General features: G+C 35.8%; 1 protein-coding gene across 1 annotated transcript; it reads left to right on the top strand.

Annotated features, from left to right (window-relative positions):
- The first annotated feature begins 17,326 nt into the window (after positions 1–17,326).
- On the top strand, positions 17,327–62,390 carry STRN3 (striatin, calmodulin binding protein 3). The gene is made up of 17 exons (XM_009886936.1): positions 17,327–17,427; positions 22,473–22,546; positions 23,992–24,073; positions 24,341–24,520; positions 25,014–25,146; positions 26,784–26,925; positions 32,507–32,617; positions 39,458–39,598; positions 45,313–45,446; positions 52,503–52,678; positions 52,807–52,854; positions 53,936–54,057; positions 55,666–55,833; positions 56,090–56,230; positions 57,641–57,748; positions 60,065–60,151; positions 60,268–62,390. Exons 1-17 carry the CDS (start codon positions 17,399–17,401, stop codon positions 60,435–60,437), a joined length of 2,046 nt encoding a protein of 681 aa, XP_009885238.1. The 5' UTR covers positions 17,327–17,398; the 3' UTR covers positions 60,438–62,390.
- The last annotated feature ends 9,699 nt before the right edge of the window (positions 62,391–72,089 follow it).

Genomic DNA, 72,089 nt, shown 5'->3' with positions numbered 1-72,089 from the left:
GAGAACACTTTGGTGATGTAGTACAGAAACTCTCAGAGAAGGAAGAGAAAGTTGTGTCAAAAAGGAGTATTGTAGGAAAATCTGCAACTTCTTGAGGAAAATCAATAGAGTTCCACTTCCTTTTGGGTCTTACAGGCTGATTATGCATGGCTGGAATAAAGGTCTCAGTTGTGCAGTTTCTTCACGATTTCTGAACTAGATAACAATGAGATTGAGTACTCTGATACTTCAAAATCACTAAAGAACGTGTTGAGAGAGAATTAACAGTAGATACTATTTCCAAATGTTTTAATGACTAGGGATAATAATTAAGAAACATAACTACTCAGAACAAAGTATATACAATTGCAGTATAAACAGTATGCATCCTTTTAAGTAACTCAAATGTGCATAAAGATTAATATGGTTGTTAATACATTTTCTGTCATATAAAATGACAGCTTTAATGACATACAACTGTAGTTGCTAGTTTATCTGATTTTACAAATGCACTGTTTCCTAACTATTCAGTGACATTATGGGAGCATTTTGTTATCTAACATTTGTGTTCTTTATGTAAGTGTTTAAAAAACCCCCAAACCTCACAAATTTTACTTGCATGCTTCTCTTCTTTTTTCCTTTTTTTTTTTTTTAATTTTTTTTTTCTTGGGGGTCAGAGAGCAGCTCATTGAAGGCTTTTTTTTGACTTTGGAAAACTTTTGGAAACCTCACAAATATTGCAGAATTACATCCCAACAGTATGGGTTTTTTTTGTTTTTTTTTTCCCTTAAAAAAAGTATATCTTTCTGGGAATCTTTCAGATTTGAGGTGGTTAGCTAAATTAGGTACTTAACATGTAATTGTAAATATGTAAACATATGTAAATATGTTAATATTGTGAACTAGATGAGACCATGTTCAGAGTGTAGGTATTCTTGCAGTGTTTCAGCATTTTTCAAACTTAAGCATTTACAAAGTGTAGCAAGAATCAATTGCTGAAATATTTGGCTACATGTAGCTTGTTTCGCTTTGTTGCAAGTTTGAAGAGGGGGATAATGTCAGGAATGTTTCTCTCAAAGTTGGAGGAACAATTCTTCTGGTAGCATAGACTTCACCTTGCTTTTGGCAAGCAAATAATTAATTTTGATGATAGCTTGGAAGTGAAAGCAGTTATGAGGGTTGTAGAACGGTCACTAGTTTGTAAAGGAAAGAATCAGTGTGTCTCAGTCAGCAGCTAGGAAGTATGAAGTAAAATTAGGTATTTTCAAAAAAACCTTGTTTTTTCAGTAATTGGTGGAATTTTGTGCAGGGGAATATTATAGATGCTAAAATCTTCTTGGTTCAAAAAGTGTTTGGATGAGTTCACGGAAGAAAAGTCCCTGGGGGTGTCTAAATTCAAGGATACTACCTCTGGCTCAGGATACTTTTGATTGACAAGTTTTTTTGAGATTTGGAATGTTTTCTGAGGTTTACTCTTCTGTTTTGATACTACTGGCCCGGAGCTGCTTGTTTGCCAGTGGTTAGAAGTGGGATACTGGTGGTCTGTTGGTCTGACCAGACATAGCCATTCTTATGACTAACAAGGTAGCTTTGAAATGGTTTGGTTTGATTGTTTGAAAATTGTTTGCTGTTTTGATACTGTTTTGCTTAAATAAAAAATTCTGATTGATATCAGGGGCATTAATTGTGATAGAACATGCAAAGGTTCCAGGTAGGAAATGCAGATGCTGCAGTTGTGAAATGCACAGTGTATTTTAACCATGTGCATTGTTTATCAATTGCATTCTAGGTGGTTGAAGTTGGAAAATATGTATAATTGATAAACTATTTCATTGGGTCTTACAGGTGTATCTCAGTATTTATTCCGAAATTAAGCTTAACTAACTACTAAAGCAGCCCTTAAAAAAAACTCCAAAGAAAACAAAGGATACTTAATCAACACTGACTGAAAATAAAATGAAGTGGGTTGTAAAAAGTTGATCAACGTTTGTATTTGTGATACTTGTAAATGTCATGCGGTGTGTGGGTAATACATGCATCTGAAATGTCTAACTTCTGTTTGTGCAAGCTGTTAAGGTGCTTGCTGTAGCAGGGGTGCAGAAGTACCTCTTTGTACAAACAAATAACGTTTAATTCACATAATTAAGTATTTGTGTATTTAATACCTTTGTTTTATAATGAAACTTTCCTCAGTATAAAATAGCATATGTATAAAAATTAAAACCCAGAAACTTCTGTTTATTAATCATTTTTCTAAGGTAATGGTGAAAACAGCTACATATTTTGTAGAGTTAAATCCAGTTTGCAATTTAAAGCACCGAATTGAGAGTTCTGTGTATTTTGGATAGAGGGCAATTGGACACAACCAAGGGTTTCCTTACTGTGGCTTTCCATAAGCTGTCAACTGGGTGAGAGGCAGATAGCCTCTGGTAGAACTTCAGGTGCCTGTTTACTGAAGGTTGAAAGTCTGTTCTGTGTGTGTATGGGACTCTGCCTTCCTCACAGGCTTCTTGGCAAGACTTCCAAATTGAAATGTGCAGAGCTGCTTCCTTTCTGTGGATGAATAACCTATACAGAGAAGACCTGATTGTAAATTAAAACGCGGCTGCTTTATAGCAGAGCTTGCCTTAAAAGGTACACACACAAATTTGAAATAAGGGGATTTCTTGACATAGTTCAAGGTAAATAGGAAGAAGGAGATTTTCTCATGTGAAAAGAAGGTAGGTACATTATTAATATTTAATTTCTCTCACTATAAAATTGAGATACTGTTTGTGGCTTTAAAGGATTAGAGTGTTCATCATGAAAAAGAAAAAACCCTATGTTTTCACTTTTCCGTTTATACCTTATTCTTCCAATATTATTTTTTAAACAGTTGATTTAGATCTTTAACATTTCTGTATATTTTTCTTGCAGTATTTGCCTCGTAGAGGCAAAACCCAATAAAAGAATGCAGGACGTTGAGTTACATAAAGATCCATGTAGAAATTGAACAGGAAATATCTCAGTGGCTATGAGGTTTATGTACAGGAAGATATTGATCAGTATAGTAGTTGTGTAATTTTTTTCTGGAACTTAGTTCCTAAATAACTCCCCTCTATCAACACTTAGGGCAGAAGTGTTTTTACTGTGTAATAATTGCTCTTTCCTAAATAATTATTTGGAATAAAGTCAGTCTTACTTAGAAGCTGCACAGAGAACTTATTTCATAACAGTAACTCTGGTGAGGTTTTCTTTTAGACACAGTCTGAAAGTATGTTATATAACACTTCTTGGTGAAGAGTTACTGAATTATCTGGGTTTTGAGTTTTGTTTTTGTTTGTTTGTTTTTTGTTTGTTTGTGTTTGGTATTTTGGGGGGGGGGTGTGTTTGTTTGGTGTTTTTTTTGTTTTTACACTGGACATGTATTTTATGTCTTAGTTTAATTTCCATCATGCTTGTGTATGTTTACTGGCTCTTTGAGAAATCTCACTTGGGGGATTTTTGGTGTGTGTGGGGGGTATCTGGTGGTATAAGTTATTTCACACTGAAAGTAGGTTTTGAGATAGTAGTGGGTGTTCTTCATCCTTTTGTCATTTAAGAAATTGGGAGAAAGTGATAATGAACTCTTTTTCCCATTTTATGAAGAGAGTGTCTAGGGAGGTTGGATCCTTCACTGATATAACAAATCTTCAGGACAAATGTATGACCTGCAAGAGCTTTGTTTGCATATCTGATTGTTATTTTTTGTCACTCAGACTGTTCTTGAATTATCCTAAGCAATAGCTCAGCAGGATATTGAGTTTAATGATATCTTCTGCCTTCATCTGTGCAACTCCAACAGGTATTAATAGCTAATTATGAAGTTGGCTGTTCTTCAGGACCAGTCCTGAACTCACAGCATGAATTCAAGCAGTCTGTAGTTTTTTCTGACACTATATGACTTTTATTAAAATGGCTGATTAGAGGTAACCTGCTGTTAGCAATTAATGGTAAAAAAATATATTTTTCTGGGTTCAGAATAAATTCCACTTAATGTTACTGAGAGATGGAGTTCATTATTAGCCTTTTTGAACATATTGCACTTGTTATATATATATTTGTGTTGAAAAATCCTGCATGTGTTGGCTGTAACATTCTGAAAAACTGCTTCTCTGAATGCCCATTGAAATGATCCTGAAATAGGAAGCGAACTTCAGAAATTCTAGATGCCTGAAGTTCTTTCTGATGATCTTTTTTTCTTTTTTTTTTTTTATGGCTCGCTTGCTGTAAAGTTTCTTCCATTTGCTCACCTTAGTTTCTCTTCAACCAAAATATGGTCATTTCTTAACTGCTACCAAATTTGAGGTTGGTGATCCTATAATACTCCTTCTAGAAGGAAAAAACAAACAACACCCACTCCCGCTCCCCTTGGCTTTACACCAGTCACCGCTATAAGAAGCTGGAGAATACTTGATTCCAGTGTTTAACTCAAAACCGTGGTTTGTCTCTATGTACAATAATTTTTATCTCAAAATACAATTTTCCAGGTGAATACTGTGATCTTTTGCTTGATACTAAGTTTACCAGTAGACAGCTTCACTACATTTGCTTGTATTTCAGATATCAGAGTATATCAAAGTAGAGAATAAGAAGTGGTAACAAGCCAGGTGAGTTTAACTCTTAAAAACACTTGGCGATTCAAAAGTTGTGAAACTGAAATCGTTTGCTTTCTTTGAGGATAAGGTGTTTTAACTCCCAGACTCCGGGGTGTGGGAACAGAATCCTGAGATACACCTTGAGACCTTGGGAAAGGAAACGATCCTGCTTGGACAAACAGAACTCTCAGAAATATTCAAGGAGAACATACAAACATATTTACAAGTTTCCTAAGACCTATTCCATTTCATAGCTTTAGCAAGATTTATACAGTGAATTGCTAGAAGGCAGCACTACTGGCTGTGTTAACTCTCTGATAAAGAGACGTAAATAAGAGTGTGCTGGCCCTACTCTGTGCCAGGAGGCTAAATTAATGTTTAGGAGGTGCAAAATACCTGTTCCTCATGAGCTTTCTGTGATGTTCCCTTGAAGCACTTGACGTTATACACTTGTATTGTAACTGTCTCTTGCTCTTTTTCTTTCATAACTTTTATTTCCATGAATTGGATTGTGTTCAATGTTGTTATTGTCAACATTGCCATTGCCTTAATGATGGAAAATTCTTTAAGCTCTGTAATACTGTATTCTTTTATGTATATATAGATTGCTTCTTACCTTCTAGTTATGGCACTTCAGTAGTTTTTGCTTTCTTCTGTCTGTTCCTTGGGAATGTGTGTTACTGACCTGCAGCTGATGAACACTGACATGAGTGTTCATCACTGGAACAGTCTAGGTCAGTTTAGGTCACTGTGTTCACAGTCTGCAGCGGATTATACTTTCTCCTCTATACTTCTAAATAATAAATAGATGTTCCTAGTTTTGGAAAGGAAGTGTACGTTCTTGAGGGTGTTTGCCTCGCTGCAATTTTTCCTTCCCTTTCCACTCTATAGTGATTGTAAGGACCTGCTACACTGCAAAGTGTACAACTTCATTCTGATTTCTGTGTTGTACTACGACTACTAGTAATAATAAAAAAGAAAAGGAACATAATATTCTAAATTTTATTTAGTATTAAGTGTCTAACAATGCTCTAACTGTGGCGCTTCATTATTAGCTGTGTAACTTAACAGTGTAACATCATCTTAATGGAATAATGCAACAGTATAGTAATGCCAACAGTAAAGAAATTTTAATCTTACCAAATTCAAATACTGTGTTTTGGTATTAACATCAGTGTATAATTAGTTGTACTGGTTGTAGTGGTGACTTTCTTGGAAAGAAAACTTTTTACTAGCTTAGATGTGTTCCCCAAAATGCCCAGCAGTTTAAAAGATGGTACGTGAATCTTTTTAGATAAAAATAGGCCAAGGTGCATAACTTTTTTTGTTTTGTTTTAAAAGGTGTTACTTGCAAGGTTTACACATGTAGGAGAAATGTAGAAAATATAGATGACAGGGACAGAATGAGAAACTGCATCCAAGGATGAACTTGTGCTGAAATAAATATGCTGAGTCGCTTTTGTTCAGGACTGCTGTGAGTTTACTGCTAAAAGAAATTCGTAAAACCCCTGAATGATCTGTGGCTTTGTAAGTTGGAGCTATAAATATAGAAAATGGGAAGTGATTTCTGTCTTGTGATCTGTGCAGAGCTGGCAAGGTCAACATTGCAATATAATGTCCCGTTCTTTAATAGTAATTTTGAAAAGAATGCGGAAGATTAGACATAAAAACAATTTAAAGGCTGGAAATAACATCTTGAAGAGTGGTTCATATAGAATTCAGTCTTGTTGGCTGATCAAAAAGAAGTCTGAGAGGTAGCCTTATTAGGTGCTTCCCTGGGTTTTTGGATATATTCAGATGATTTTTAATTTAAAAGTAGAAAATTATTTAGTTTAAGGGGTATGACACAGCAGACTGGAACTTCACCTTAAAAAAAGAAAGTTACCCGAATAAGGGGATGTAAGTAGTGTGACAGATATGTGTGAAGTTGTGTAACGATTTTGAGTTTTTTTCGTTTTGGTTTGTAGAACAGCCAAAGATTTAATCGGGCAACAAGTGTAAAACACACTGAAATAATTTTTGTACAATAAAAAATTATGAATCTTTTTCACATAAAGACACAGAAGAAATATAAATGGATTCAAAATAAGCCATCTAGTACTGTAGTCTAATCTACTGCTGTTATGTTTATATGTTCTTTCCATACCTTTTGTTAAGGCATCATACTTAAATGAAGAACTAGACCCTTACAATAAGCTATGGAGGGAACTGGGGGATTTCTTTCTTTCTGTTTTGTTGGGGTTTTTGTTTGTTGGGTTTTTTTCTTTAAATCTTAACTTGTAACGTTTGATTCAGTATGAAGGCAACTGAACGAAATATGGTTTATCTAAATGTTAGACTGCTGTAATTGATCTTTTAAATTAATTTTATTCGCATCATGGTTGGTTTGAAAACACTTTTTTAGGTGGCCCCACTCCAATTATCATGTTAGAGAAGCTAGAATACTATTGTTTTCCTCCTGGAAGACAGAGAATGTATAGATGTATTTTTAGCTGACTGCACTGCTCTTCTGTAAAACTAAGTCTCCAGCACTTTGACTTTGAGTCACACATGAATCTCTTAATTATATGTTTGAAAATAAAAAGTGCTATTTATTGCCTGCTTTGGCTAGAAAAAAAGCATATTCTCCAAATTAAATTCCAGGAAAATGTGTGTGTGTATAAGTACGTACACACAAATGCATAGTTTGCTTTTTTCCAGTATCACTCCTTTGGCTTTGTGTTTTCTAATCCAGTTGTGGAGAAAACTGCAGTAGTAAGCAGGAATTTGATCATGAATGTACTGTAGATTAATCTTGCGTGTTCACAGTATTGAATGACTGTCTTAAATGAAAAGGAAGCCAGTGCTATCAGTACTGTAATAGGTGCAATGTACTCAACATAGCTAGTTACTGCTAAGAAAGTCAATGACCTTTTTGTTTATTAGCTAAAGTAGAGATCTAATCAGATTACCGATAGTCACTATTGAAGTACGGTATAGCAGTTTGTGGGTTTTGAATGTGCCTGTCCAGGGGTAGAAGCTGTAAAAAACTAAAATCAGAAGAAAATGTACAAGAACCCTTGCAGTATAAATTCTAAGACTCCCAATTGCAAAATAATTCTGACCTTTAAGAAATTCTCTTACAGTTGCTCTGGTTGCACTGCACTTTAGTCTGTGTTTCGCAATCAGTTTGTGCTGTAAGTTAGAACCATCAGACCTGTCTGTAGCGTCCTTAGATCTGTGTTTCAGTAATATACAGAGAAGATACAAGCATGTTCAACAGTTTATTTTGACTCTCTGATTATTGTGGTATGGGTAAATATATATGAGTTTGGGTCTGGGCAGAAAAGTACTTCAGAGGCTTCAAAGTTGAGTGAAATTTTATGAGGGATTATTTTAGCATTACTTTACATAGAACATTTTTGTGAATAAACTGACATCTATGATGATGCTAAATGTCTTCAAAATACTTGCCGTACTGTGGTGTCATAGCTGTGATGGCCAAGAGTATTTCTCAAATGTTTAAAACGCTACCTAATCTGTGGTTAAGGTGTATGTTGCTGTTGCTTGTCCAACCTGGTGGTTGGTCTGGCTTGACCACAAGCTTGTCTGTGTCTATTTGCATTAGTTTGTCCAAAGAGAAGAGACTGCTCACAAGCTTTGCTTTCCTTAAGCATTTGCCCCTAGGATAGCGTACAAAATGTTCCAAAATAGAAAGTTTACATAGGAAATACTATATACAGTCTTGTTAATTGAGGGAGGGAGCACTGACAGTTGATAGCTGATATTTTTGGTAAGAGTTCAGCTTTTGACATTGGTGTTGCAATTGTGTTGGGGTTTTTTTCCAGCACAGACATTTGGAAAATACCATGATTTAACTGATTTTAAAAATGCAAAACTTCAATAATTTCTTATCAAATAGTAGTCTAATAAGAATTTCTTTTCATCTGTGAAAAAAAATATTAATTTTTGGCTGCTGTATTTGGCAAAGAAAGAATGTAGCATTGAGTCTGCAAAAACACAGGATGTTTATTATGTCCTCTCTTTATTGCCAATATTTTGTGAAATATTCTGAGATTTTATAATAACTATTGAGACAGTGAAAGTACTAGGCCAGTGCAAGACATGTTAAGGAAACTGATTTGTTTAGGTAGAGTACTTTCAAGCTCTGTTGTGTTAAATGACAAAGAAATTTAGGAGGTGGTTTGTTGGTTTTTTTCTTCTTCTTTTCTTTGTATACTCCTCTTGCATCATTTGGTACTGTGTGTCAGAGGCTTTCAGCAGAGATCCATTTAGGACATTAACAAAAGCTGACTTTGTTCATGCTATTGTGAATATTGTGGCACAAACCTGCTAGGTGGTTTGATAAAGAAACACTGACTGGAGATTAGTGTAGGATGTATTTTGTGTTGAATTTTGGCATCGACCAAACTACATATTGGCAGATTAAACTGCATACTCGTGTTCTTGCACTTTTCTGTGGTCCCATGGAAAGTGGCCATATGCTGATATGTAAAACTATTTAACATCCTGTATTAACTTTTTTCTGTAAAAGGCATATGAGCACTAATATTATTTTACGTACTGGAAAAACTGATGTGAAAGAAATTGAAGTCCCATAGCAAGTCAGTTAAAAAATAAATGTAGGATTCTTAGTTTTATTTTATATAACTTGATCTTCAAGAAGTATATATGTTCTTGAAGACGAATACTTGTGTTTTCAAACAGTCTAATTGTAAAGTAAAGAGAAGTTAGTTTAATTTACATTTGTTTGCAGAGCTTTCTTAAATTATTATTAGAAACGTGACTGCCTCAGAGTCTTGGGAGCTTGTGTTCAAACATGTTGCACGGATTATGCAACCTGCTAAAGGAGTGCGGATATGTTGTCCAGACTCTTCATAGAATAGTAAGTGTTTATAAGCAGTAAGAAATACTTTTGCTGCTTATGTTTTATTGGGCTATTTAATTGGCATTCAATTTGATCTTTGAATGGAAAGATTGCAATTTCTCAGTAGAATTATATTGATAACGGTGAAGATAGAATGACTTGGAGGTGAAAATGAGTGAGTGTCAAAATGAACATTTGTGTCTGGTTAGGTGTTCTAGTACCGCCAAGCATTCCTGTTAACTGTCAGTTGATTAAAGAATTAATTAGGGCTGTTTAATGGCTTTCAGCTAAAATTTGCTGGATCTTGGGTCTGCTTAGATTGCTGATGTTCTTGATGATTTGCATGTCAGGTGCAAAGGAAAATGCAAATTTACTAGTGGAGGAGTCTTTAATGATGCTAAAATAAAATGCCTGAAGAAATTGTCAGGTGTGTGGGGAGGAGGAGAGCTGGCATATAGGGACAGTGGTTGATATAATGACACTGTGGCATGGAGCATTTTAGTAGTTCTCTTACAGTATGTTGATAATAATGACCAGATTAATGTCACTTTTTCTGAAGTTAATGTAATCATTTAGTCTTATAGAATAGAATCTTTTTCCAGGAACATGACAGTTTGGGGTGTTTTTTTTTAATTCCTAGGCAGGAACTTACTTTTCTGAAGGATTGCCTCTGGGACTGAAATTAAAAAGAAAAACTTAACTGCACTTACTTTTCTGAAGGATTGCCTCTGGGAGTGAAATTAAAAAGAAAAACTTATTTATAAATTAAACTGCATTCAGTATTTTTTAAAGTTTTTAAACTGAAACAAAATTTTAGAAGCCTGTTGTTGCATAAAGAACACTTGAGTACAGGAATGGTCAATGAGTGATAAACTACTGAGGCACTTACCTTTGTTATTCAAAAAAAAAATTGTTTTACTTAGTTTCCAACTCTTAGATGTGTATGTTTTAGTCATTGACAAGAGTGCTCTTTGTAACAGAGTTTGAATCCATTGTTTTTAGTGGCTTCTAACTTTTCTTGGACTTGTAGTCTCAACTGACGATTTTTTTTTCCCTGCTGCTGGCTTGTGTGTACTGGGTAGGAGACTATGGACAATTGGTTTACTTATTTTCCAGACCATGAAACTTACAGGGTGTTAGTCTTTAAAAACACAACCATGAGTTGTGTGAGTTTTGTTACTCCTGTATTTGTTAGGAGAGTGACTGTTGAAATCCTAGCATGAAAAAAACATGATTCCGTGAAAAAATAGTAAAGAATAGCAGCAGAATGAAGGCAAACTGAGTTTAAGTTGTGGCTTAGGAGTTAGACCATAGCATAGAAGAGGAGGAAACTGAAGAAACTTGTAGAGGCAAACAGTGTGTCTCTCCCATATGAGAGACCTTCATATGATGGGACAAAATGGATTTGACCACTATAGTTTTGGACAACTGACTGATACCTGAATTGGGTAAGCTAGCAAAGAAGTGGTGCTAATAGGTGGGGAAAAATACTTAGATCTGCAAAAGTTGTACCAATAGGGTTAGAAGCAGAAGGCTGGATTTTCTGTAAGATGTTCAAAGAAGCTGGGGAAACTTGACGGTACTTGGCCCTGTTCTGAAAAGAAGCAAAACAGTCTGAATGACTGGAGGTGATACGGTGGTGGTGGAAAACAGGAAGGACAGATTCAGGGCAGGAGAGAATTTTGCAAGCCTGGTCTTTGCCGTGTCCATTGCAGGACTGAGGGGAACTTATGGATGAGTAAATTCTCTTGTATCTGTTAGTTGTGTCATTAACCTGCAGATTGCTCCTTAGACCTAGCTAGTTTTCTTGTGTCCACCATTCTTGTAGGACAGTTACTCAAGGATGTCACTTTTCTAGTGGTTAGGAATTGCGTTTGAAAAGTGATCAGAAAGTGATCAGATGAGTCTTTGAAAAAAGTATCAGTTGAGGAGCAAAAAATTATCATCAGATATCATCAACAAAAAATTATCAGATCTATAAAAAAGGGAACCTTCAGGAAGCATGCTTAATGCTTTTACATGCATGATGGTTTAGATGTTCTGAATGAGATGAAGTTTCAGAATGTTTGTTGAAAGCTGAAGGTGAAGGCTTCTCTTCTGTTTGATTTTCCCCTTTTGTGAATGGGACCTAGAACATTAGTAGCTACGCCTATGTGTCCACTCTTAAATTACTGTTATGAGTCAAATCTTCCACATCCCCAGTATTTTTTAGTTTTCCAGAACGGTATTCTGCTTCATCTTTGACATAATAAGTATCTAAAAATGAACATTAGGTTAGTTTTTTTTGTGTGATAATAATCTTGTGATCAAAACTTTTTTTTTCCAAATAAAATCTTACTGTGTGCACTGGATATGTGTATTCAAGCTGCTTCACTGTATTGCATTTCTTTCAAAAAATACTGCAGGCCTTTCCTTCCTTCCTTCTAGAAGTCTGAATGGACTGTAGAAAAACAAAACTCAAGCATCACATTGCAGCTGGCATTGCTTTACATGTAAAAAGTTGAATTTTTTTCGAAATATACTTCTAGAGTCTGAGAGTTAACAATGTTTGCAAGTGAAATAGAAAGAACGTATACTCACTTACTGAGTGTGTTCCTGTACTGGTACATCTGTTAGAATTTTGTTTGACTTGTTGAAACACTAACACTCTCCTGTACAGCATAAGTCCTTTAGTCAGTCTTACATGCTTTTTACCATTAAGGTTTCATGCCTCTTTTTCCCTTTGATATGTTTTGCTAGGTTTAAGATGTTGCACAAATATTTCAAATACTGCATATCAGGATTTATTAATAAAATAAGGTTATGAAATCCTATATGTAGTTATTTTATAACCTTTAGGTTGCCTATGCAATTTTACCTGCCTAAAGTGCTATAATAACTTCCCTCCTTTGCCCTCGATGGCTAAGAGGAAAATGATTGATCAACATAAAGATTGTCTTTAAATCAGGCTTTTCTGTGCAGTTGAGGCAATAAAATGTAGTTTCAATAGGAAGGCTGCTATTTTGGGTAGTGCTGTATAAAATGTATAGCAGTAATTCTTAAGTTTTAGGGCCCTTCAAGCTTCTTTAAAAAGAAGGAAAAAAAATAATCCTCATTTTCTTCCCAGAAGACATTCTTTCTTTAAATTTAGGTTTATCAACTTCTATGTGAAATGCATTTTTTTTTTTTTTTTAAATAAAGTTATGTGGAAGTTCTCTAGTAAACTACTTCAAATCTTCTGTTACACTTTGATCAAGCAGTGTAATTGCATGCTAGGGATGTGGAGCGTCAGTATAATCAGTGATTTACTTATTCCTACCGTTCAAGGAAAACTTCAGTTTCTTATTTGAAATCTAGGAGTCTGATGGGTGAAAGACTGTTGTCTGGTTTGCACGTGGTCAGACTTCCTATTTAAAAGATTAAAAACCCTTCGGTCTATAGTGTAGTGCATGTATGTCTGAAATGCAACATGCCATTAAACAAATATTAAATTTATGAAGTCTAGAATATTAGATGTTAGAATTCTATTTTGTCCCCTTCTATATGTGCATTCTGTAGTTATTTAACCTCAGACAATTCTTTTTCGTGGGATCCTTACTATTCAAGTAGCTGTTCAGTAATTCTTTTTATCTTTGTATTCTATCTTGCCTAGTTTCAGGCATTATTTCATGCATCCTTGCACAAATACAAAGTATCTGTCACTCTAGCTGCTTCTCAGAGCTCCCTGAATTCACTTTCATAATAAAACTAGGCAAGTTCATGTGGTGGTACTCTTATTTACAGCTGAGGGCCAAGGTGTAGAGGGAGCCCAGAGTTATCAAGTGTCACTGAATTTTGTAGAAAGATCTCAGAGATCCATGAAAATGCCATAAATACGAAAATGGACAGGCTGGTAGAAGAGGAGGAATCAATCTGCCCTGAACAAGAGGCTCCTGGTTGAGCTTGTTTGAAGACTCTGAAGCATGGCCCTGTCTGTGGAGAAAAACATTCAGACAGAATCTATACACAATGAAGTTAAGCTGGATTTTTGTGAGGCCATATTTTTGCTTACAGAACTAGTGTTTTATACATATTCTGTAAAATAACATGTTTTCTCCCTCTTAAGAAACTGTCTTGCTAATATACTTTTAAAAATACATTTTGATTGAATTTGTAATTCAGAAGAGGTAGGGCTTGTCTTGTATTTGACTTTCGTAATCTCTCTACTTTTGTTTTTGCAACTCTTGTGCCCTGGACACGCAGGTTATTGTATCATGGTCAGTTTAAGATTTAAGACCATGTTGTCTCTGAAAGGAACTGTTACTTCGGTATCCTGTTTGCAGCCCTTGTGCCAGCCTAAGTATTCCCATGGCTATACAGAGTAAGATCAGGAAACTGATGTAATTCAGAACTGAGTAAAAAATAAATAGAATGATTTCCTCAGTAGACTTAATGTGTGGCTGCAGAAGCAGCTAAGTCAGCACAGTAGAGGGAATAGAAGTGTGAGGAGCAGGAGGAGGAGGAGGATTTCTCCTCTTAGTATCAGCCTGGGGACTTAAAAATTGCGTTAAGACAATGGAAAGCATTCTGTCGTAACTGGGAGGGAGGGAAGGTGAGTACCAAATTGTTCTGTGCCATTTTGTTTCCCAGTTCTAATGCCAGTCAATCTTTAAACAACAGTGTAGTTGTAAATCATACTGAATCTAGATCTCGCAAGAATTGTTTTGAAGGAAAGGAATATCTAAGGATTAAGAAAGTTGTATTATGTAGAGAGTGTTTCTTAAGCGTTTGTCTTTGTGTATGGAACCTAAGTTAGTACAACAGCCCTAAGGGAGACTGATCTGTGTACTTTATGTTTTTTTATCGGACCTGAGATTTACTGCTTTTCAAAAAAGTCGGTGTTGGAGAACTTTGTGTTAATTCTTAGGGCTCATAGTCCTACAATATGTCAAGTGATAGTTTTGACACCCCTCATTTCTCAGTTCAAGACTTAAGAAAGCAAGCTGATTAATGTAATTTATACAGCAAATCTGCAGTGATCTTATTCTTGGTTTTGTATTGAGGATCTTGATGACTAAGTGTTCCTGAAGACTAAATTGATGTTCCATATTTCTAAAGATCAGGCTCTTACCTTCTGCATAGGTAACTTCTGTTAGGTTTTAGTTGTGTGACAGTTACAATGGAGAAAGGAAAAAAAAATAAAATCCCTCAGATCAGTCAAATGCGTATACAAGCAATTAAAGAAAGTGATGCTAAAAGAAGGCTGCTAGTATTGACAAAAATGTCGAAAGCCCAACTACAAAGTGTGTTCCTGTGTGGCAGCCTTTCTGTTCAACTTTTTGCACCCTGTGAAGATTGTTATAAGTACTGTTGTATATAAAAGATTTTTTGAGGGCACTTTTGTAGGGTGGATTTTTGGGTTTTGCTTGTTTTTTCTTTTTGTTGTTGTTGGTGTTTTGGGGTTTTTTTGTAATGTTATTTCTGTAGTATATTGATTCTCAAGATCACTTAGCTCATTAAGCTGTCTGGTTGAAAAGTATGAGATCTAGGCAATACCTAGTAATTATGGAGACTTGATTCTGCTTGGCCAAGTACTACAGAACTATTTCCAGAGAAGGAAAATAGTTTTGCTGCAAGCATTTATGAGGCAGATGCCTCCCGCAGTTATATTTTTTCCTCTCTGTTATCAGCAAAGTGAGGATGAAATATGGCCCAAGACTTGTCAAATAGTTATAAAAGGGTGCTGGCCAATGAAAGAAGACTAATGGAAGGGGAGAGGACCATTGCTTACAGAAGACCTGAGTTTTGGAAAAAGTTGAGAACTGCATTCAAGTCAAAGAGCATAAAAGCTTTCATAAGCCTCCTTAGGTGATAATTACCAAAGTATTTAGTTCTGGTTTTATTTTTGTAAAAAGAATCTGTGTGCATGCAGTAACTTCTAAATGTCTGAAGTATGGTCTTGTGCATATATGTGTGTAACATACCACTTTAAAAAAAAACCCCACCTACTTTTATGATTATTTTATGTGTACTTTCGTATTTATGTGTAAGGACACTTTACTTTTAAACTTTTGTTGCCTTATCCTTGACTAGTGAAAACTGGTATTACAAGTTGAGCTTGTGAAATTCTCTGGTCATTTGCTGCCTCAGATACTAGGGGAGTGCAAATTATGTATAATTGTAGTTTTCTCCAGAAGGCTGTTAACTTTATTGGATTAGAGTCAGTTTTACAGTGTTTTTTAGAATCTAAGTAACATAATTGCAGTTGAGTATAGTTGTTGGATTTGCTCAGCTGCCTCCATCCTCTTTCACTGGGAGCCCACTATTTAAAATAGCTGATTCTGGATCTTGTTCTCTACCTTTTCTCTGTGCAATCATTGCAAAGTCTGTTTTTTTGTTCTTCTCTATCACACACTGTTTGGTGCATTACTCTTTCTCGCCAAGTGGCAGTGGTTAGTTGGGAGTGGTTTCATGATAGACTTTTAACTGAAAATAACTGCCTCATTCTCACAAGGTTTTAAATTTTAATTGATTAAATCATTAGTTAGCTGATGCAAGGTAAAAGAGTACATTTTAATTTGGTTTACCATTGAGCATAAGGGATGATGTGGGAAGTTTCATATGATGGTAACACTTAGTCTTGAGCAAGAACCAATGGAAGAATGCTATCCTCCTGGTTAGACTGTTTCTGGCTCTAACGACTGAAAGTAATGAAAATGTACAACCACTCCCTTTAAAAAAATCTTTAAGGATAGATTAGGTGCTGATTATAGCGCTTTTTTTTTTTTTTAGTTGTGCCTCCTTAGTAATGAAATTGTGGTGTTGATCTTAAGCTCTGTAGAGCCGTGTGGTCCCTACTTTACTGTCCTTATTCTATTTTTCAATCCCTCTTCCAAGAAAATTTTGTATTGAATCTTGTCTTGAATTAGCTACCCAATAACTTCAGTCAATTTGAAGTCATAATGAGGACGAAAGAGTTTGTGGCTTCCTGTAATGATGGCCAGTCCAGTAACATGGTTAACTGTTTAAATTTTGTATTCACATGTGCAAATTCCCTTGTCTTCCCTAGGATTTTGGCTTGGAAAAGACAAAATATAAGCCCTTTCATTTGGTAGTGAAGAGACTACTTTTTTCTCAACAAACTTATGACCTTTTTCAACTACTTTTAAAGTTTTCTACTAGACCTTTTGCAGTAGTTGAGATAACAAATTCAGTGGAACATACAAGCTCCCTACTAGGTTAGCAGGCAAGTAGGAAGCTTCTTTGCTTCTTTGTACGTTAGGTGTATAGTATGATAGATGCCTTTAAAAAAAACTGCATTATTTTTATCCATATAGAACAGCACACTAAAACCAGTTCTCCTGTGATATTCTATCCTTTAGCTGTCTTCAGTTGTAAGTAAAACATGAATCCATAAAGTAGAGTTCTTTCCCGCATAACGGATTTGTAAATTCTGTATTTGATATAATGTATCCATTTCTTAATCTGTTCAGTATACTGGCATTAAAACCTAAAATGCTTAAAAGTGTGTTGTGTACCTGTTTTAATATGGCTTTGGGTTTAGAAGAAAATCTGTAATACAATTTATGCTACCAACGCTGTAAGGACAAAAATGTGTGCATATATTAAAATGTTTCACGTGATTGCTGTTTGTGCCTTCTTTCAGAGTTACTATTCTAATTATAATACACTTATTTCAAGGCAGAACCTCCAAGATTTATGAACAGAAAATAGTACTGTCTCTAGGGCAGAAATATTTTTGTTGTTAATGACTGACTGAAGTGATTAATGCATAACAGTTTCTTTTTTTTTTTTTTTTTTCTTTCTGAGCCAGACTTCGTTGCTTTGTTTTGGGAGCAGAATGGAATAAAATTCGTTATCTTTCATTTTTTTGTGTTTTCAGGCTCGGATAGCATTTTTACAAGGGGAGAGGAAGGGTCAAGAAAATTTGAAGAAAGATTTAGTGAGAAGAATAAAAATGTTAGAATATGCATTAAAACAAGAAAGGTAGGTATACAAATTGTTTAACTTTTATCTGACATGGAAGACGTTATAGACTAAAAGGAGTTCTGTCACATTATGTAAACTGTCTTTACGATTATACTTTATGTAAACTGTCTTTATGGTTGGTCATCTTTACACTGTGTATTCTCATAAATTTTAGTGTCTGCTATAATAAAAAGTTGCATAATTTTCAAATTGATTGGACTCATGTCTTAAACACAGAACATTCAAATTGGACAGTTTCCCTTTTCTGAGTTAAGACTAATGGTATACTAAGTAAGAATACGTGTTCCAAAAACGTTTATACCTTATTACATACCTTTACCTGTTCTTCAGTGGTATTAAACTTGAAAGGATTAAAAATATTGTTCTCTTGATTCCCAACAACTATTTTGTATGTATTGCATGATAAAAACTATATTTTTTGGCAGAACAGAATCCTTTAGAAGTTAGTATTACATTTTGAATTATTGTTTTTTCATGTGGTATATGCTAGAATTTCTAGTCTTAGCAGGTGCATTGGTGTGTTTTCTGTAGCGTTAATTCAATGCTTTAAAAATTAAAATTAGTCAGTTCATGGAGGCTAATGTCCTTCAAGCCTACGTGCTCTTGTGTTGCCTGGCTATTTCATTTGGCCAAAATTAGTATTTAATTTTGCAAAAACACTAGGAAAATAATCTTGTCATGTGCCTATATTTTTAGTAGTGGACATTTAATTTTATCTTGCTCTTAAAAAGTAGCTGAATCCAACAGTGTAAATATCTTGAGGATCAGGCAACAAAATAGGTAGGTAGCCTTTATTTGTTTATTTTGATTTGAAGGGAACATTTCTGCCAGAGTAAACTTAAAATTTTTTAGCAAAGTGTAGTGAGGCTTCACCTGCACATTTGTAAGTTAGTTGTCCGAAAGTAAGTATGTCTGAGTGTGTTTTACATTGTGAATTAGTACTGTGAGTGACTAGTATGTACAGAAATAACTGATTAGTTGGTTTGATATTAAAAACCAATGTTTTGGCAAGGATGGCTACGCATCTCTGTGTGAAGTATCCAGTATAAAGGTACTTCAGAAAACAGCACATGTTCATACAGAAAGCTGTATCAGGACATCATGTGTTTTCTGGTTATGTAGTAGGCAGAAGGGATCCGTTTCTTCATTTAGCCCTGTCCTCAAAATGGAAAGTAACTTGGTGTTTCTGGCCAGGCCAGCGTAAGGCTAAAAGTTACATTGTTATACAGTTAATGTGTAAGTCACTCTGGATTCAAGGCAGATGAAAAGTATGTGAAGTGTTGGGGTATTTACTCTTCCTTTAAAGAACATTGAACATATCAAGGGAATAACGTGCTGTTATGGCAGACCCAAGTGTCTTGGGTACAAGTTAGTTTCTGCAGCTGAAGGAAAACATTTTGGTTATTTTAGCAATAATAAACTCTGTGCTGCACATAGAGACTTTCTGCAAATGCACACCATAAGGCTGTGAGGATTGCCTAGTTACTGAGATAAATCGGAGGCAGTTGATTATAGCTGGAGCGTGAAGACATCATATAACAGAATGCAGAATTTGAAGGTGAATGGCATTGGTGAAACCTCATTCCCGCTTTCCCCTGAAATGCAGCTGCCTTTATAGTTTGACTTCCCATGAAATTCCAAAATTCAGCTGATGGCCAAGAAACTTGTAATCCTATGTACAGCAGAAGCACAACAGCAGAAGCGTACAGTTTGCTTTAGTTCTTGCAGCTACACTGCCAACACTGCATACTTTTCAAGAAGAAAATCTTTGCTTAAGTCCCAGCCAGAATTGTCATGAAGGTTGCTAAAAACAGGAACTGAAACTCCGGGGTTGATTGGTGAATGTGTGGGAGGCAACGAGGAAGCTTTCTGGTTTTGTTGGTTTTTTGGTTTGCTTTTTTCTTTTCTTCTACAAATGCCCAGTAGTTTGAGGGGATCTAATTGCGAAAGTATGATGGATTGAGTAAAGAAAGCAAGCAGGTACTAACTTGTCAGTAAATCATCCAAGAATGATAGTTATGTCAGTTTCTTGGTTGTTGCACTGAATGAAGAGTTCAGGCTAATAGACATTAATTTTATTTCTTTTTTTGGCATTGTTCCTCTGAGTGAAAAATCACAACTAATTAAATCAGCCCCAAAGCAAAATAAATTTTGAGAATTTCAGCTCTGAAAATTGTTGACAGCAATTTTCAGTGTTGCACCTGATTCCCTCCGCCCCCTTTCTCCTCCTCTGGTTGCTAACTCCCTGATGCTGTCAAAAAGTTTCATGCAGTGAAATATTAGATTACAGGGAGTCAGAAACAAACTCATTCAGTCAATGATGACTGTTGTGATTTCTCAGAAAAAGAATATGAAACAGGACATTGGTGTGTAAGATTAAATAAAATGCAGTAGTAGTTACAAAATAGTTTGCATTTGTCTTTAAGTATGTATGCAACAGGTGTGATAAAGTTTTAGAGAAGTAAAATGTAGTTTATTATTTTAATGTCCTTAAGTACTTAAAGCCTAATTTATTACAAAAATTCATACAGAACTACCAAAACAATGTGTGGCGGTTTTTATTTGTAGCTAGTGGATATTCCTTTATGGTGATTTGCAGACCCAGCCAGACTACTTCTTGTGTACTCTGACCCACTCCACTCCAAGCTTCATTAGCATAGTGCTGTGCTTAAGTTAATAAGGCTTGCTGAGATCATAAAGCTATGGCTATATTTTGGCTTCATGGAGTTTGGACTGGAGCTGGCTTACACCCTTGCAACTGAGTGGTAGGCTTCAACAGTTAAATAGCAGCAAGCAGTTAAATCAACTTGAGGCATTGTTTCTCCTCATCTTACGTTCACTCCTGGAAACCTAGCCTTAGAGGAAAGCAAGGCAATACTCTAAAGGGTTCAAAAGATGCCTCTTGTGGAATTCAGTTCCTGTGCAGTGTGAGGGAGTTAAGTCACTGATTTGCCAACAATACTAGCTTGTTAGTGATTTTTAAGCTGTTTAATAACTACCCTTGTTTGTGTGACAATACGGAGAGGGATACATGTGCAAATACATAGTTTATTGGAATTCAATAAGATTAGTTTCTTACTGTAAAATTGAGCATCAGATGTGATGTGAAAGATAACTGATCTCATTACATGCAGCAATATTTTGGCATATTTGTAGCGGCTAGTCATTGGTATCATTTCAGATCAGATAGATCATTATCTTCTCTAATGATCAATTAAAGCAGAATTTAAATTAATATTCTGAAATTGTAGCTCCAAAATGGGAAAAAATGTTCCTAAATAGTATTTGCCACAACTCTAAATTTAACAATTTTAGGTTGGCTTTTCAATTACAGTGCTTTGTTGGCTTCACTTATGAATTGAGCAAAACCATTTCATCAGCTTTATTTATCTTCACAATTTCTTAATTATTTTAATTTTGATTGTTGTTTGGGTTTGGGTTTTTTTTTACCCCCAAATGTAAATGACGTTGTAGGGCATGTAAATCATAGTATGTACACTTTCTCTGGAAAGCTTGATGGAACACTGCCCTGTTACAATGTGGAGCAAAGCTTTGTCAGACGGCACCTAGGGTAGATAGGCTTACTAGTGCGTGGTTGAAATATGAAGATGTTCACCAATAAGTAAAAAAAAATATGATCCTATTTAATTGATAGTCAGATTCAGATCACGCAAATACTTAGCCTTCAAGAGTCTTACAGTTTTTCAGTTACAACTTAATTGCTATGAAATGCAGGGTTTTATCTTACTCTAAAGGGTCAATAGTGCCATCTACTGATAGTTTGTTAATGAGACTTCCTAATGGCAATTTTAGCAGAAACTTCCATAATTTAGAAGAAAATCTTCTATGCCATCAAATATATCGGGCAGCATTTGAGATGAACTTATACCTCCAATTTGGAAAAACTTGCAGCAGTGACTCAGCCATTTGAGATGATTTGTTGCAGATCCTTGGTTTTGTCCAGCATGTGTTCTGTTATGTATCTTCTTTTGGGAAGCTTCATATTTGAGAGTAGTTTTTAAAATTGATGGGAGCTAGATACGGTTCAGTTACTCTGAAAACTTTGGTCAAATGTTGAATTTAGAATTAAGACTGCTATATTTTATAGAGACTTCTTTAAAATGTCTTCTGACTTTTTTACAGAGATCTTTCACATTGGCTCTACTGCAGAACATCTAGAGCTCTTTTCCCTAAGATTTTGATTATTTTTTGCAGAGGATCTATGAGGCAAAAGTCAAACTGTGAAAGGTCTACAAAAAAGTTAGAGAATTCCAGGATATAGGCATAGGTAGTTCATGTGATATTCCTGGGGGTAAGGGGAGCTGAAGACATTTTGATAGGCAACGTGGGCAGAGAAGAAGATTTGGAAGGCTCATGCATACCTGCATGGAGACCGATATTTAAAAGTGATGGAGGAAGAGACGTTAGGGGATCAGAGATCAGGAGGTGGGAAGGAGTGAGGCATCTTTGCATAGGTGGACTGAGCAGGAATTGGAGGCTAAGCCTTCAGTCAATGAGGAAGAGAAAATCAGTAAGAGAATACATGTGATTAGGGAATCTTAACACTCTGACATGGTTCTTCAGAGGGAAAATCTGAATCATAAGCAAAGACAGAGCAGGAGAGAAATTGAAATGTAAACTGAAGGTGGCAAATAGGCAGCAATCCCGCATGTGAGTGTCATTCATTGTAGTGCAATTGGCTAGCTATGACAGCGCTACAACTGAAAAAATAATCTGCTAAATAGCAGATAAATAATAAAATTGAAAGGTTCTTTTAGTAGCTAACACACATGAAAAAAACACGTTCTTGGAGAACGTACTAAACTCTCATCTATAAGTTATTTCATAATTGTGAATAATTGTAAGAAGGTTATCTTAAAAGTGTGTTCTTGAAAGACTTAAATAATTGTATGATGCAGTAATCAACAGTTTTATTTGGATAAATTGTGTTAGTATACTTGTTTTAAATGGGAATAGTAAAATGTTTTGAGTTAATAAAAGCATTATATGCTAATTTGTTAAACTTTTGCATACTTTTTCAGGGCAAAATATCATAAATTAAAATATGGCACAGAATTGAACCAAGGTGACTTGAAAATGCCAACTTTTGAATCAGGTAACTTTTTTACAACAGCCAGTTTTAGTATAACTTTATACACTGTTCTAAATTTGCTCTGTTCAATTTATTGCACCTTTCGTTCTTCCCCTCACCATCCCTTAGGTGTGTTATAGAGAAGTTATCTAGGAACAGTTTGGTATTGGGTAAATATTGTTGCATCTGAAAAACAAAATTAATTCACCTTTCCTTTTTGCAAGAGCTCTGACTGTTGAAGAAAACTTTAAATAAAGTTACACAATTCCTTATTTAGCTGCTGCTACTCATTTCTTATAATACCCCTTCTGAAAGGAGTTAATATTTTTTTGCCATTGTGCCATCCATCCAGAAGGAAGGCTTAAGTGCAGAATAAACAGAAGAAATACTGTTGCTTTTTGGTGCTTTTATAGGATGCTTGTTCTTAACAATGAGAGAGAAAAAAAACTGCATTGGTCAGGAAAAAATGTTGCTTAGCTTCTGTTTTTATCTAAAATCAAGGAAAGAAGTCCTAAGAGAAAAATTAGGCTATCCATATTGGTACTCTGGAGCGCGTCTGATTTTGCAATGTAGATACAAAGTTGATCATAAGTTTTGCTCTTCACAATATTGCAGACAGAAGAAAGCATTTTTCATAACAACATTGGACTATTTAATACGCAGAATTGCATGTGTCTTCTCTTGAAATGTAGATCTTTGGGAATTCGCACAGTTGGCCTGTATTTGTGTAATGTGCCTTAAAATCGTGGTCTACAGATTCCCCCCACCCACCCTTTTTGGTTTTGTTTGTTTTCTGGTTTAGAAGTGCCACGTTTTGGGTACTTCTATATCCAGTTGAAACTAGACATCATTGTTCATATTTCTTGCTTGATGGGATTTTTTGTACGTGTTTGAAAGCAGTGTGAGATGTTAAAATCCTTAAACTAATAGTTTGTACCATGTTTTATAGTCTCTGCCATAGTAAAATTGCAGTGGGGCTAGATTTTAATTGTTGATAGCAAACTGATGGAATTTGTGCTAAACTCGACATGTTTGTTTTCTCCAAATGCTGATACATGTCATTGCTTCTCTAACTGTGTTTTTCATGTTGCTTTCTAAGCATCTCTGCTTTGTGAAAGAAAGCCTGTTTTCTTAGCGTTAACACTTCTGCTGATCAGTGCAAGGTTTTCTTTTGTGTATAAGTCAAATATTTTTCTAGTTCCTTTTCTGCATGTGAGGGCTCAGGATTTTCTAACTGATTCTATTCTGTTAAATTATTTGCTTGATGCTTTAGCAAAGAATTAGAAAAAAAAATTTTTTGTTAAAAAACACTGCATAAGACTGCACCTGATTTAAAGCTTTTTTTTTTAAGATTTGCTTTTAGTTTCATGGGTGTCTTGTAAAAAGTAAATTGATCTTTAAAATAAAAATTAAAAAAAAAAGGGGGGGAAAAAAAAAACCCTACCCAACTATGACACTGTATCTTTCAGAAGAAACCAAAGATACGGAGGTTCCCGCAGTACCTCAAAATAGCCAATTGACCTGGAAGCAAGGCAGACAGTTACTAAGACAGTAAGTAACATTGTTGAATATTGGTGTATTCAAACTGTTCCCTGAGGTATGAGGAGATGTATATACACTTACTTTATGAAACAGAGTAACTGAGGCCAGCAAATAGTGGTTCACTTTTCAGGACTTTGTAGTCTTGAGCTTTAAGCAATATAGAGTACGGTATTTTCCATAAATGATACAATATTGGCATTAATTTTTAATAGTCAATACTAATTTCTTTCATTTTCCTCAAATATGCTTTCCCCTTTCTTCTCTTAATGCATCTAGGTATCTTCAGGAAGTAGGTTATACAGATACAATATTGGATGTACGCTCCCAGCGGGTCAGGTCTTTGCTTGGGCTCTCCAATTCAGAACCAAATGGTTCGGTAGAGACAAAGAACTTGGAACAGATCCTCAATGGGGGTGAATCTCCTTCATCAAAACAAAAGGGACAGGAAATCAAAAGGTAAATGAGGAGATGAGAAATCCATAAAGTTTGTTTTATTTGGTCATTACTATGTACTGGTCGGTTCACGTTGAACTTTCAGCTCTAGAGTCTATGGACACCTGTGAGTCTAGCTGACTACAAATGATTATGAACTTAACTGAAATTGAGTATACATAGGAACATATGTATCTATATTATATACATATATGTATTATATACATATATGTGTATCTATATTGTATATTGTGCATTAAAGTTGAATTTATATCGTATAACCACTTTGGAGTTGTTATTTTAAGGCAAGATTCTGTTGAGTGGTGCTTTTATAGTAAGGAATTAGGCAGCTATAGAAACCACAAACAAGGACATTCTTCATACAAACATTTCATGTTGTTTTGCTAGTTCTGAAGCTCTGAAGCTGTTAGGTATCAATTGCATTTAATCTGATTAGTCTTCTAAAATCTCTTCAGCAAGTAAAACGGATTCTCTCTTAATGTTTTTATTTATGTAGGAATTCTGGTGATGTTCTTGAAACATTTAACTTCTTAGAAAATGCAGATGACAGTGATGAAGAAGAAGAGAGTGACATGATAGAAGATATTGCAGAAGGAAAAGAAAAGCACCGGATAAATAAGAAACACAAAGTAAAAGATTTTTTAATTTTTTTTTATTTAATATAGATCTAAAATCCCATTTAAAAGGGGAATATATTTTTTTTCCAGATGATTATAAATGTGTCATGTTAAAATGTTTGTTGTTGTACCTTTGTTCTCAGAATGGATTGTAAGCAGATGCGTAATTGGTAAATTTGGTGGTTTAGTTAATGGGTGAAATAAATGCTGAAAGATAACTGATTTGGCCATCTTGGCTTCTCTGCATACTTTGAGTCCCTTTATGAGGCAAATTTAGTGCAATACTACGTGCATCCTTTTTGAATTTTAGAGAAGGTAGGGACAATTCCTTAAACGAAACTGAATGATGTAGTGGGGAAAAAAAATCAGTTCCATGCCAAATACATGTTTAATTCTTCCTTTTATGCAGTTTTTTACCAAATATGTTAAAAGCCTAGCAGAGACTTGTCTCCAGTAACCATCTGTTTAAGGTTCAGTTAAGTTTTGTTCTATTTTCCTCTTCAGTTTTCCATTCTGTGAGCAACTCTCTAAGTAGGATAGGCTTTATTACCTGTCCCTTTTTGGTTCTTTTTCTCCTGCACTGGAAGAGCCTCCCTGTCATTGGGGTTTCTTTATGTGAAGAGGTTGATTCATGAAAGTGGTACTGACAGTTTTATTACTTTTTGCTCAGTAGAGTATCTGTAGCAGGATGACACCCTTTGGCTGCATTGAATTTTCTGTCTAGCAGGATTAGCTAGACTTGACACAAGTCTTAATCTTCCAACTTGGCTTGTCAGGAAGGGTTTTCCACCATACCTTTGGTATTAACTTGTACTTCTAGTAAATAGATTAATCAAGCAATCAGTTGAATCCTTTTTGTTTTAAGGCAGTAGCCAGTCTGACAAAAAGATTATCTAATAATTAAATCTCCAAGCACATATAAACATATTACACTCATTTTTTTTTTTCACTCTTGACAAAGCTTGGGGTGTTTTTTTTTATAGAAAGTAGAAGTATCATTTATAGTTATCTTTGTAAAAGCTGCCTCTTTCTGCAGAACTGTAAGAATATTGTTCAGGTCACAGAAACATAATCCCACGAGGAAATTTTCTTCGCCTGCAGAGTGAAAGAAACCTTTTCACTGATGCCGTGGTAGGGAGGTTGTTTCTTTTGTTTAAGGTGAAGGTGTGGTAGAACTAATAAAAAGACATTTTTCTGAAAACACCGTGTTTTCCAAGCTTATGCTTAATGCTGAAGTAGAACTGGAAAGCAAAAAGGAAAAAAGGCTTCTGGACCAGAAGAAAACAGTTTGTTTGTAAAGCTTCTGTGCAGAGCTATTGATATTGCAAGAAAATCATCAAAATTTGCCAGTTGATGTTTTAAATAAAAAATGAAGACTGGTTGTATGGGATTGTTGTTGTTGCTAAACTTAGTGTTGGTATTCGTTTTGTTTCTTAATGATCAGTAGACTGCACTGCCCTCTTTTTTTTTTTTAATGAGCAGCTCTAGATTCTGACTATGCTTGTGTCTTTTTCCGCCTTTCATGTTGAAAAATGTTCTCCTCTGCAACCAAGTACGCAGTGAGAGTATTCTATCACTTCTAACCTAACTATTTGAGTAGAAAAATCTGTTCATGATTCAAATGCAGAAAAATGTTTATCTGCTTGCAGATTGGTAATGAAGGTTTAGCTGCTGACCTTACAGATGACCCCGATACTGAAGAAGCTTTGAAAGAATTTGATTTTTTAGTGACAGCTGAAGATGGTGAGGGAGCTGGAGAAGCTCGAAGTTCAGGAGATGGAACAGAGTGGGGTAAGATGCTAACAAAAGCAGTTAGAAGTAAAGGAGTACTTGTTCATGGTAGTACATAAGACTTGCAGTACCTACTAAGATGGTGTGGATGTGTGGATGATTGTGATGAACAAATCCTGATGCTTAGATAATAGTGTATTGGATGCTGAAACTTTCACATATATATTTGCAGTTGCCACAAATACAATTATAGTTACATTTGTTTCAGGTTTTGGTTTTGATTCCAAAACTAAAGTAGGAGTCTTATTTTCTGTCTTGAATAAGAAACCTAGGATTTGGAATATTTTTATACCTGAATTAAGTTTGCTTTCAAATCCAGGTATTTTTTTGTTTCCTGTTTGTTTCTGACCAGGAGCTTCAAACTTTTTCTACTAAAGTTGAATGAATTTCTTTGGTGTGCTTGTAAAAATGGGCAATTAGTGTATTTAGTTTTTCTGGCTGAGATTTTTAGATGTTATTGCTAATGTGGCTTGCATTAGTAGAATCAAAAAATACTTTTGTACTGGCCCAACTTCTTATTCATTTTGATTTTAGAGTAGATAATAAAATTAAGTAGGTTACTAATTTGATAAAAACCAAAATATGCAAAGTCAGAAACTCAGAGCCTACACGTTTCAAAAGAAAGAGGGAGAGAATTCAGGTAGGGGGGGGAAAAAAAAAGAATGAGGTAATTGACATCTGCCTTGAAGTGGGAAATTGACAATCTTAATTTCTGAGCGGTGGTACAAGCAATTTTGTGGTTGCCTACAGTAAGTCTTTCCTTGTAAGGCCAAAAAGTGCCACTAGATCATCTTGTTTGACCGTTTTATGTCATTAAGACAATGAACTTGTCATACTTAGATAAACACCTCAGTGAGCAAAGAGAATATAAAGATCTACAGAAATCAAAATACTGACATATCTTCCAGGAAAATCATCCAGTCTTGATTTTGAAGGTACCAAGGATTAGACAGCATTCCTTCCTGGAAATTAGTATCAACGGGTTAGTCACTTTTATTTTTAAAACTCACTCTTATTTCTAGTTGGGAGACGAAGCCAGACAAACCTGTAGTTTTGGTAATACCTGTCTACTTTTAGAAGCATTTTAGTTGCTTGGTGGTGTTCCCCTTTGAAGGCAATGTTATCTGATTAGTATCCTGATCATATTTTTATTTGGCCAAACAGGCAAATCTCTTGGTATAAGATGTCTTATAGGTCCCGAAGCCAAGGTTTTGACTTTGTCTGCAGCATCCTTTCAAATGTATAGTGATGCAGAAAGTTCTGGGTCTAGCATCAGTCCTACCATTTTTGTATACAGAATGAAGGACAGCTTAATACTATAATTCATGCAGTGAAAGATTTATCCATTCTTTCAGAGCAGACTTCTGAAACTTACTGAACTACTGAAATTCCAAGTCATTGCTTTCCAAGATTACTTTCCAGTGTGTTATATCTCTGTCATCTTCTCAGGTAGTTACCCAGAATGGGGGGATTCTGATTTATTTGCAGTGCCGACTTTGCAAGTTAGGTTTTTTTCAAACTTGTTTTTGAGCAGTTCAGTTGTTGTCCCAAGCTTAAAAATAAAATAAAATTTAAAAATCTATTTTAAAAATCAAATTGACCCATCATGCTTTTCACAGCGATTTGAATGTCTTTTATTGCAGTTTAAGTGAACCCATAGCAAAAGTGAGGCAGAGCATTTGGGAGTTTGTACACACTTGTGACAGCTTTTTTTTCACAACTGATTTAACTGCAGTAATTCCATTGTTACCAAAATGCTCATGTCTGAGGCAAGGAAGTAGGGAGGAGGAAATAAACATTCATCTTTAAATGTATGTGTTCTGAGTTTTGCCATGTGAAGACGATATCCATAAGTTGTATATTTTGTACGAACTTCCTGTTTAAATGAGTCAGAAGACATAGTACCAACTGTAGAAGCAATGCTTTTCTCATAGTATGTCACCGATTTGAGTACGGCTGTCCTTTCTTTAAATGGATGTTTAAGGATACAGTCTATCAGATCTTGGGGTTATGTGTCACTTTTTTAAACATCAGTGTGTAAATTTGAAATATTTGAAGTTAATGCTTCTTTACTGTGTATCAAAAATAACATTTCAAATTTATTTTAGCCTGTCACATTGCTTTATACTCTGTAAAACTGTTACTACTTGAAATCTCCAGGTCCATCCATTTACTTATTTATTTTCAAGGGGGAGCTCCATTTAAATGAATACTTAACCATTATGTTCTAAATAATTGTGTCAACCATCTACTTTAGTATTTCTGTTATAATTCTTATTTTTCTTGTCTTCGTAATATAATTCTTATTTTTCTTGTTTTTGTAATAGAAATAGTTGCTCTTTTCTGTTTTCTTCTCAGCTTTTTTTTTTCGTGCTGTTTTAGTTTTCCTGTCATTGGCATCGTTTTGTCACTTCTTACTCTTGCAAAGATTTGGGCTCTCTGGAAAGAATCTAAATGTTTACATGTGTATTTCTTTATAATGCTTTTATTTAGTATCTGGAAACCACACTTCTGATGTTTAGTCTCTAAACTTACTGCCTAGTCTTGTTTTGTTATTACTTTCAGTACTTAATCTTCAAAGTATTATCTGTATGTCTAACTTCAGATATGCTAAAATATTTCATTGCCAAATTTGATAGTTGCATTTTTGCTGTTGGAGACTTCTGCAACCCAGCCACCAAGTGTGGAATTTTGTATTGCTGGGATTTCTTTCCTTCCTGTAATACAGCTTTTTATGAACACATTCTTTTTTTTTAAGTGCCTCATTTAATATACGTTGAGTCATAAATTGTTTTCATACATTGTGATTTAAAGTGTCCTGTCATACGACATCTTTTACTTGGGAACAGCTTATCTTCAAAATAGTGAAACATGAGCAATTAAAACAATGTTAAATAAAGAATTAAAATTGCAGCACATTCAAAAATGAATGAACATTTTTAGATTAAAAATTTATAAATGCCTTGTGGTGATATGGTATCACCAGGAAAAAGATATATATAGAATTTCTGTTTGCTTCAGCAAACAGGAATAAATGCATATTATTATATATTATGTTACATATTACAGATACTACATATTATGTAGTCTTTTTATTCTGCTTATGATTTTGATGATTAACTATGTGTTCATCACTGAATTTCTCCTGTCCATGAAACGCAAAAGTTCTGTTTACAGGTGGACCATGAGTCAGAGAATGACTGACTGTGCCCAGAATTCTGGGTGGCAGAATGTGACTAGAATTCAGTATCTTTTGGGCCATTTTTTTAAATTAAAAAAAAAAAAAAAGTAATTAAATTTTTAAAATCTTTTCTTCACTAAATGGTATTGGTTAGTGGACATGCTGGATCCTCTGCGCTGTCCTGATGTCAGTTTAGTGTGGGTTATAAACACTGCAGGCAATTTGAGGAAGTTCACTCACTACTGGGGGGGGATTACAGAATTCTTCTGGATACATGGCTCTGTTCTGAAATAGCTATTAAGGCATACTTGAGAGAAACATCTGCTGGGTTTTCCTAAAAATCTTCATTGAAATTCATTTCACAGCCTCTCTGGTTAATCAGACCTAGTGTTTTATCTAGTTTTCTATTTACGACCTACATTTCAGCAGCCGATGGCATTGTTTTTCAGTATTTATGTTTGCAGGCTTAGGCTTTTCCTGTTTTCTGTTGACTGAATGAGCCCAGTTCCTTCAAATTCTTTGTCGTGATATCTAAATGCCCTGTTTGTTTTGCAATCTACAGACAGTTTCTGAACTTCTAGTGTAGAACACAGACTGGACATGTTACTTCAATTTTGTCATCACCATCACTGAATTATGTGGACTACTCCTGGCTTAATACACCACACCTTTTAAAACATACAGAATTACAGATTTGTTGTGGCACTTTTTTTTGACACTACACGCCCCCCGCCTTTTTTTGTTGTTGTTGTTACAACAGCCTTACATTGCTGTTATGTATGTTCAGCTTCTGGTTCAGTTTAATTCCCAAATCCTTCTCTGCAATGCAGCTGATTATTTTCTTTTTATTAATAGTGCTTTGGATATTTTTCATTTTAATTGTTCTTAACTGAATTTCCTTTCATTGGGTTTTAGGGTTTTCTTTTGTCGTTTTTCCTGATTTCCTTCCTCTTCGGTTGAGTATATCCTCTGACATGTTTCTGTGCCTCTTGTATTTCCTCACCAATCACTGTTCTTCTCTGTCAATGTTTTGGCCCTGCGGTCATAAAGGTTTAGGTCTTTGTGTTTGCAGTTTGGTCATTGTAGCTGCTGTTTGGGGTAGGATGGCATTGTTCTGTTCCCCTCTCCACAGTCCTTTGTGGACAGCTCAGGGGACTTTGCCGTTATGCTGCCTGTTTCATGCCTCCGCCACCCTTGCCGTTTCTATATTCCTCCTCTGATCAAGATTGTTTCTCTTTGTCGTTGCTTGGCCCTATTTGAATGATAGTCTATTGGTAGATCCATCAATATCCTAGGATATTTTCTCTTTAGTTGTCATGTTTTGTACTTGGAATAACTCCTACTTGTTTGCTTCATAAATGCATGTTTCTTTCTCCTTTTGTACACTTTTATGACTCTAATGGTTGTAACTTCAAAAATTGCAGTTTAATGAAACCTCTTGATATCGTAGGTATGATGGGAAGTTGGGAAGTGAGAAACTTAGCTTTATTATTTTATGTCTAAAGAATTTGTGAGCATAAGCCTAACTGGCACACAAACCAAGTTTGGTTGCTGCATACTTGTCTTTTAGCAAAAGTCCTTCTGCAAATGTTAGATTTATCTTGTCTTAGAAACAAGTTCATCTTTTTACTAATTCTGTGTTTCCAGAGATATTTGTGAGGGATAGTTTAAAAAAGTGGAGAGTTGACTTTTGTTGGAGAATAATTAACTCTGCAATATTTGTCAAACAGAAAAAGACATGTCTTCTGAAACTACTGTGGAATGTTGTATTTCTGCTAATTATAATTTATTTGCTGGAATGCAGTGGGATGTCAATTTATTCACCTATGCAAATTACTTTTCTTCATCTTTATGTAAAAAGCTCTATTTATAGACTTACCTCGCTGGTAATATGTAGGACCAAGGTTTCTTTCTTGTGCATGTAGAATGAGTGCAAGAGGATGCATGGTGGTCTTCATGAATAAACTGGCACTGACTTACTCAGCTTGCATTTTCATGAGTAATATAGCATGAATACTTTTATTTGCTTATTCAACACTGGCTGAATAATTTCTTAACACTGTCTTTCTAAAGATGCAGTAATCATTTCTGAACACCAATCAATTTTTGTGTATTTTGAAGTATCTAACGTAAGTGGTTACTTAAAAGCTTAATTTGTTTGCTCCTTAGTAACAAATTAACATACAAATTTCAAATATGTAACTGATATTATACAGTGCCTTGAAAACTGTATGAAATGAGACTTAGTATTTTGTAAACTTAAAACGGAGACTGCACCTTTAAAGTAAAGATTTATTAAGAACTTTTATTAATGCTCTTATACAGCTATAATAGTAAATCGCCAACAGCTTGCATTGCCAACTGCTGATTTTTTTTCTTTTAATAATATGCTGCATGTAGACAAAGATGACCTGTCCCCAACTGCTGAGGTTTGGGATGTAGACCAGGGACTAATAAGTAAACTGAAGGAACAGTACAAGAAGGAACGAAAGGGGAAGAAAGGGGTAAAGAGTAAGTGCAGATTCTGAATCTTGTAATCCAACGCTTTTTTTGCCTATCTATATAGAAGACATTTTTTCTCACAAGTTCTGTTTTTGTTTTTTTTTTTTTTCATTAAGCATTGTTTTCTGTAATGGGGGCAACCAACTTTAACTTTCTACCTGCTGAATGTGAATACGTCAAAACCTTTGACAGCCATTTCCTAGAAGAAAAATGTTGAAAACACATAAAAATTAAAGGTTAAATATGTAAAGAGAGTCAAATGCTTTGAAATGTGAGTGTAAAAATAATTAACAACTTGCATTTTGAGAATATTTTCCTATTCTGAGAAGTTTTCTGAAAGATTTAAACATGATCTGCTTCCTAAAGTATAATACTATGGTACTGTTGTCGGTGGGGTGGGGGTTTTTTTTGTTTGTTTTTTAACATGAGCTTGAATCAAGCTATAATTGCTATTTATGGGCTTGTAATTATTTTTACAATCTAAGGCAATGAGAATGAAAAAAAGCCTGTAATGTAAATACAGACTTTTTGGGGTGCTTTGTTTAGGATATAATCTTTATTTTATGGTGCCCTTTACTTTTCTGTGCAGTTATGACATTTTGGTTGACACCTCTTTAAGAGTTTTCAAACCAATTGACCTATTTGAACTACGTAAGATAAACCAAACTTTGATATTGAAGTACCTGGTAAAAACGCTTTTGTAAATTACGTCATCAGCTATACAAAGCTTTTAGTGGGCAAAGTGTTATTAAATCAATGTCACTCTAGAGAAGCTCCCTTCAGTTTCTGGTGATATTTAGTAAAAAAATTTTTTTTTTCTCGATTTGAAAAATTGTGTGAATATGTACTAACTAAATTAAGTGATATTAAAATATACCGCTTCACAAAGAATTCTGCAATTATTAAGATTTGAATTTACTTTGTAACAGCTAACAAATTAAAATACATTTATTGCATGTTGATTGTTTTTTCAGCTAATTTGCATGACTCGCACATACACACACATGCAGATACAAAATCTCGAAGTAAGGATTTTGACGTAGTCTTTGGTTTGATTAGAACTTACTCATTACTACTGTATCCTCATTTAACACGTTAATCAGCAGTTGACACCAAATTCGCAGGAAGTATTTTCTAGGGTTAGAAACTTCCTTTCAATACTAAAATGGACTTCTTTTATTTGAAGTTTTCTTATTAAACTTCATGTTTTAGACTTTTGGAAACAGAGGGGCTGCAGAAAAACAGCAAATCTTTTGAATTCTGGGGAAAACAAAGTAATTATTTAGGGGATTTTTATATTTCTCAAACATTGTGCAAAGCTTTAGGTTATCACATACGCGAAGTTCTTGAAACTCTGCTTATGTTTCTATTCCGTCTTTTTGCACCCACCACACTGGTTAATTTCTACTTTCTGGCTTGTTGAAGGTAAGCAGCTGTAAACCAGGGGCAAATAGTGTTGTTCTAGGATTATAAATTCTATGAAAAACTCTTCTCCGGCCTCCCAGTTTTAGTGGCATTATTTTGTCTTGTCTAGAAAAGATTTTGCTTTTCCACACTTGTTGCTTCCTTTGCTGCTATGCAATCAAGAATTTCTATCATCTTTTTGGTTTTCCATCTGTAAATCTTAAGACTTCCAGAAGAGGAGCATAATTCTCACCCATGAAAAATAACTACTTTTGTCAAAACCTGGCATTTTAATGGTCTATATTGCCTATTAAATTGGTTGTGACAGTCCTTTAAATGGTAATTATTCTATCTGAAACGTCCAGTTGCAACCGGACTTAACTTTTCAACATTATTGTCAAAACTTTTTTTGTCCACTTTCCTGCAGTTGCTGCAAACTGTGTAACATCAACTTTTGTACCATGAATGGCCTGACATGTTCGTCATCAATTATTTATTTGACGTATATTGTCTTTTGACACTGTGCGTTCCACTATTAATACTTCAAGGAGCATTTATTTCATCTAAAGTAATTTTGAAAGCTGCTTATGTTCACATAAGAGAATATTTGGGAGACAACTGTGTGTCACAGTGCTGCTAGATCACATAAGTCACTGTTCAGCGTTTTGGGTTTTAGGTTTAAATTCTCCTTTGGAAACCCTTAGCTCATATATATAGTCTCACAGGGTGCTTTGTGGGATACTGCACTTGTGTCACGTTCTTGATGATAGTTTCTGATTAAAAATTTGCCTCTAAATCACTGAGCCAATTGAATGAGAACTCCACACACAGTAAAAATATGCATTTAAGGTTGGACAGGTTTGTTTAAATTTTGTTTGATTCTTGGACTTTTTTCTCAGTTTTTCTAACATTGAGACTGAAAATAGTGTCAAAGACCTATTTTATTCCGGCTTCTTATGTCTGATCATTCATGAACTTCATTCTGAATATTCATCTCTTGCTTTGTTCTTCAGTGTATTGTCAGACTTTTTATCAGAATTTATTTCGAGCAATATCAGAATTTATGTGCATGGCAGTATATATATATCATCATAAAGATCAAATAAATGTGCATGACTGTCACCTCTTGCAATACTTTGATATGCATCTGGTAACTACTGTAATCTGCATTTAGACTGTTGTCTTCATAACAGGGTCTTTATAGCCCTGGCCCAGGTGTGGTAACTTTCATTCAGAGATATGTAGAGATAAGTAAACAGGAGTAGATTTGATTATATTTTAATCCTTCTGTAGTCTGCATTCATGTGTATTCTTTTGGGTGGAACACCTTAGTTTAGGTCATCTTCTGTCAGCACATGTTTTCATAATGTAATATTTAGTTGTCTTTCTGTTTTGGTTTGGTTTTTTTTTTTTTGGGGGGGGTGGGGTGTGATAGTCACCATGTTATGTGAAAATACTACTTTCTTATCTTTCTTATGAAAGGATATTTTAAAAAATACAAACAAATCCCACCAATCCAAAAACCACCCAACACTTTAAATGCCTTTATGATATCAGCTGTAAAATAACCCCAGACCTGTTTAATGAAGAATTCTTATTTTAAAAACAAACAAGCAAACAAACAAAAAACCCCAACACAATTCAACCCCAACACATTCTGGGCTTCATTGTGATAAACAAATAAGGAGTTAGGTTTGATTTCTACAAAACCAGGCTTACCTTTTACAGTAATATGCTGAATTTAAGGTCAATTTCTTGCACAAGTTTGATAAGATCAGTTTTGGCAGGTAAATCGGGGGTGACTGTTTTACAGATTTAGTCTGTTACATTTTCAGAGCATAACAGTGGAGATGATGCATATCTCATTTCATACTATCAGGTCAGAGTAATGTGTTCTCAGGAATTTGAAAAATAGTTTTCACATCTTAAATTGTATGTGTACATCACTTAAAATGAAGATAATTTTACTGATTTTTCCTCAGTTTCTTTGAAACTTTTCTCATTTTTTACTTTCTTGCTCTTTTCCCTCAGTGTAATCTTTATTTATGAAATGATATATGTCCCAATCACTTCACTAGCCTTGATTTCTGGGAATACAGCGTAATAGCTGGTAGGCATGAAAACACATTTGGCTTTTATCATCTTCATTAGCATCACCTGTTGATGTAGAAGGATCCCTGTGTTACATTCAGACTTGGGCTATCACATGTTGGAGCTAGTAGAAGTTTGCTTATGGCTTCTTGGACTATGGCGTCTCAGACTACAACTTCTCGGCACTGAATATTCAATTATCTTTTTCACATTTGATCTCTGAAGGAGGATACACTGAGATGGGATTGTAGATTTTTTGTTCTAGTCTTTTCTTGAGGATAAAACAGTCATCCATTCTGTGCCTTGAACATAGCTGCTTATGCAGAGACAGCGTATTCTTATACTTAAAAAGCTTTGTAACATTTAAAATACTTCAACAATTATATGAAGATATGCTTGCACTTATTTGAAAGCAGAAATCTACACAGTCTTCTGTGGTGGTGGCACAATCTTGAATATTGACATTTTTCAGCATGAAATACAGAGAAGTTGTTGGGAACAGCAGCTGTTCTTTTGTAACTCCGTATAGAAGTTTCTCTTTGTATCGTATGATGGATTGAGGGCTGTTCTGAGGTTATGCCTGAAGGACAAAAGGTGACTAAACTTGCTGGCCAGCAGGTTGATGGAGGTGATTCTGCCCTTCTGCTCTGAGACCTCACCTGAGTACTGTGTCCAGCTCTGGAGCCCCCAACATAGGAAAGACATGGACCTGTTCGAGTGGGTCCAGAGGAGGGCCACCAAGATGATCAGAGGGCTGGAGCACCTCTCCTATAAGGACAGGTTGAGACAGTTGGGGTTGTTCAGCCTGGAGAAGAGAAGGCTCCGGGGAGACCTTATTGCAGCCTTTCAGTGGTTAAAGGGTGCTTATAAGAAAGATGAGGACAAACTTTTTAGTCGGGCCTGTTGCGATAGGACAAGGGGTTTACCATGAGGGTGGTGAAACACTGGCCCAGGTTGCCCAGAGAGGTGGTAGGTGCCCCATCCCTGGAAACATTAAAGGTCAGGTTGGATGGGGCTCTGAGCAACCTGCTCTAGTTGAAGATGTCCCTGCTCATTGCGGGAGGCATTGGACTAGATGGCCTTTAAAGGTCCCTTCCAACCCAAACTATTCTATGATTCTGTGACATACTAAATGACTGACTAGTTCAAGGTAGCAGACCAGGGGCGCTACTTCTAGTTACTTCTGAGTGTGCTCTGGGACAAACTTCTCATGCCCATGTGCTTTGTGTGAAAGCACTTCCAAAAGATGCTTTCAGTTTGGATGTGAATAAGAGTTTACGAGCCATTTTTGGCATTTCCTTCCGCGTGCATAGAGACATGGAGAAGACAAATGGTTTTTCTGGAAAGCAAAGGGTATGTTAAAGTAGGCAGTTCAGGGTACCAGTCATTACTTTTATCATGTCATTTATTGATTGCTGTATAATATCTTCAAGAATGTATCTGCTGCTGGCTGACAGCCAACTGGAATAAAGACAAAAGCAGGCTTTGTGGTCTGTAGGCTAGAGACCTGGCCATTTTAAGAATGACTTTTTTTATATGAGATCTCACCTGCTGACAGCAGGTGTACCTTTGAAATTAAATCCTCTCAGTCTAGTGGCTATTAGGAAAACAGCGTTGGTGCAAAAGAGACATTATTTTACATGCATTTCTTTAGCTGAGATCACAGGTTTCTAGACTCACTTCTACTAGCAAGTGAAATGAAACTTCACCACTCCAGAAATCTGTTCTGTTGCACAATGGCAACTTTTGGAAGCCATTTTTGTTCTCAAACAACTTCTGGGTAGCAGCCTTTGTAGATTTAATTGGAATACGAAGTGCTCTGTAAAAGAAAGGGGGAAAAAAATGGCAGAAGCACAAAAAAGAAAGTATTGGGTGTTCTATATTATTTGGCAAAATGAAAATGTTTTGCAAGTATTAATGAGAATAGTTATATGGCATCCCTCTTGGGGTATGCATGGTATACTTTTGCTATGATTCTACTCCCAGAAATGTTTTTCGTTGCCATCATTCTCTTCGGAGAATTTTTCATTATCTTCAGAGAATTCAATTATTGATGGACATTTATTTTTGAACACATCAACTTTAACCATTTTTTGTCAGTAAGATCTAAAAATTGAAATGATCAGGTATTATTTGAACGTATGTGTTTTAGTGTTTAACTGTTTAAATGAACAGTTCTGCTTTTGATAAGATCTGTAATTACAGTGTTTACCTTTTATTTTTTGAGAATTAAGACTTTGCTTTAGTTTTCATTTCTTTTTAATAAAAGTGGTACATGTCCCCTCAGAGTATAAGAAATTATTTCCTAATACTTACTTTACGTAAAAATGGACATATTTGAAGATTATTTAATTTCTAGTATGCTCTTCTAAAGATAGTAAACACTTATATTTTAGCGAGTTTGAAAGCGTAGTTTTGGGGGGCAGGGTGGTGGGTTTTTTCATTTTAAATGCTCTATAATAGAGCTGCCTGCAGTCCCAGGAAGGACTCTTATCAATTGAAAGCTGGTTATGTCTTGCGTCATTGTGGATAATTTTCTTTTAAAGAGATTCTGTCACTGAAATTTCACTTTATGATTGAAGCTTGAATTTTTCACATGCAAGCTGTAATGTGGTTTTTTATGAATATGAATTAAAAAAATTAAATTACAACATACTGTTCTTGGTTGCTAGTGTCTATATCATTAATTTAATGGACATATATAATTCAGTATGAGTTGTTTCTAGAGGCATGCTTGTGTAATACCTTTGCAGTTTCATACAGTGGTGGAAGCATTCTTGCTCTTGTGTTCAATAAACACTTTCTACAATTTGAATACCATTCAAAAGCAGGGAAAGTTAATTGTTCGTTGCACCCCCTTATGAGTTGTCTGTACTTTTTCCCTCATTTATAAGCTTATTTTTTTATTTGCACTCTGTTTTTCAGTGTTAAACTGTTTAGTATAGTTAAAATTGTGTAATATTATTAGCAAATGTTTAATTCATCTGTATTTTGTTTAATAGTTAATGTTCTATTAATATTTGTCTTGACTTCTCAGTAGGCCTGTAAGATGATTTTTTTCTCTCCTACAGGAAACTGTAGAACAGATCTACTGAACACAAAGGAGTTATTCTTTGATTTAGTGAATTAAAACTGTTTGCATGTAGTTTACAGATTTGATGTATTAACTCCTCCTTTTGATTTCCAAAAGATGAATTCTATTAATATGCAAAGACAAAAACAAAGCATTGTATTTATTTTAAGGAGGTCCCATCAGTAATTATTCTTGTGTATGTAGTTTAATGGATTTTTAGACTTCAGTCAAGTCAAGCGGTAGCAATCAAATGAATCTTTGCTGCTGACGTTAATTTACAGGAGTCAACAGGACAAAACTTCACGACATGATAGCTGATCTGGGCGATGATGAGATACCCCACATCCCTTCAGGAATCATTAATCAATCTAGGTCACCCTCTTCTAGAATGACTGATCATGAAGGTGCAAGAGCAGAGGAAGGTACAAAAAATTCAGCTACTTATTATATTTCAGGAGATTTCTTTTAGAAAGCACACACTGTAATTTACTGTCCCCTGTAGAATGCTTAATGCAATTGCACATTGCCACGTTATTATTTTATTTGCAATTCTTCCCAAATGGTTTTATGAGAATATGGCTTGAGTTTCTGTGGCTTACCATAACTCACCATTATTTCGTAAGTATTTTTAAACAACTTCATGTACAGCAGTGTGTTCTGAAACTATTCACTATTAAATTCCTGTTTGCAGACACCCTCCCCGTTAGCAAAACCTTTTACAAATAGGGTGTTATTAATTGAGGGGAAAAAAGGTGAGTGTTTGGTACACAGTTTGCATTTTAAAGTGAAATTTAAAAGTGGTTATTTAAGTTATGAGACTTAATTTGTCTCTTTCCTCAAGTTTAATGTTCTCCTTTAAATTCTCTTGGTCTATATACACAAGTGTACAAAGCGATTATTTCTTTACAAGGTATTGGTTTCAGTTTCAGGATCATCTTGGGCAGTGGAAGTTAGTAGCAAATTATTATCTGAATAGTCCAAAATCTTGTATTCAGCTGTAAGGGTTTTTTTTTTTTAAACGAGTGATTTTCCTTGTATTAACTTTAAGATTAGAATACCGTTATGTAAATTATGCCCTCTACTCAGAACATATTAATTCAGAATTCTCAGCTGAATTCAGATTTAGCTCTTTTATGATGGTCTTGGACCCATAAGCCCTGGCATGGTATCAGCTGTACCAGAAGTGGACGGAATTTGCGTTATTACTGATCCTGATAATCTGTTGGTTCTCCTATTCTTCGTTCACCCCTGCCCCACAAATGCCTGTCACCAAGCAAGCAGAAAAATAGAAATTTTGCAGGAAGGTTTTTTTGTTGCTCTCCCAAACTGCTTTTTTACAGAAGTGTTTGTCTTCCTACCTTCTCTTTTGCTACCTTCCCTTTCATCTTTGTTTTTATTTATGACTTAAAGATGAACCAGTATCAGATTTACCTGTGGAGTGCAATTGAAAAACCTACTGGTTAAGTTCCACTTTCTAAAACCTGTGGATGTACATTTAGCTTGTATTTAGGTTTAATATTTACATGCTTTAGGTTGCCTTTTAGGTAACCTGTTAAGGTATTAAGGGCATGTGACCATACAGTTACAGTTCCCTCGGTCTGTCCTAGGCTATTTTTCTAAGGCCATACATGTTGTGCAAAGGAACACAGATGTTCATTGTTAAGGACAGGCCATATAGCTGGTGTCTCTTTTAGAGACTTTACATCTAAAATAATACCGGACAAAACAGTAGATGCTAAATTTGAATTTGATAGGGACTGACTTTTATTGCCTGGTTCCCGTACCACAAATACTTCAACTAAAGATTGTCCACACTATTTTTGAATAAGCAGTGCCCTCAGGATTATATTTTCATGGTATTTAATGCATTAATATGTTTTCAGTTTATCAGTGTAGTTTGGGCTTTATTCATCGAGTAGTAGTATGGATGTCTCTACCATCATATCTGCTAATTGTGGTTTCTGCATAACTTTTAAACTTGAATGTTACAGTGTAAATTTTGCTGTTTGATCAGAAATTTGATCTTGAATACTACGTGGCTTTTAAAGTTTTTTTTTCTATACCTTATGGTGTAAAGCTGCAAGCAAACAAACTTACTGTTGTCTTTGAGTTCCTTCTAGGTCTGCCTTTTGTTAACAAGGCCAAATACTTCATTATCATAAAATGCAGATTTTGCTCAATTATTTATTCAACTGTGTTTTAAAAGCTAAGTTTTTTGCAGACAACTTTAGGTTTTCTTGCTGGGACACACCAGCCTATGCTGATGAATGTTACCAAGTCATAATGTTCGTGTGAATGTACATAAGGTTTATGCTATGCTCTGAAGTGTTACAGTTCTGAGATAGTGGTTGATAATGTTGTTCTTGTATAGAGAACAAAGTGTTATTAAGCTCACTTTTTTCTTTTTTTCTTGAGGGGAGGAGGGGGTGTAGAGAGGAAAGTAAACCATGGTTCTAATTGGTTAGGAATATGTATTTCATACCTCTAAAGGTGTGGGGTTTGGTTTTGCTTTTTGGTTCTTTTTCTCTCTCAAGTACCTGGTTAAGTATGAGGAGAAAATTGTTATGTCATAATTACACTTTATAGTTTTGGCCATAAGAAATTGGGGTTTCCATTTTACCATATTGCACACCTTTCAGAAACAGAATCAAATGCTGCATGATTCTCCAACCACCGTATTGTACAGAGAATTATTATTTTCATGTGTTGCTTTTCTTTTTTAATATTGATAGATTGTGGGAGTGTGTGTTCTAGATTGACAGAAAACCAGCAGTAACAGCTAATTGCTCAGGCATTAACTGCTGCTGGTGTACCACGTATTAACTTCCTGGAAAACAAGATTAAGATGTCCCTGTCACATAGTAGACAACAACAGCAGATATGAACATACATATTTGATTAGATGTTAAAGCAGTTTCAGTCTGCACAAATATTACTGCTTGATTTTGACTTTGTTATATATGATGTCGAGAACTTGAGGTTAAGAAGTGCTGGTTAGGATTGGCCAAACAAATACTTCATCGTTACATTGTTTTCATCTAGTTTCACCTAGAAAGAAACTTGAACTATCACATACATTTTTACTTGGTATTTATTAGTTGCAAACCCAGTTGGACATATATATTGTGCTATGAGGATAATATTGTACTCTCTGTGTGTTAGAAAAATACTTGGATTATTATTTTTTAAAGATGAAAAGCATTCAATAATTAATTTAACTTTATCATTTCCATGTATCTATTGATACATTGGATTTTATATGCAGAGTTGTGGGCGTTTATGTTTAGTAGCTATTGCATCACGCATCTTTCATTGCACTACTTTTCTGCCTTTTTATAAAAGCAGCTTGCAACCATTATTTAAACTTCTTTGAATGTGTCTTATTTTAAAATAATAAAATGCGCAAATAAAATGTAGTTATACAACATATTATACATACACATTGGCAACTTTAGTAATGAGAAATGTGCTTCTAAATTTCAGATTGCATGAATTTTGAAGCTTTAAATAAAAGGATGTTAATCTCTGCACAAATAGTTTGATGGATTTATTATATAGACTCTTAATGCGGTAGTGTTTTTCTATGGTAGTGCTTCATTTTTAGTACAAAGCATATGAAAGTTGATCTATTAAGGACAGATGACATTAATTTCACAAAGAATTATTATGACAAGTTCAGGGGCTTATTTAAACCTTGTGGGCCTGTCCTAAAGATCAAATAGGAATCACAGCATCACAACAGGGGTGGAAAGTGTCTTCAAGTTTAAAATGAGCATATTGCCTCCTTTCCCCAGTGATCAGCAGTTCTGTTCTATAATGACTTTGGAGATTTGGCTTGTAAATGGGTACTTGTATTTGGGAGGCTGGGACCTTGTCAGGACAGTAGAGGCAAGCCAGTTTTGGAAATTGCAAGTAAAAGTATTGGAGTCTGTCTGTGGGAGACAAAAAGAAAAGAAAAAAACCCCAACCCAACAGCATAACACAAAACCAACTAATCAATGACCGCAACAACAAAAAACCTAAAACCCCCCTCTGTTTCTTTTGTAGGCTTTATCATTTTTTTTTCTCCTGCTCCTTTTCTGTTAGAAAAGAACCAGGAAAAATTTGCTGTCTGAAGTAATTAAGGGACTAATTGTTATTAATTTGAGGACTTCACAGTTTAGGTTTGCCCAGAGAATGTTTGTGATGTTATTTTATTTCTTGCTTCATACGAACTATTGTTTGTATCACCTTTTATACTCACATCAGACACTTTCACTAAGAAATCAATCCTTAGAAATTCTGATCTCATTTAATAATCATGGATGGCTGGATACACCCTCACCCACCTAAAAAAAAGCCCAAAACCCAATAACATGGGAAGTAGGTGGGAACATGGAAAATAGTTAGGTGTTTTTCTAGGAATATGGCTTTTTCTGAGGTATGGATGGTTTGGAATAGACTGTCAAATTGAGGTTTTTAGTAAAATATTAAAGGAAATGGAAAGGTTATTCATATAACGGCATGATAAGCTATTTTGGGCCATTAACTTAACGTAGCATTCTGATGAGTCAAGACCTTTGTGTGGATTGTGCATGTTTTAAAATGTGGATAGTTAGAACAGTATTTGTTCTTTTTATGCAATTGTAGGGACAGCACTCTTTATTCTTATGTAGATGATATTTTTAGATTGTCATGTACAGTTGTGTTGCCTGTACTAAGGTTACATTTTTTTAATAGTACAGCAGTTCTGAAGCATTAGAAGTTGTTTTATTCTTGAAGTTGATTTTTTGATCTAGCTGGGCTGGCTCCACTTTGCATACCCATAGCAACGATGCCAGACATCTATAATTTTACACCTGGTCTTAGTTACTTTTCTTCATCTGGAGTGGAACTTAACTAGGTTACCACTCAGATAGTGGCAATACAGAATATTAAGAATGCATGTTCAAAAAAGGAATGCATTGATTATTAGTCCTCTTGATTGGAACTGTTTTTGTAAGGCTAAAAACAATATATGGATGTTTTTCAGATCTGGAAACGTTATTTTCTCTGAGTTTCAAGGCTTTTCTGAGAGTGTTAGAAACAAGGGGTGGTGTTAAAGTGAGACCGTAACTCTATTCCAAATCAGTGAAATCCAAAAGTCAAGCAAGTTTATTCTTTAAAGATGCCAAATACGATTTAACATATTTTGCAGATGTTTGCACTTAGCTAAAGTTCACACATAGCTAAAGTTTAAGTACTCTTCCTAAGAAGTGTCCCAATTTTTGCACAGAAATAAATACTGATAAGTAGAAACAGCATCTAAAATATGCTAAAGTATTATCTTTATTCCTGTTCCTCACTGCTAAATTGGTATTTGTGGGTAAAAGAGATAGATAGAATTGTTGAATAGCGTGAAGAATATGGGTGAATATTTGAAACTTTTATTATGCATATGTGAATTCAGAATGAATGGTTATATATAATTTGTCTTCGTTCTAAATGATAATTAACAGAAATGTTACATTTTAATTTTTGGAAAGTACAGTTAGCTAAGATAAATATCAGTTGAGTGTATTTTTAAATTAGAATCCAAAATCATGCTGAGAAAGTAAGAGAGGGAATTCATGAATAACAGATGTTTTCATCTTTTCAATCACTTGAAAAATGAAAGTAGAAGAGATGTTTTGTAGTAGGCCTTAACCTGAGAGATAAAAAAAATACTTAGGTATGCAACTAGGGATATTTGAAATAGTGTAATACATAGGATAATATAGTATAATGTAATAGTATATTATTTGCAAATGGATTGATAGCATGTTATAGTGAATGAAATACTTAGCTGAGAATTTGGAGACCTGGGATGTACATTTGATATTGCAACATAAAATAAGGTCAGTCAGGTCACTTGGTGGTGGTATTGAACAACTCTGTAAAGTAAGTTGAAATCAAATGACAAAGCACGATATAAGAGTTACGTATTTAGTATATGTGTGTGTGTTTGCACATGTGTGCGTGTCATCATGGTCTCATGTTTTTTTTTAGTTGGGGCAGTATGTAGTACATACAAGTTTGGTTTTAAACTCTGCTTTGCTTTTAAGTGATGAATAATGCAGTTTTTAATCAGTTTGAATTATTACATTGCGACTTAAAGAAACTGTTTTGTTCTTTGTAGCTGAGCCAATAACGTTTCCACCTGGAGGAGGCAAGTCATTTATTATGGGTTCTGATGATGTGTTGTTAAGTGTACTGGGCCTTGGAGACCTTGCAGACTTGACAGTAACAAATGATGCAGACTATAGTTATGATGTAAGTGCAATTTTATTTTAAAATTCTTTATACAGTTTAATTTAATCAATAATAGTTGGGTCCCCTCTCTCCCACCCTGAACATTGCAGATGCAGACAACAGAGGTTTCATTAGCAAAAACTGTCACTTGGGAGGAGGAGCCCTTGTGAATGGGCTAAGTAATTGGGGTAATCAAACTTGAATGAGATGATTTGTTTGTTTACTATTTAGATAATTTAATTCAGATTTCATCACTGGGGGAATGTGTTATCACATAAAATACAGGTTGACATCTTAACATGAATTTGTTTGAACCAAAATGGCATTATACACTGATACGGAGTATTGAGAAGGCATGGCATAAAACAAATAATGATATTAACTTATTTCTTTGCTCTACCCTTTGTTTTTATGTAGTGTTAACAGCATAGACTATATATAGTAGTATATTTCAGATGTAAGCTTTTAGGGTGTATTTTTATTATAATCCAGAGTATTCTGACATTCCTTTAACATTCATTAAGCTACTACCAGTAGTGTTATATGAATTTTTCATTGGCTAGTAACATTTGATGGCTGGTTAGGGAAGTGTTCAGGTAAGTCTTAAGAGGTAATATTTACGTTTCTCCTTTATTGCAGGGTGTTATGTTACATAGTTCCATTTCCTGAATAATAAATGAAAACGTTAATTATCCATCCTTCTATTACTGGACTGTATAAAAATAAATGAAAGGGCTTTTAAAAATATTTGGAGTACTTTCTAAATTTATACATTATATTGTCCTGTTCACAGTAAAGGTTAATCTTCAGGTTATCTGTTTCATTTTAAATGACATAACACTTCTGGGAAACCAGATAACTTAATATCAGAGTTCAGTTTCAGCTCCCTGTATCTGAACTTCTTCGGGATTTTGACTTCTGTCTAGCCAAATCTCTTGCGTAACCACATGTAAAATGTGAGACTTGAGGATCATCTACAATTGTTTAGAAAATTATCACCTTTTCTTTTTGAAGTTTTGGTGAAATCTGTGAGCAATTGGACTTCAAAGAAAAGTTTTTCAAAAGCTTCAATTGTAAAAGCTTTAGGACAGCTTAAATGTGAAACATCTACTAGTAGTAACTCCTAAGTGCTCCTGTCTATATATCTTCATCAAAGAATTAAGAAAAGTTTGGTTTAATGCTAACTTGCATGAGGAAAAATACTGATTTTTAAAGCAGTTGAGAATGTCAAATCAAGCTTCTGAACTTGTCAGAATTATTATGACCTGAATTATTTTCTTTAAGTGTTATTCCCATTTTACTGACAGGAAATGTGAGGCATAAAAAACCGAAATGGTATACTTTCAGTAGTGAGGCAGCTACAGTTATGATTGTTTTCACAGTTGCATTGCAGTCTATGTCGTTCCTATTCCCCAGTTCAGAACTTTGGACTATCGAGGTCTGGTGGGTCGCACTTGCCCTTCATTAAATTTATAAAGATAATGTGACAACATTTGACATTTATGACGTGTTTTATAACCAGAGAATTTTTGGATTCTTTTTTCTTTCAAAAATCTAATATATTTGTTAAGCACCCTTCTTTCCTCTTCTGCCCACCAAAATCCCAAGTTAGCCTGTATGCTGGACAATTAATGCCTGGACTAATTAGTACGGTGACCCTTAGGATTGGTCTGTAATATTATAATATGGCTCCATTCTTGGTTGGCTATTTTTAATCTCATGAGAATGTTTATCAGTCACAGTTAATATCATAAATTCCAGTATCTGTACAACTACAGTATTATACCTCTATTATAGATCATTATTATTTGTTGTTCTCCAATTAGCTCTCTACTGAGAATTACTATATGTGTAGAAGGAACAAGAACTCCAGTAGTCCGGGTAAAATTGGTCTGTAGAGGATAGCCCGTGAGAGACTTTCAGAAGCAAGATTGTTTTTGAGGAAAATGTCATGCTTGACTGCGACATTGCAACTTTGCAATATATTGTTCTCTTTTGTGAAGTACAGCTTCTTCATAAAACAGTGTGTAGCCATTTTGCTTATTCCAAGAAGAAGAAGTATTTTCAGGTGAGCCAAGATAAACTCAGGAAGCATTACAATGAATAATACAATTAACATCAACTGATCAAACTTTTTCAGGAGGATCTGTGGTACTTGTGACAGACCTGACAATACGGCTTCTATTGTGCAAAGAGCAATGCAGATTAGAACTTGGAGTTGCGTTTGCTCTTGGAAAACTTAAAGCTGAGAATAGTACTGATAAGTACACAAGTATGAAATACTGCCTGAGCTAATAAGGAATTTGCAGCGGAAGGCAGTACCTCACAAATTTGTTAAAGGTTTGAAAGTTTCAGTGATCCTATAGATGAAGGTGATCTTACTGCTTCAGTGTAGTTGGATTTTCAAAATTTTCTCAAGACGCTTCCTTAGAGGCTCTTTAATTACAGCTTGGTTTGGGAGGTGTGTGGGGAGAAGTTATCTCATGCTTTAATATCTGGCTGGTACAGGATTCACAAGATAGAAATAAGGTTTTGCTCGTTTACTGGATCATTCACCAAATAGGAGGGAGAAGTGATGGCCCGTAATTGTCACTTGGTTTCCCTGCTTCCTATTCAGCCTTCCTTTCCCAGTACTGTTAGGGATTTTGAAGCATATCTGAAAAATGTGGGGTGGCTTCTGACTTCTTCGTGTGTCAGGAGAGATGAACTTGAAGTCTCAAATAACAGAGATGGAAAGGATTTTTTGGATATTTTTATTTAAGAAAGGAATCTCTGTCCTGTCGTGGATCTGAAGAGACTGAAATTCAGATGCTATTAGTTCTTCATCACAATGTTCCTTCAGGTTAAAAATTCTGTGATAGTTCTTAATTTCTGAAGTTGTTTCCACGTAACTGTGTTTCTGCACTGCAATAAGACCGTGTCTTACCTTGTACCTCTAATACAGTACTTGTAAGACATCTTAATCTCATTCCCTTTTGAGCGTAGCTGAAGCCACCTTCTTTTCCAGTAAATCTCCAGATAAGCAGATAATGTTAAGCTAAATTAATTTTTAAGTAAAACAACAACCGAAAAAATCACCCCAAAACACTTAGTATTCCCACTTCTTGCATATTGCTCTCAATAGGTCCATGCTCTTCAAATACCTTGTGTGAGCCATTATGGTGCATGAATAAATAAAGCTACAACAGGGTTCCACTAGCTTTCATGTATTGTTCCTTGATGAGTATTGTATTTTGAAAAGGAAAGGATATGCGGATGGGGATTAAGCTTTAAATCTTAAGAATTTCAAGTGTAGTTGGAAATTTTTTCTGAATGTGAATGTTGTAGTGCACAAGTTGTCCCCAAGACTAGTCATCTAAGTGGTAGATACTGTAATACAGTACGGTCATCTCAAGTCATGTCTTTTTCAATATCTAGTTCTTTATATTTGCCTCAGTGTGTGATGATGTACCCTGAGGGAGTAGTACTGGTTTTAGTTTTTGGGATGTGGGTGGGTGTGGTTTGGGGGGATGGGGTTTGGTGGTGTTTTTTGTTTGTTTAGCTCAGGTGTAATTTCTTTCAGTCTGGTTTGCTGGTGGTTTACAAGGCAGAATGAATAGGTTGCTTGCCTCTGTTCCCATACAGACAAAAAAAAAAGGGCCAAAGGGATTTTTATTAGGTTAGACTGAGCAAGTACTATAAAGCAGACATTTCCAATTCTGATTGCTCCCTAATCTGTTTAGCAATTTCTTGTGGTGTATGGTTTATATGTTTTTTATTTTGCTCTAAGATTAAGGGGATTTTGTGGTAAAGGTTTATTAGGATATGTAAAGTGTTTTGTGTGTCCTGACCTAGACAGAGGTTTTGTTTGGGTGTTGGTGGGTGGTTTCGGGTGGGGGAACAAGTCTTGATTTTGGTAGAGCCTGCTATTCTAAGCATCAACTCTGTGACTGTGTGCTGACAGAGGACTAGGATCAAGGATTCGGCTGATCCCTCTTAGTCCTGTAAAGACCATCAAAGTTTAGGGGAAAAGGGAGAAGGAGCTAGTGAAGCTGTATGGTTCCATAGTCAGGTTCTCCTGACTTGCTTTAACTTTTGGCATTTACAGTAAAACATTAAGACTCAGTGGGGCAGCATGTCCATGCCTTCTGTTTTGAGGGGCTTTTGAGACATCACACTTTTGAACATTGATACACAGTGTCACATTTTACTACTTTTCCATTATATTTCTGGCCCATTTTGTATCTCACATTTATCCTTTTTAATCAGCAAATCCCTTTTCCAAGTCCTTGACTGTGTTTTTCTAAGGTGTATTTTTTTTTAAGTATGCCACTGGTTACCTTTTTTCCTTAGAGGTTGCAAGGATCTTTTTTTAAAGATGTGTCAGTTGTTCTCTTACTCCTGCAGCAAGGATGCCAAGATCCATTGGAAACATGGATGGGGGAAAAAGAATTAAACAAAAAAAATGGCCTATATGTAACTAGATTTCTAGGAAGTTATACATAGTGTCTTCTAAAAGAACCAAGATGTTTAAGTCTGAAAAAAAAATTAAGGCTTTAAAGCTATATTTAAGATAGGAAACGTACCTTGTCTTTCGTAATGTCTGTAAATTCTGTACCTTGTATTTTAGCAGATTCCTCTGAACTGCTGAGAATGAAATTACCGTTGCGACAACCATTTTAACGAAAAAGATTTAATGAACTCTTTTCCTTTTTTTTTGAAGAATAAGGGCCACTGTATTCAGTCCTGGATTTCTTGAATGATTACTCTCTTTCATAACTGTAATAGAAGTCAGTGTGCTGTGGATGCACGTTGCACCAAAATAATCAAGATCTTCTGTCTAATCTGGGACATAACAACATGTGCTAAAATTATCATTGCTATTTCAAATGTTTGGCTTTAATTTCTCGAAGCCCCAAATCACCGCAAGTGTGTGAGGGAACATGAGTTAGCCAGGTGGATGAATACATTACATAATGAGGATTAAATGACTCTGCTAGAAAAACACCTTTTTTTTTTTTTCATTTGGGATTCTTTTTTTCCCCCCATCTCTTACCCACTTTTGATTCAGGGAATAAATATGTGAATAAATATGCAGTTTGGGCTGAAAAGTATCAAGTTTTAATGCAGCATTCCAGAACTCCACTCTGTTCCCTGAAATAAGATTATTCTTTTTATGAAGCTTGTAATATGCAGTGTAGTGCTAAATAACTTAAATCTCAATAAAAAATACTATGGTATCCATTATACTCTGAAGTAGGAAGCCTGGATACAAAATGCTTTGTTATGAAATGCATTTGTTGGATAGTATTAAAAAAAAAAAAAAACCAACAAAAATCCAGGTTACATGTCTGGTATAACAAGTTTCTGTTGCTTGATCTGAATTTGGCATAAATTGCACTTAGGCCAGAAATTTACATTAATATAAGGGAAAAGCAAATGTCTTCACATCTGTAACTCAGAACAGTAAATTTTATTGTCTGAGCCTTCCTATTTATTTTGATTGGATAGAACCAAATTTAGTTTGAGTAGTGGTAATTCGGTCCAGGATATAGATTTGGTCTAAGAATACTTACTATGGTATATGGTGTGTTATGATCTGATTTGTATTTTCAGTCCTGGCAGATATAAGTTACTAAGATTTTATTAGCTGTGGGAGATTATAATCTCTTAATAGCATTACTGAAAATCATAGAATAGTTTTGGTTGGAAGCGACCTTTAAAGGTCATCTAGTCCAATCCCCCCTGCAGTGAGCAGGGACATCTTCAGCTACATCAGGTTGCTCAGAGCCCCGTCTTAACTTGACCTTGAATGGTTCCAGGGATGGGGCATCTGCCACTACTGGGCAACCTGTGCCAGTGTTTCACCACCCTTATTGTAAAAAAAAAAAAAAAAGTCTTCATATCTACTCTATAATCTACCCTCTTTTAGTTTAAAACCATTACCCCTTGTCCTATCGCCACAGGCCCTACTTACCTCTGGTCTTGGGATACTGAGGGATTCTGGCCTATAGTTGAGAAACATACTTTAACAATTATATGGTGAGTAGATGGTGTGTAAGGCAAAGGATAGGATTAGTTTCCATTTATTCTTAGTTTGCTAATTTTGGTCATCTAACTAAAGTCAGTGTTCTAACCTCCCTTTATAATTACTTGAGGGGAAGAGAGAGGTACCTGCACATGTATTTCTCCTTATGCTGGAGGCTTAGGACAAGTGGGATGTAGTCTTTTAAGGGTCTGCTCTCTGCATAATATAAATTGTATTCAAAGCTCTAAATTAGTCTCTTGCAGTCACTAGGAGAGTTTGAGGTTTTCAGGTAACTCTCCTGAGTTACCCGTAATTAACATTAAGCAGCTGTATTTTTTTGTACTTTAGCCTAACAGTCTATAGGTTAAGAGTATGAATTGGATGTTCACAATATATAAACATCAAGTTTGTATATATTGCTTCACATAGTAACTAAGTTATTGTTTCATGAATATAATTAAAACTCATTAAAGACTTTAAAAATATTTATATGTAATGTTATGTTTAAAATCATGACAAATGCATATTGAAATTTGGATGACCTATTTCTGTGTACATACTTTAATGGTTAGAAGTATTCAAGAATTACGCATGTTTCCTGTCATTCTCAGTCAGGTTACTCATCTGAGGAAGATCGCTCACTGGGAACCTGAAGCTCATTTTTATTGTGTTTAAGTGACAAATGAGCTTTTGACAGTTGTAATCTTTTCTTTGTGTGCAGAGAACATAAGCAATGAAGGGAAGAAGAATTAAAGTATTACTGCACAAAAGGAATAAAACCAGTTTTTGAAAATCAAGGCTTCTTGCTGTGATACAGCATTGTACTCCATTCCACTCGGGGACAGAAGAAACTATTACATCAGAAGAATTTGCAGACTGCCTTGCATGCCAGAGAGGGAGTTATAGATGCATCTAGACAGATCAGTAGATAAATGCAAACTTAAGACTGAACATGTATTGGCTGAATCAAAAATAGTGTGTTTTCCTAAAATGTGGGGAGATGTATTTTATCCGTAGTTTTAAGCCCAAGATAAAATGACTCCTTTCCTTGTTTGTTTGTTTTTTTTAAGCTGCCAGCTAATAAAGATGCCTTCCGAAAGACATGGAACCCGAAGTATACGCTACGCAGTCATTTTGATGGAGTGCGGGCATTAGCTTTTCATCCTGTAGAGCCTGTGCTGGTTACAGCCTCTGAGGACCATACTCTGAAACTTTGGAATTTGCAGAAAACGGTTCCTGCCAAAAAGCAAGTATATGGGTTTTTATAAAACATCAGTTGTGTTTTCAATGCCTTTGAAATTGATTAAACTCTTAAATGTTGTCAGTTTTTCAGTAGATATCATGTAGTGTAATAACTCTTCTGTTCTCTTTCAGGAGTGCCTCTTTAGATGTAGAACCCATCTACACATTTAGGGCCCACATGTAAGTGACATAATTTAAAGTTTGATAAATGTATTGTTATCTCACGGATTCATAAGACACCTCAGTTTTAAAACCACAAATGTATTCTATTTTTACATTGTATAGGCAAGGCCTTTTATACTTTGTACGAACAGGTAAATACTGAGTCCCTGTCATGAATTGCATAGTCCATGATAAAAACAGTGGCAAATGCGGCACTTAGTTGCAATGGAAAGGAGAGATTGTAGAAGATTATAATGATATCACCTGAGTGATGCCCGTGTCTTGGATTGGATTTTATATATAATATGTGAAGAAGATAAATAAGGTAGAATTTACTACTCTTACCTAGTATCTTCACGTACAGAGCTGAGAAATTAAAAGTACAGGTACATCAGGACAAAAAAAACCCTAAACAACCGTTGAATGCAGATTCAATGATTGAAAAATCAGGAGATCGAGTAAATGACTAGGAGGGTTCTGGGGTTTTTTTAGGGGCTTGAACAAGCATAAGAGATAAAATTTCATTGCCATGCCCTATATACTACTTTGGCCTATCTGGCAACGAAATTTTATCTCTTATTGCTTCCTTTGTGCTTCAGCTTGTGTTTGTCTGCTATCACAGCAAACAGGTTCAAGAAGTTAAACCAGTAGAAGTCTAACCTTGGCCAAAAAGTGCTCTTTCTAGGATCATTTTTCGGAACCAGTTTACTGGGGCATAGGTTACTATCAGTTCCTAAAGTAGGATGAGGAAATAGGTTGGGGCTGGGGGGACCTACAACAACCTCTTTCAGCACAGCTAGCTATTAAATTGGCATAGATGCACTGTAAAACCTCACTGTTTGTACGTGTAGTTACTGCTGCTTCTGAGAAATAAGGTGGTGTTCTTTAAATTTAGATTTAGCTAATTTGTTATGAATATTTTAATACAGGTTGGTATCACTTGTTGAGACTTCAAAAAGGTTTTAACAGAATTGTTTATGTAGTTTGAATTTTTTTTAACTACTTAATCCAATCCAATTTTTTTTTTTAAAGTCGCCAAATATTCACTTTTATCCTGTAGGCACTGTTAATAAACTTCTTTTTCTCTGTCTCCCAATAGTGGACCTGTATTGTCATTGGCAATTAGTTCCAATGGAGAACAGTGTTTCAGCGGTGGTATTGATGCAACCATCCAGTGGTGGAACATGCCTAGCCCTAACGTGGATCCATATGATACCTATGGTAAGTACCTTAAACAACTCATGAACATTGTCTTCAACGTTTAATTTTCTGCTTGATGCTAATCTGTTTTCTAGAGCTTTTGTGAATGTAACTGTCATTTATCAACTGAGTTGTGTGGTTTTCACTTGTTGTGTGTGGTAAACATTATTTATTCCCACTTGCATTGGTGACTTACTTTGCATAAAACTCTAATAGGATGACTGGCAATTTCTGAGGTTAAGCAGTAAAGAAAAAATCATAACCCTTACTTTTTAAGAAACTTGATCACTACTTTGAACCAAAATTCCAAATTGTTAAATGATTATTTATTTTCTCTCAAAACTAAGAGAAGTGTAGTCAAATTTTCTTTCCTGTGTTTCTGATTTGCATCTGGGTTCCCATAACCGATGTCTCTAAAGAGCTGGTAACTGCTTGGAAAACTGCGTATCACTCTCCTGCCATTGATTGTGATCAGCATTTTGTGTTTAGTGTAATTCTAAGGGTGCGGTTCCCTGGCTGACTGAAGCTTGAGTGGAACAGAGTCAAGATTTCTTCCTCTCTCCCTTGTGTCGATGTAATGAGTAAGCTAATCCAACACTCAGGCTGCATAATCTGTGGCAGTGAGATGATGAGGGATGGGAAGCAGTACTGTCTTGCACTGATTTAGGAACATCACTATACCCTGTATGTTAAAAGCAATGTATAGATCAAATCGTGCCTGTCTGCTAAAAATTTATTCAATATAGTCTAATCACTAGAAAGAGTCTGATTTGTTCATGCAGGGTAGGATTGTTGGAATAATTTTCATGGGCCTCAGAAAGAACGATCTCTACACAAGTGACAAAGTTATTTTTAAAAAAAGAGCTCGCATGGGATTTTTTTCCTCCCTAAAGCTTGTTAGCCAGGTTTTGGATTGCAAGACCAGCTTGTTTTCAGTTTCCTGCAAAACTAAATTTCAGTGAATTATCTGTCTTTATTCTTTTCTATTTATCTTTTTCTCTCAGTTCTCAAAGTCTGGTAGAGAATAGATTAAAAATCCTCTATAAAAGACAACTATGAAGTATCAGAGAGAGGAAAATAGGATTGCGTTTCCCTGTTCCACAACAGAAATAATCTTGTTTTAATTATTAGGGTGCTTGAGAGTTTTAGAGCATGCCCCTGTGTCAGCGGAATACACTGAGTGTACAGCATTAGGCATCAGTGTTTAAGTGGAAAGCTGATTTTTTTTTTAGGTGTTTTTGCACCTTTTACGGAGGAAAGGCTGTGACCAAGCATCTTTAAGATGGTGAATTTGGAGGGAAGAAGCCAGTACCTCAGGGATGAGGTGGTAGCAAGTGTGTATCATTCTGGAAAAAGGGACATAGTTGTTTGTGCGGTTTTGTTGGTTGGTTGGATGGGGTTTTTAATTTGTTTTACTTTCTTTGCTTTTTTGTTTTGTTTTGGAGAAAGCTGACAGTGGTTGTGCAAAATGACCTCCTGTGAAATATTCTAGCTGTTGCTTAAACAGGAAGGGCTAGGGGGATATATGACAGTTTTGTGTGGAATTTAATCTATATTGAGGTACAAGAAATACTTATTTAATGTTTCTTTGCTAAAAAGTTTTCATTTCTGAACTTCTGTTTTTTCCAGAGCCAAACGTTCTAGCTGGCACATTAATTGCTCACACAGATGCAATCTGGGGTCTTGCTTACAGCGGTGTAAAGAATCACTTACTGTCTTGTTCAGCAGATGGCACTATTAGATTATGGAACCCACCAGAAAAAATGCCCTGTATTTGCACTTACAATGGAGAGAAAGGTAAGTTTTTTGCAGTGGTTTTGAAAATCTGTTATGAGGCAGCTGATGATGCGTCCAGGCTCATTATCTCCATTTAGATAACGGACTAAAGGGAAGACATCTTTTAATAAAGTAATCCTGATGCTGTAGCATTACGCTAAAGAAAGGAGCTAAGTTCCTCCTTAAAGTATGAGTATAAAACAAACGGAATGTTTAAACTCTGAAGAATTTCAAAAGTGTTTCATTCTTTCTAAAGACATTTTTCTCTCTTTTCTAGAGCATGGAATACCTACATCAGTTGACTTTATAGGTTGTGACCCTGCTCATATGGTGGCATCTTTTAACACTGGCAGCACAGTCATCTATGATTTAGAAACATCCCAGTCAGTGGTAATGCTTTCATCACAAGTCGAATCTGGTAAGTAAAGCTCTTTTGTATTAAATACCCACCTTGGATGAGGTACCTTTATCCAAGTTTTATTATATGGTGAAGTAAATGAAAAAGTTTTGCTCCCTTCTGCATCATGCAATTTGAAAGCTGGTTAGATGCTTAAAGATGCTTGGAACAGATACGATGGAAAAGACTTAGGATTAGCAGGATTTGAAAGCAGTTAGAGGTAGTGAAAGCAAGAGGTTTTGTTATCTAACCTAAGATTTCTCAAGATTCAGTTGTCTGAATTGCATATTAAAACACAGTTTTCATTATATAGCCTTGACATGGTGGATATTAAGCTACGTAAATAAGTAAATCAAGCAGAATATTAGTCAGTGTAGAATTCTGCCCAGGTTGTGATTAAACACTTCTGTGGAATTTTTAATATTAGAAATTCTGTTGCTACAAATAAGGTGCTACAAAGATGTAGCTCTTTAAGAATTGTATATATCTGATGAAACTCTTATCTAGAGGAGCCTCATTTATTGAACCTATGACTGTTCCATGAAGAAATCTTCCAGTGTCTGGTCTTCCTATGAAGTGGGATCTGTAAGAATAATGCAAGCGAAGAATTTGCTGCTCCCCTCCAAGTAGTCTACTTTACTTAGTGATTATACTTATAGCATTAAGTAGGTTATAATAAAGATTTCAACACAGGTTACAAAACTGTGTAAAAGTTGTATTCTAGGTAGCTTGTGCAAAAACTGGCACTGACAGTGAGAAAGAACATCACTGATTGGAGAAATACTTTTTCTAGTTTGAAGACAGAATCTTAAATGGAATCAACAAAAATTAAGCACAGAAATGAAGGGAACAAGCCTTAAAACGCCAGCATATCAAAATAAGAAAGTGGTTTTTAAAGAGTATTCTAAAAGCTTCTAAAGAGATTATAAACCATTTGTTATTTCTTTAAGTTGAAGTAAGACAGAAGTATATCTGGCAGAATCTAATAGGTTAGGTTGACTTCAGTTATTTGGATTCTGTCTTTTTTTTTTTTTTCCAAGCTAAATCTTTTTTGTTGTGGAGGTATAAGAGGTGTGTGTTAAACGTATATTATAGGTGTCACAGTTTGTTTCTGCTTGGCTAGTGCTGCCCTGCAGTACTTGCTTGGTTGTTTGCTAGCTCTCTTAAGAATCTTTCATGTGTATAAACAACTTGTACAGCTTTAACCTAGCAGTACATTGGCTCAAGTCTACCTGGCTTAGCCCCATCCTGTAAAGCCAGGCGCTATTATTTATTTCTTATGGTATTCATTAATGCTCTTCCTAAAATGTGATTAATGTTACTTATATAATATTAGATGATATAGTAAGCTAAAGTGTAATGCTAAAATGTTCTCATTTTAACTCTAACCCTTTATTTAAGGCAGGTGATTATTTTTTATTTTATTTTCAGGTGTACAATCAAATAATCATATTAACAAGGTAGTAAGTCATCCCACACTTCCTGTAACTGTTACAGCACATGAAGATAGACACATCAAGTTTTTTGACAACAAAACGGGTAAGGATAAAGAGAAGCTAATTTGTATGTATGAATTGGTTTAAAGTAAATCTGGATGGACATAAGGAGAATTCATTTGTAGAAAGCGTACTAGTGATACAGTTTTACACAGAAGAGAACTTTTGGTATTTGTGAGATTAAACCTCTTGAGTACCTTTTCTATGAAATAGTGTTATCCATTGCAATTGTGACTTCAGCAGTCAGAAGATAACTGTCAAAACAGGCAGAGATGGTTGTGAGGGACAAGAAGGTCCTCTTAAGTTTGCGCTTTGCTAATGTGTAGAATGTCTGCTGTTTTCTTCCTATCGTCATCATTTTCATGCTTAGAGTTAAATCTAAGCATATATCAGTTACGTTTTCCAACTCAGTAGTAAAGAACATTGCTTAGTACCTATTAGGGCAAGAAATAGCCCTAAATTCATTGTAGTGATGGAATCCTGTGTTATACTTAAGTTGCTGATTAAGTTTGTAAAACGGAAAAAGAGGAGGAAAGAAGGGTATAGGGAAAAACTGCACAGTCTGTCATGAGAAAATGGTTGGAATAATTGTAAGGACGAACATAAACTTCCTGTTTGCCAAATTGTCAATCACTTCCTGCATGTTATCCTAGCAACGTTGGAAGAAAAAAACCACATCAGCATAAGCTGACTTTAAGCACATGTGCAACCCCCGTGTTTTAAGTGTGTTTGGTTTGGGCTAAGTCGGGGATCGTGTTCTTGGGCTTTTTGTTTCTAAAGGCAAAAAGCTAGATGTTTTTTTCCCCCTTCTCACCTGCCATGAATGTATGGTTTTGAATTGTGGTCATTAAATGTGTTGCAATGATTGTCCTGAAATTAAAATGTATTACTTTAAACAAAGTTGTATAATAAGGAGAAAAATCTTGCATGAAAAAATAATTGGGTCAAAGGTAGGAAATAGAATGTAGAAGTAAATGGTCATTTTGTGAAATAAAAAATTACCAGGTCCTGGAGGGTTCAGCAACAGTTCAGCATAATATGGGTCATCTGGACAGGGGACAGTATGTTGACAGTTCACTGACATTAATTAATTCAGGGTATTAAAAATGAAGGCTGACAAGGAAAAACTGAAGATCTCGATAGGCTTAAGGGCAGGCAAATTAAATTCCATGTGGATAAATATGAAACGATGCATGTAAGGAAAAACAAATATTATAATATAAAATAATAATCACTGGGCTGACTGTCCTTATCCAAGGTAAAACCTTGGAGTTATAAGAAGAGGTTGGATGAAAATTGCAGTTTGTTAATTAGCAGTCAGAACAGCAAAATAAATGGTTAGGAGAAAGGAAAGGAATAAACAACAAAAAATATCATTGTTATACCTTTGTATGAATTCTCGGTGCATCCACACGCGTACTTGGTGTTACTCCAGCCTCCCTTATCTCAAAAGGGATATAGCCAAATTAAAATGGTTCAGAGAATGGTTAAAAAGATGATCAGAGATCTTCAGTGGCTTTTAGCTTCTTCAGGAAGAATCTTAGAAGCTAAATAGGCTGAGATTCTTCAGGAAGACAGAGAACTGGGCAAAGATGATATATCGTCTTTGTGTTGGTCACGGTCTTCCAGGGATTTATTTGCTGTCTTTTCCAATACATGAACTAAGGTTCAGTGGATAACCCCCAACAGGTGACAGGTTCAAAACAGAAAGAGGTGGTTGTTCTTATGTGCAGTTAAACAATTTGGAACTCCTTCCAAAAAGCATCATGGGATGTTGAAAGATGTTACTAAGAGTCCAGGAATGGAGATCACTGAAAAGAAACGCATTAAGAGTAGTTGAATGCAGAGATAACACCTCTGGTTTGTGAAGCTGGAGAGTATTCTGGGCGAGTATCACTTATAGTCGCCTTGTTTTTATTTTCTTTCCTGGTTTATCACCAGTAGGCTCCCTCCTAGCAATGACAGGGTACCTTTGGTATGACTCAGTAAGTCTCTTTTTACAAAGCTTCCTTCATCAGCACTTTGTCCTACTGGGGCAGGTATTAGGACATTTAAGGGACTAAAAATTGAGGTTCTCACACAGTCATTTTAGGATTGGTCTCCGTTGTCATTGCTGCCAGTAAAGATGCCAGATGGATAAAGAGTGCTTATAATGGGAACACCTTTTTCAGAGTTGTCATTTACCCATATGGTTATACAAGAGTGTGCAGTTGAAACTTAATAATTTCTAACAGAATTGCATCATTCAGATATTATTGGAATCTAAATAAGTATGTTATTCTATATTGCATTTAATGGGAATGTTATTTTTAAAAGAAACAATACTTCACAGGAAATTCACTGTTTATTTTGCTTGTAGGTAAAATGATCCATTCTATGGTTGCTCACTTGGATGCTGTCACAAGTCTAGCTGTAGATCCTAATGGAATCTATTTAATGTCTGGAAGTAAGTTTTTTTTCATATTCTGTATGCTCTATAATTTTTGCATTTATGATGCACTTCTGTGTCTGACAAATCTAACTTTGTCCTTTGTCTTCTTTTTTTCTTTGTTTCCTGAACAGGCCATGATTGTTCCATTAGGTTATGGAATTTGGACAGCAAGACTTGTGTGCAAGAAATAACAGCTCATAGGAAAAAGCTGGATGAATCAATTTATGATGTAGCATTTCATCCATCAAAAGCATATATAGCCAGTGCAGGAGCTGATGCCCTTGCTAAAGTATTTGTGTGACATAGCAGAACAAACCTGCATCATAACAGCAGGTCTGTTTGGACAAAAAAGAGGGAATGCGTCACTGCCATCAATGATAAGGTTACCAATAAGACACTACATCTGATCTGCCTGGGTGAAGGCTCTTACGTGGTATAAGTTGGTGAAAAGTCACCATATCTTGAACAATGTCAGGCTCATTCATTTAACTGTAATTACTGTATTTGGGGGGGTGGGGAGAAATACAAAAAAGAAAACCAGTATTTGTAGCCTTGACTGGATATGAACTGAGCGTATGTCTGTTCTTTAGGTGTCTTTAAGCAAACGTGGAGTCTGATCTTACAAAAGACTTTTATTTTGGACTCTGTGTGCTGCCTTAGGGTTAGGAATGTGGTGCTCTTGTGGGGGGAAGTGAGCTCCAAGAGTAGCTTTCTTTTCATCTCTTAGTAATCTTCTGTTTATCAGTTGAATGCCACAGATTCCCCTTTTAAACTTTTATTTTGCTTTAAAGAAAAGGAAATTTAACTTAAAATATTTTAGCATTAGTTGCACAAAATGTTTGGATAAAATTCTAGTTTTTATAAGTCTTTTTATATATTTAGCCTGTCACAACAGTGCTCAAGATTGTATTGATAATGTTTTTCTGCATTATAGAACCCTAAAACACAGAGATCTCACTGACCCGCTGCCGTGTAACCACACTCTTCCCTTCTTTTGCCTAATACAGCTCAGCTAAGTCCTTGCATAAGGATGCTAATTCATCATCATCGCATAACTGTCTTCATAAATAAAGGACTGTAAAATGTGTTCAGATGAAACACAGAGGGGTTAACACCCCCGAATGAACTCTTTAAAAAAAAAAAAAATTAATCTTGGCATCCTATCACTATGTGATATTTTGTACATCTTACTGTATTTACGAGTTTATTTATCAAGGATTACCCATCTTGCTAATGGCCTATTGTTATTTATTTCACTTTTTGTTGGTCTTTATATCCTTTTATGTAGTGTGTTAAAGGGCCCTGTATATCTATTATGGCACTCTTTGAACAGTCTAAAATAGATGAGAAAATGGGACATTTGATATTCTAAAGTTGCAAACCAAGAATTTCTTTTTCCTCTGGTTTAAGTACCTGGAGTGGAGTTGATTCCAAAAACCAATCTTGTTTCAGAACTTTTGGAGTGAAAAATATTTTTATTTGCGTTTCAAATAGAATACAAAAGTAGTTGATTCAAGATTCATAAATCTGCTGTGTTTTGACTAGTTATTCCCTGCTTTTATTTTATTTTCAGATGTGCTTCAGTTTATGGTGTAACTAAAGATTTTGTTTGTGTAATGCATGATTAATACAATAAAGTATTTTTTCTAGTCTTCCACAAAACTTTTCTGATCAGTTTGCGAGTTTTGATGAGTTTTGTAAGGTTTCTGTTTTACAAACTATGAATCAGAAAATTTTTAAGATTGTACCACATAGCAAAAGTACAGCTGTTGAAAAATAATGTATATAAAATGCATATAATAAATATTAAATGGTGTACCTGTATGTTACTGTTGGCTACATTATTTTGTGTTGCACAGTTTGAAAATGTCATTCTACAAATTACTAAATTAGGTCTAAATTCTAGCAAAATGACCGTTTGTTTATTATGCTTATAAGCTGCTTTGCTTTTGGAAAATTGTAATAGTTGTCTGGATGTCAACCAACTGTTCAGTTTGAAGCAGCAGTACCCACTTATAAGAACATGTTTCCACAATATTTTTAAAGATTTTTACAAGAACAAATTTAAAATTGCTAGTGTATTCTTAGAGCCTTTATAAGATGATAATCACACTGGTTTTCACTATGCCTGTATATGAGGTTATTCTCAAGTGATTTAGGATCCAGAAAGATAGTCTGGTTTTACTTCCAACTGCCCCTGAATCACTGTTTTGAATTGGGGGGGGGAATCCTTTCTAAATGCTTAAAATTTGCCCGTATGTCAAATGTTATCTGTTAACCTTTGTCCATTTATTTACAAGTCCTCCAATAAAGAATGATGCGCAACAGGGCATCAGGCAACAGGCTAAGCTGCAGGTCAGCACTTAGCTGCACTGTGAAGAGTCACTTTCCTGAAAGTGTGTCACCAGAAACGGAATACCACAATATGAATCTTAGGCTTTCAGGTCAAAGTAGTATGTTTTAGGTATATAAATCACCTTAAGCTGGAACATGTTCCTGTAAGTGGTTGTAACTGCATTGTTCCATGTAAGTTTCCAGTTTTGCAGTGAGAATGTATCTCATGCCATCTCATGTCAAGCAAATTTGATGAGGAAAAAAAAAAAAAGGAAAGGAAAAAAAAAAAGGTGCTCATGGTAGGCAGAATACTGCAGTTATATTCTGAAATTAATTTTGTTTTAGTAATGTTATGTTGTTTGAAATGTTACAGTAAATTATAATTGTATAGAAATTGGAGAATTTTGTTCTTTATCATGAAGATTAAGGTGAGGCCTTTCAGTAACTGCTTGTAGGACACTAAGACTTTACTTTTGAAAGTAATATTCAGCTGATTTGCACTTTTTGTTCCTTCCAGTCTAAAGCATTCAACTAATCAACAGACGAGAGTATTTGAATTTTATTGGAAGTAATTTCATAATCGCCTTTTCTGAAGCCAAACATTGTTTCTGGCAGCTTTTCCAGACTGCTGCATTTTAATGCTTAAATGAAATGTGATTGTTTAATAAACATTGCCATGCATAACATCTACTTTTTTTTTTTTGAACTGTATTAAAATTGAAATGGTAAAACCAAAAATATTTGCTTATTTTCCTTAATTGAAATCCTAATGGTCATCTTAGTTCACTAACACATAGTGGATCAAATGCTGTAGTGAGACTTCATTTATTGAATATTGACAATAATCTCTAATGCAGTCTTAGTTTATTTATTGTAGGGTATAACATGCTAAAACTTTTATTTTTTTGTTTTTTAGAACAGAAGAGCTGTAGTACTGGTGATGGGGAAAGTATGATAGTGCTGAAATAAATGGTTTCATTTAGCAAAAACACCTCAACTTATGAAAGGACTGATTTCCTTCTCTTTTGTAAGTAAGACCCAAAGGACTTGCACTCAGAACCTGAATGGAAAGATCTGAATGTGTTTAATAATACATTATGCATTTAGGATATGATTAGTGTAACAGACTTACTCCCCTTCTTTTTACTGTAGTAACTGTTTTAAGCAGATGAGTGTTGACTGTAGTCCAGCATCTTGTCTACATAAATATCAAATACATCTCAAAAAGTGTGTAACAAGCCCTGATCAAGAACCTTCCCTAATTTAGAAATGCTAAGGAAGAATTTATTTTCCAGGAGATAACTGGTAGATTTTCCTAGTGGAAAATACCTGTGGGCTTTAGGATACATTATCAGAGGCTGTGCATTTCTCCTATTCTATGTTAATTGATTTATTTTAAAACCAATAGCACTCTCTACCCTGGCATACTTTTATTACGTGCTTCTCTAGCACTTCCTGTCTCAGATCAGTAGAAAGCTTCATGGTCACAGTGCTGACTGCTTTTCCTTCTAGCTGCCATATCACGTGAAAGGGGTCTCAAATAAATGCATCCCAGTTGAGCAGCTGATATTTTTGCAGGGAGGCTAAACAAGTAGATAAAAGTGGTCTACATAAATCCTGCTGGGAAAATGAGTGTAACTTTTTTTTCCTCCCAGATAAGGTACATGGTATGAAAATATGACTGACCTTACCTTCTAGTTGTGTTTGATTTCACTACAGTGCATATGTATGTACACACACACATACATTTTTATTTTTTTAAGAACTTTTTTTAAAAGAAAAAAAAACAGAAGGCACTGGGATTGTTTTTAAATGCTACACCTGAGATGAGCGTGAATGAAGGTTTAAGTTCCATATTTAATACTTGTTCCATTGATACCTGGAGAATACACGTCCTTGAGTCCTATGCAAACTGAATGTCTTACATTAATAGATTTTTAAAAATAAATATTTCAAGCTACAAAACATTATAAATGTCATAAAAATACATTGCTTTTTTTTTTTTCTAATTTCAACATAGTACCAAATTTTTACTGTCTTGATAATGGAAAATAACATGCTCTCTTTAGTCCTCCCTCTTACCTGGATATTTTAATGGCCCCCTATAAGAGAAATCATCTAGACTTTCTGAAAGTGCACGTATAGCAACAAAATATTTCTATTTTTGAATATTTACAGAGTTTAAGGAAGTTAATTTAATTCTGGTGAGATCCCTGGTAATGAAGAGGAGGCAATGTGAGGTAGCGTAGGTCGTAAGGCTCTTTTTTTTTCAAGAATCACTGAACCTCTGACTTCAGTGCTGGAAAAGTCCCTACTGAAGACAGTAAACTGGAAGTTGTTGATACGTACTTTAAACAGTAGCTGTGGTTTAATTTCTTTAGATGCACATCAAACTAAGCAGATGCGAATGAGGCCTGCTTTTTTTTTTTTGTAATCTAGAACCTTATTAGCAGATCTTTAATTTTCTAATTGTTAATTCCCATACATCTTGAATTTGGTATTGATCATATTTTGTCCTGAAAGGTCATGCCCAGTGTTCCAGCTGATTTGGTCTCGTTTTCCTGAAGCAAAATAACTGGGGAGGCCAACCCCTAGCCATCCTAGCGCACCAACAGTGTCTAGGAGCAGTGCTAGGGAAGGCAGTAGAGGAATTCTTGCTTTGATTGTATGTAGTGCTATAAAATAACATTGTCAGAGTTGAAAGAGAAGAACTTTTTCCTACAAGCATATGGCTCCACTTTATTTCCTGTTTGGAACCTAAGATATTGACGGTTGTTAGCCATTGACTTCTAACAAATAGCAACTTATATCTTCATATGCAAACAACACACACACTGTTGTCTTCAGTTACATGGAGAATATAGTGTTCTGTTACTTAAATCTTACCAGTGCTGTGAGACTTTTGATGCTCTCATTTTAAACTGATTCAAATTAATGGATTTATTACAGAATTAAAAACTTTCTGAACTAAGGGATTGGTGCTGTGAATTTATATATTTGTAAAACAGACTATACATAGGAATTTAATAGTGATTGTGTACTAGCTGTGTGGGTTGAAGGCTGCCTCTTTTAAACAGAGTATTATTGGGACCTGTGTCTGTTCTAGCAAAGTTCAAAACTATTCATACTGCCCCATTCTTACAAAAGGTGTTAATCCTTTGAAAAGTGATGGTCTTTCAAATAAAAATAAAGATAACAATAGCTTAATTATGTGGCTTGTAGAATTGTTCATTTCTATCACAAAAGATACAGGGTGAGATTTATTAACCTCTTAAGGTGAAATGCTCCATTCTACTTCAGAGAGTACTGGACATCTTGGAATAAATATTTTCCTTGGTGATCAAAGACCATTTGGTTTTGGGATGTCTTTGCTTGGATGTATTGGAGACCCTTTAACCTGAAGGGAGAATACCACCATAAGAGAATGATTTTCAGCTCTATCCTTGGGCTCCTTTCTGACAAAAAGTAAATAGGATTGGCGATGCAACCATTTTTTTTAAGCAGCTTTCAGCATAACTTGAAGAGGAGCTTTTTGCAGCTGAACATTTTTGATAATTTTTTAAAGCTTTTTAGTTCTTTTCAGTCTTAAGTACTCACTAGTGCTAGCTGGCTTGCTAACTTCTTTCTCCCATCTGCTTTTTCTCTCAACTCTCAGTGTTTCTTGAAAGCTCCAGAGGCTTTTGAGAAACCTGTCGGAGGAAAAAGTAGCTTGTATAAATGTTAGGTTGTGAATCCTAGTGTGATCTACAGAAATATATGTCCATTTGAACTCGAGAGGATGATTTTGTAAGCGTGGTGCACAGAGGCTTGCGGCCCGCCTGCCGTGGGTGGGGTGGAGCTCACCTGGCGGTACCACCTGGAGAAGGCAACGAGGGGTGATTCTGGACTGGGGACAGAGCGGGGCCGCAGGAGTCCAGTAGCAAACTGTGAGCAGGCAGGGTGGGACAGACGTTGCCCTTCCTGCCTGCAGCCATTTGGTGTCGAAGATGGCGGGAGGAGCTGCTCAACGTGGTCCACTGTTGGTCACATACCCCTGAGGTGTTTCCTGAGGCTCCTCCCTTGCCTCCGTCTGCAGCTTGACTGTTGGGAGCTGTAGCTTCTCCTCTGGCCCAGCCTGGGGCGATGCTGGTGAGTCTGGGCAGGGGGAGCGACCGACTGCATCTGGGCACTCCCCAGACAGAGCCGAAGACCTCCGGGTTTTTGCTTATGAACGGCAGCTTGGTCAGGGGGACATGTTTTTCACTCATGAACGGAGACTTGGCCAAGGGGGTCACTTGCAATTGGTGACTTTCTGACGACTGGCCTGGTTGGCTTTTTTTAAGCAGATTTTTTCCTATTGTTTCAGGTGTATTTCCTCTCCAGTTGCTCTTTTGTACCTTGAAATGGGTGGTTTTCTCGTTGTTGAGTTGTCTTTTAATGATTATGTGGGGTTTTTTCTTTCCAAAGGAAAAGGTTTTCTGAGGAAAAAGGTTCTCATTTCATAAGGGGCATCTTTTGTCTAAGCTCTTGTCAGACTTGCAATTTAGTGTGAATAAAGAGCTCCTGCTTCGTAATGTCTTTCTTCCCTGAAATCCCAACAGCTGGGAGCTAAAAAACCCAAACCTTTAGCTCTCTGGGGGAAACCTCCTGTGTGCGGTGGGCAGGGAGGCACCGAGGAGGCGGCGCGGCCTGTGCTGATGCCTCTTGCTCAGGCGCATTGTCGCCACTTGGCTGGAGAGAAGTACCGGGCCCCTGGGAGAAGCAGCAGTTGGTGGCCATGAGTGTTTGGTGGCAGGAGCTCGAAAGCAGAAGCTCTTGCAAGGTCCCGCAGGCACTCTGCATGCAGTGACAGTACGTTGAAGTCTGTCATGCCTCCATGTCATGTGCCTGGTGCTTTTGGCGGCCTGGTCGGTACCCTGAGGTTTTCCCCTGGATTGCCCTGCCTGAAGTTTTTCTGTGTTACTTTAGAAATACCATTGCATCTTAATGACAGTAAATCCTTCAAAATGCTTTTCAATACCACTTCATTCCTAGGGTAGTTGTTAGCAAAACAGGAGCTGTGTTTTAGCTTCCTAAATTAGTGCTTTGAGTCTTTTTCCTTTCTGCCAGTCTTAATAACTGTAGTTTTCTGTTAAGATGATTTAGCTAACAGTTGCTGTACAGAAGAAATTCTTAGAGGCTGGAAATATTTTCCTCAGTCTGATCTAATACCTGACAGTTTCCATGGTGTGTATGCATTGCATTCTGTCAGAAACTTTTGGTTTTGGCAGACATTTGGGCTTACAGAGGCAATTGATTGTGGTCACTTTCATGTAATTGTGAGTGTCAGTCTAGTCTCTGTTCAGATTTGAGAAAATCACACCATTGGGGAGTGAAGTCCTTGTTGATGTATTCGCTACCAACATGCTGAGCCAGACAGTTCTGTTTTGTTTCTAAGCTGGCGCCTAGTCCTTGCCAGAATTAGTTGTTCAACAGCACAAAGTCGTGTACTTCACCTCGTTTAGAGTATTTAGATGGGAGAAAGCTGTTGTCTCTCCATCTTCCTTCTCTGAACAAGTAGTATAGTATTAGAATACCCAAGAGTAAGTGTCAAAGAATTCCGGAAATTACATAACTGCAAATTTGGTTTTGATTTAAAAAGATTATTTTAATGGTATAATTTGTTTGATTTGAAACTTACCAAAAAATTAAAAGTAGTGCTGACTTAGTCAGTCATTTTTGTTTTTCCATCTAATTCAAATTATTTTCCTAAACCTTGCCTGTCTTTTCTCAGTCTTTTGACTTATTATTGTCTCTAACTTGTGTTCTTTGGCAGAAAATTGTTTATCATATTTGTAATCTGATCATGTACACCAGGGCAGAAAAATACTTCTTATCCCTTTGCTTACATTCAGCCATACTCTGCTGTTAAGTAGTAAAGGTCGCATCTGACCTCAGCAAAGGCTGGAGAAGTTTAGTTAGCATTCACTAGCAAAAACAGCTATGCAGGATTCTCATGCTGGTCTGTTAGGAACTGGTCCAGCAGGAAGTTCAGCTGTAGGTTCAGTTATACGCTGAGGGTATGTTCAAACCGGCAGCACCTGGTTTCAGGAGAGCGCCCTCAGCGTGAGGTTAGGCTTCGTGGCAGCGATGCTACCTGCTCCTTTTGGCTGTAGGAAACAAAGTGGCCCATGCAGTGCTCTTTTCCTTTGTTGTCCTGGGATGTCTAGAGTTCAGCTGACCCTGCTCGTGTTCGCACACTGCTCCGGTGGCGGGACATAAAATAGTAAGGACAGAGTGTTCATTTTTATGTAGACACGGATTAATGTAAATAAATTTTAGAGTAATAAAACAATAAATACTCTTCAGGTAATGAATGTGGCTTATGATCAAGGATACTTCACTAACCAAACTTGACTGTTTGAAAGGAAGGGAAATTTTGATCCTAATGAGATTAAATTGTAAGTGGGCAGTGTGCTTCAAAGCAGAGATTAAGCCCTTGGATTTTATCATAGGCTGCAAATTTTCAGGAACTACTCTGCTTTCAGCTGAAGCCAGAGGCAAAATTCCTGTTGAAGCTAAAGCGGGCAAAAGAATGAGTGCTCCAGTTGACAGACATATATAACTGGAAAGTTACTCGTACTTAAACTGTTCAGTGGAAGTTTCCATATATTTAGTGTCTCTATTTGGATGGCAGTTGACCACAAGCTATTCAAACACATTCTGCCTCAGCTTCTCAAGAAAGCCCTTTATGTTTACTGTCCCAGGACTAAATCAAAGTCGGGCAGTACGATTTTTTTTGGATTGATTTTATTAGGCTGGGGATCTCAGCTTCCAGTTTCCAGGTGGTTTGCTAAAGATACAAGTTGATCTTCTTTGACAATGTGCTCAGGCCTTGCGTGCAACAGAGACATTTTCTGATTTTTGTGGCTTTGATGCTTTCTGGAGCTGACTTACTCTTCAGCTTAATGAAAGGAAGGAAAGTGCTGAGAAAACTAGAATCTCTGCATTTAAAAGCAGAGACTTTGGTGGAGTTTTGTAGTGATATTGAGAGTTGCCCCATTAGAAATCTGGCTTAAAATCAAGGCATAGAAAGTTGTCACTGCTCTTCATCAGAACAGGGGGAAAAGAAAATACAGTATTTGTATTGAATGGTGCCATACTTGGTAGAAGACCTATGTGACGACACTAATATGAATTGCAAATAGAAGCAATTAAGAGCATTTGTGGGAGGAACAGCTGTTCTGATGAAACTGTTCTACTTCATATGAGCCAAACTCCTCCTGTTCTTCCTCCTCTCTTTCTGCCTCAAAATTACTTCGTAACTTGTAGAGATGAATAGACATGGGCTTTTGATGCAAATGTTTTTTGGCTGTTTTACTACATAGCTCTTCTTTATTGGCATTGATTTTGAAAGGCAAAGTAAACAGTTTTAAAGTGATTCTTTTCTCTTAAAAATATTAGGATGGTCCTAGTTTTGTATTTCTCTTGTTCCTTGCTGGTTTGATATTAATATTTTCACAAGCAGTGATAAAGGTCGACGTCTGAGACTGTTTCTTGCACTCTACTTGAGGATGTAATAGAAAAGATTTTTGCTACCAGGTCACGGGTCTGATATGAAGACTTCTCTGCAGTGTACTGACCTTCAGTCCTGGACGGTACACTGGCTTTTCCTGTATACTGCACTTGTCAGACAAGTGTACAGCTGGAAAACATCATGCGATCAAAAGATGTATGTACAAGGTGATTCATGGTCAGAGGAGATCTAAATGCCTAAGATTTGTGTCAAGTATAAAAGGTGAGGTGCCTTGGAATTGGAATCAGAGGCCCTGGCCCATTCCCAATAAGTGACCTGCAAATTCAGCAGGGAGCTGCTTTGTACAAACGCAATCTTTATACCTCTCTGCTGAAGTAGCATGCAGGAAATAGTAAGCATGGCAATTTGTCAAACATGTCCTCTGGGTGTGTAATCCCTGACTTGGAATCTCATCCTGGAGATAAGTGTTTGTAACATTTCCTTCAAGGACTGAGAAGGGCATACTGCCAATGTAAGAGGAAGCTGTGCGCTGCTTTCAGTTATAAAATGTCCTACGAGTAAAGAATTCACCCAGGAAATGTGAGAGACAGACTTGGTGTTTTCCTTGGTCTTCTGGCAGTGAACGATTCCAGTGCTCAGGTGTATGCCCTTACCAATGCATGGCTGTAGGTTGCAGCCCATGCCGGAAGTTATCATGGTACAAAAAGTAATTTCAATTACTTTAGGATGGTAAATTAATAGAATTTTGTAAATTTAGATTGCTCTGAGAGCTCCACGGGGAAGGATGAGTTTTGGACTGTGTTAACTACTATTTAATGTAAAATTCAGAAACAGCTCTGGGAGTTGGAGTAGGTACCTAAACCTAAACTGCTAAGCTTAGAACCTTCTACTCTTTTTCAAATATCTTTTCATGTGCAGTGGTATGTTGTCAGCAGCGGGTTTGCAAATCTGAGACTCCATGAGCCTTGTGAGTACTTTTCAGGGAAATAGGGCATAGACACTCAGAGAATGGTTTGGGTTGGAAGGGACCTTCTAAAGATCATCTAAGTCCAGCCCTCTTGCCATGGTTTTCATCATATAGGTCTTCATCAGTCTCACTAGAGAACACAACTGGTCCCCTGCAGGCCATATTATTGATTGATAGTCCTGATACCTGCAGCAATGTTCTCAAAGGGGGTTTGCACAAGTGATGCTAGCTGCAGCTCCGTTGACAGTCTTTGTACGGCTTGGTCTAACAGCATAAAACTGAACCCTCATACTGTGGGACTTTACCTACCTTCTTACCCAAAACAGAACTTCAAATCATGTCTGCTACCCTCTGCCATGCTGTTCTTCCTCCAGACTTACCTCCTACTTACAGCAGAGTCCACATCATTTCCACTCTGTCTCAGTACCTCACCAGGTCTTAATCCTTTTATCTGTATTCCACCAATGTTTTTTCCAGATCAAAGATGTTCTCACAAATGCTTGCTTCCACATAAACTTTGTGTATTTCAAAAAGTATTTTCTGTACCCACCACTTCCTACCTCAGTGTAATGGTCACCATTCCTGTGAACTGGAAATATTTGGATGTTTAGTTCTGCAGGTGTCAGTGTCCCAGAGATCCAGACCTGCTTTTTCGTCATGAATGAATGACGTGAGTCAAGCTGCCTCCTCCTTTGCAATAATAAAAACAAAGTGGGAGGGAAAATGTGATTCTACTAGCTGACGTGCAGTTTTATATTCAGAAGATTCAACTAGTGTCATGCCTACTGTGAACAATGACTAAAACTTTGATACTGACTCTTCAAATTAAAGCATTTGTATAAACAGTATCCTTGCTATTTGAGGATGATTTAGGATTTTTTTCTTTTGCAAATTGGGATTTAAGATAATGCAGACAGTTACGAAGCATCACGTGCAACTTACTCAAGCTATACTACATGAGGTTCATCATAAAAAGACTTTTATATTAAAGGCTATTAAAACAGATAGCAGCAGTCCTAGTTTTCTTGCAGTATGTATTTCTGTAAAACATTTATAAACTAAAGGAATTAAACTTTTGCACAAAGTTGATATTGCATATAAATTTATACAGCAATAGCTGAATACTCTTATCTATAAACACATAACAAAATTAAGGA

Source organism: Charadrius vociferus, unplaced genomic scaffold, assembly GCF_000708025.1.
Source record: "Charadrius vociferus isolate BGI_N301 unplaced genomic scaffold, ASM70802v2 scaffold14, whole genome shotgun sequence".
Lineage (NCBI taxonomy): Eukaryota > Metazoa > Chordata > Aves > Charadriiformes > Charadriidae > Charadrius > Charadrius vociferus.
This window is presented reverse-complemented; position numbering and strand designations above follow the sequence as displayed.

Bases quoted from the DNA above. Each gene is read 5' to 3' on its own strand.
- STRN3 (XM_009886936.1), top strand. From the start codon at position 17,399: ATGTTAGAATATGCATTAAAACAAGAAAG. The intron at 17,428-22,472 runs GTAGGTATACAA...ATACTTTTTCAG, and splicing joins TATGCATTAAAACAAGAAAG to GGCAAAATATCATAAATTAA. The intron at 57,749-60,064 runs GTAAGGATAAAG...TTTTGCTTGTAG, and splicing joins GTTTTTTGACAACAAAACGG to GTAAAATGATCCATTCTATG.